The sequence below is a fragment of the Hyaena hyaena genome, unplaced genomic scaffold, assembly GCF_003009895.1.
Source record: "Hyaena hyaena isolate Hyena2069 unplaced genomic scaffold, ASM300989v1 scaffold_391, whole genome shotgun sequence".
Classification (NCBI taxonomy): Eukaryota; Metazoa; Chordata; class Mammalia; order Carnivora; family Hyaenidae; genus Hyaena; species Hyaena hyaena.
This window is the reverse complement of record NW_024081024.1, coordinates 1,073,693-1,145,781: the sequence shown is the minus strand read 5'-3', so window position 1 is coordinate 1,145,781 and position 72,089 is coordinate 1,073,693. Positions and strand designations below refer to the sequence as shown.

The 72,089-nt window shown below is 36.1% G+C and overlaps 1 protein-coding gene across 1 annotated transcript; it reads left to right on the top strand.

Annotated features, from left to right (window-relative positions):
* Window positions 1-13,325: 13,325 nt before the first annotated feature.
* ANXA10 (annexin A10) lies at window positions 13,326-70,336 on the top strand. The gene is made up of 12 exons (XM_039251507.1): window positions 13,326-13,334; window positions 14,668-14,749; window positions 24,648-24,742; window positions 47,408-47,521; window positions 49,007-49,097; window positions 50,518-50,597; window positions 61,003-61,056; window positions 61,153-61,246; window positions 61,888-61,983; window positions 64,305-64,363; window positions 67,770-67,892; window positions 70,107-70,336. Exons 1-12 carry the CDS (start codon window positions 13,326-13,328, stop codon window positions 70,173-70,175), a joined length of 966 nt encoding a protein of 321 aa, XP_039107438.1. The 3' UTR covers window positions 70,176-70,336.
* The last annotated feature ends 1,753 nt before the right edge of the window (window positions 70,337-72,089 follow it).

The following is a 72,089-nucleotide window of genomic DNA, read 5'->3' as shown; positions in this document are numbered from 1 at the left end:
TTTTAAAACTTGTAAATCCTAGGGGCGCCTGGGTGGCTCGGTTAAGCGACTGATTTCGGCTCAGGTCATGATCCACGGTTCGTGGGTTCAAGCCCCGTGTAGGGCTCTGTGCTGACAGCTAGCTCGGGGCCTGGAGCCTCCTTCAGATTCTGTGTCTCCCTCTCTCTGACCCTCTGCTGCTTATGCTGTCTCTCTCTCTTTCTCAGAAATAAATACAACATTAAAAAAGTAAGTAAATAAAAGTAAAAAGTAAGTAAATAAATAAAACTTGTAAATCCTAGGTCTTTTCCTCTGAATTCCAGAAAGACTTATCAAATGCCTTCTAACATTTATTTTGGGGAAGAGAATTCTGATCCCAATTTGATAATTCCTTTGTAAGCAAACTGAGTATGTCTAAATGTTAACCTTGATTTCTTCATTAAAATCCCCCAATTTGGGATGATCACTTTTCACAAAGATGCGATTGTTTCATTACCTAAATTTTTCTATCCTTTCCTTATTATTATCTTTCTTCCTTTGTTCTGCTCTCTTCAGATGTATATACATTAGATGTAACATCTGAATTATGTCTCCATGCTTTTTTTGTTTCATAATTTATAATCTCATCACTATGTATTTTTCTTATAAAATATTCTAAAAGACTATGAACAGAATTTTCAAGTAGTAATAATCTTTTATAATCCTTATTAATTGACATCAGTCACTGAATTTCTTCTATGATCTTTTACAATGCTATACCTATTCCATTCTAGTAACTTTGTAAATTTCTTTATTTACTTATAGAACTATGTTAGTCCTAAAACATTATCTTTTATTTATCCAGACAGAATGTTTTTTTCAAATTTCCTTATCATATCTTATCAAATGCTAGCTCCCCCAAAATCCTACCAAAACACTCTGAAGATGAAGCAAACCTGAGGGGGGACCTCTACTTGACAGTCTTCATAGCATCTCAGAGCGGAAAGGGAAAGGCAGGATGTTTATGAGATTTGGGGATTTGGTTTAAGGTGTGTCTTGATGAGGCGATAGGGGACTTGACTGGGTAAATTTGTGATGTAAGAATTTAAGATTGGAGAACACAGGAGATAAGATTTCAATGTGAATATATATATTACTTATTCTACTGAAACAAATTACTGTAGTTAATGGTTTAAAACAATATAAATTTACTCTCTTATAGTTCTGGAGATCAGGAACCCAAAATCAGTTTCACTAGGCAAAAGTAAAAGTGTCAATAGAGCTGGTTCCTCTGTAGGCTGTAAGGAAGAAATTATTTGTTGCCTTTTCTAGCCTCCACAAGCTTCCCACATTCCTTGGGCCATGTCTCTTTCCTTCATCTTCAAAGCTACCAATATAGCATCTTGTTTTCATTATCATGTTGCCTTCTTCTACCAGGAAATCCCTCTTCACCTCCCACTTATAAGGACATTTAGGATGATATTTATCGCCTATCCAGGTAATCTAGGATATTCTCTCCATCCCAAAATCTTTAACTAAATTACACCCTCAAAGTCCCTTTTGCCAAATAAGGTTACCATTCACAGGCTCCAGGAATTAGCAATTGGCTATCTTGAGCCTTAAAGAGTAAGTAGCCATTTAATGCTATCAATTTTATTCTATTTAGCTTAAATTTATTAGTATTCTATTACATATTATTAAGATAAACTTAATACTCTATGTTATTAAGATAAGTTATTTTCAATAATATCTCACTAGGAAATTGTTTCATAAAAGAGTATAGTAATGTTAATAAAAACACTCTCAGATCTTAATTAAAAGAGGCAGTGTGGGTGAATTCAACTCTGCTATCTCTTCCTTAAACTCCTTGACATCTATTCACTAAATTGTAAATAAAGGCTTTACAGTGACTAAGTTAGCAATTGGTTCATATTTATAAGTTCTTCTGCATCAATTTGAAAAACTAATGTAACCAGGGCTACCTTAATGTCATTATCTGTGTTAAAATCATTAGATTTTATTTTTATTATATACACAATATGTACATATTTTCTTTGCAAGCATAGCCCAGATGTACACCGAAGTCATACTGTCCTTTAAGATTCAAATTAAGTCCACTAAAAATATTATCTCTATGATTCTGTCTCCCTAAAGATATGTGCCTGAGGCTAGAGGAACACAGGAAATAAAAATGAACAGGTCTCTCAAGCTGTTTCCATTTCTTTTTAGTCTAGTCCATGTATGTCATCTCTTCTCCATGGTTGATAACCCTATCATGAACACAACCCTAATTCATTCACTCTTTCAAAATACCATCAACACAAAGCCATCCCAACCAAACTTTATGGGGGGTTCATGGTAACAGGAAGGGTTTATATTGGGGTTCTGCAAATACCTTGAGGTTAAATATTAGACATTCTGTTCTTAAATGCATTTTGGTGTCCAGACAATGAGACTCTATTTCTGGCTTTTTCATATTCTCTCAATCCCTCCTTCTAACACACACACAAACACAGACACACACACAGACACACACACACCTTTCTTTTTCTCTTAGAACAGACTTAAGAGTAAGAGCTTATACTTTGAGAGTTTTGTTTTTGCCTGCAATATCCTTTTCAAATAGAAAATTCTTTTGCAAAGATGAAAAAAGGCCTCAGTAATACATGCTATTTTATTTTACATCAATTACAGATATAATGGAAAGGGCACTAGCCATGAAGTTAAATTTGGATGTGAGTGTTGGCTTCATGACACACTACCTGTATGGCTTTAAACAACTTACTCAGCCTCATAGTCACACCATCTGTGAAATAAGATTAGTATTATCAGTCTCACAAGACTGCTGAGGTGATTACCAAGGAAGTGAAAGTGAAAATACGTAGAGCATAGCCTGCTTATATGAATAATGAATTTTAAAAACTACTGGGTAAATTAAAGATGTCACTGTGGTACATGTATTTTGTATTTTGTAAACATTCCAAGGGCCCATATTCTATCTAAGGCACTAGCATAAACGCTTTGAAAAGAAAAAAGAAATGTACCTGTCCTCCAGAAGTTTAAAATTTAGAAGAAAAGACAAATGCAAAAGCTATAAGGCCATGTATAATAGAGATGTGAAGTAAATGATAAATAATACTTGATACAATCTGAAAAGATTTCACACAACAGGCAGAATTTGAAGTAGTCTAGTGTTGGGGCACCTGGGTGGCTCATTTGGTTGAGCACCAGATTTTAGCTCAGGCCATGATCTCATGGTTAGTGGGTCTGAGCCCCGCATCAGGCTCTGCGCTGACAGCTCAGAGCCTGGAGCCTGCTTCAGATTCTGTCTTCCTCTCTCTCTCTCTTTGCCCCTCCCACACTCACATTCTGTCTCTCTCTGTCTCTGTCTCTCTCTCTCTCTCAAAAATAATATTAAAGTTTTTTAAATTTAAAAAATAAATAAAAATAAATAAAGTGAGTCTAGTGCTTGAGTGGGTTACAACCCATGTAGATGGTACAAGTGGAGAAAGAATTTTGTATTTTTAAGTCTCTAAGAAGTATACAGTCAATGAGTAATAAACAGTCTACTGACAAGTAGGAATGAAACCTAAAGACTAAGACTAGAGGTTGAGTCACTTGGAGATTTTGCACAAATTCACTTATTCTGGCTTTCGTTCCCTACACCTCTCTCCCTCTGAGTACAAATTATATTTGTAGTATCCCTCCAAGCTAGTTATTTAACTTGGTAAAAGGTCAGTAACCATTTACTTTCACAAGAAGTGGAGGTGAGATGATTAACCCTGCCTTCTCTATCATCAGAATAATAGACCAAAACAAGAATTAGTATCTTCAGATATCTGCAACTTAAATAAAATAAAATAAAATAAAATAATAAAATAAAATAAAATAAAATAAAATAAAATAAAATAAAATAAACATCTTTCTACTACTAGAGCAGATACATCTAGGAGCAAATTAACAGTAGGAAATATTTTTACATTTCATATATTTATTATTATAGAGGAAATTTTATTGATTCACAACTATAAAATGTTCTAAACACTAAGAAAAGATTCCATTATGATACGATGGTGGTTTTAGAAATTTGTGTCATTCCTTCTATAGGATGACTACAGACCAGTGCTCAGTAAGGCAAATATTGTTCCAGAAGTTGCCATAGTTTAATCCAAATCCATCCACATTTTTTAACCCATGCTTTTTGTGACCTATGAGCTAAGTGAAGCTTTGTTTATTGATACATATGGTAATGAAACACTATGTGCAATTTACTATCACATTTTTATTTTTTTTATTTTTTAATATTTTATTTATTTCTAAGAGAGAGAGAGATAGAGACAGCGTGAGCAGGAGAGGGTCGGCGAGAGAGGGAGTCACAGACTCTGAAACAGGCTCCAGGCTCTAAGCCGGCAGTCAGCACAGAGCCCGACGCGGGGCTGGAACCCACGAACTGCGAGATCATGACCTAAGCGAAAGTCGGACGCTTAACCGACTAAGCCACCCAGGCGCCCCCACATTTTTATTTTTTAATTTAATTTTAGTAATTGCCTCCAGGTTCATTAATTTCACCGTGTATTTTTTCAACAAGGGGAAAAAGGGAATCATCTAGCTATATTAGTTTCATATCATTAGTCCTGCCTTTGGCTAATTAAAAACATCAAATCCATCATTAACTGATAAATATTCAAATAGCTCGAAAAGCAATACTGAAATGGTTGTCCCCAAAGTGACACTTGAACAATTGGAATAATAGTGTGTTCTCCAAAATAACTTCTTTTAAAAATGCACCAGACTATTAAATAATATATATATGTTTTAGTCCTCCAGTTTTTTAGCAGGAATAAATCACACCACTCTACGTTTCTTATAATCTTTGTCTTACCAGCTAAGTACTGAGCTTCTTAGGAACAAGGGATTTACCTACATGTGTAGCTCTGCCATTGTATAAGGGTTGGGGACTCTTGTAAAGCTGTAAAAGAAAAGGGGAAAATGCACATTTAGCCTTATTAGCATGGGACATTAAACAATGGAGCTTTCAAAAAGATCCTATAAAAACACAAGTTCCTCTCTTTCAGCTGAAATAATTATGTAGAGTATCATCTGATGATCAGTCTCACAGTGGTCCCAGCCGTGTGTTTCTATTTTGGGGAGGAAGCTAGTGTAACCCTGCAGGTTCATCTTATTCACTTTGATTTATGCTGTGCTCTTATCTTCTGAAAAATCCTTTAGACCAATCTGAGGGGAAAGTGATTGTAACGTGATTGCTCTCTCAGAGCAGAAGGGATTGTATGATGCTACCAGTCTTCTGTCTTTTCTAATAAGTCATACTAATGAATAGGGTGTTAGTGCCTAAATATTCAGATTCCTTCTGGATTTTCACTCAAAGACACATGCTAAGCTTATAGATTACATTCTGTACTACAGAGAACTTCTCCCTCAAAACCATTTTATGATGTGGAAGGAGGTTTTCAGAGATTTGCTTAAAAATTTTTTTCAAAAATAATGTTTCATTTTGTAAAAATTAAGGTGAGAAGAAAACAGTTTGGAAGAGATTGTTGAAATGAGTAATGATACCTTTATGGCATATTCTATTATTTATTTGGAGAAAGAGTTAATATCAGGAAATAAAAATGATTATTCATATTTCATATCACTAGTTCTAAACTATCTGGCTAATACAGAATATTTGTGCAAATGATCACAGATAAAAACTCTAATAGTTGAGAGGTGCCTGGGTGGCTCAGTCAGTTGAACAGCCGACTTCCCCTCAGGTCTCGTGGTCTGTGAGTTCCAGCCCCACATAGGGCTATGCTGAAAGCTCAGAGCCTGGAGTCGACTTTAGATTCTGTGTCTCCCTCTCTCTCTGCCCCTCCCCTGTTCATGCTCTGTCTCTCTCTCTCTCTCTCTCAAAAATAAATAAACATTAAACATTTTTTTAAAAACTCTAATAGTTGAAAGTATTTAGTATCTATAATGTTTGTTTTTCCATTTCATTATAAATAGCTTTAGTTTTATCTAATATCTTCTTTAGAAACGTTATATAAAATAATATAAATGTATGGTAAGATATATGTTTTTCCACAACGTGTAGGACTCTATCTCTTCGCTCCAAGCATTTAATACTATTTGTAATTGTGATGAGAAAATTCGCCTAGAAATAATATGAAATAACAAAAAAGGAATAACGTTAACCCATAAAACTATCTCAGGAAATGGGTAGAGCCTCATGAAAAGAAACATGAGACTTCCAAGCAACACATTTCCAGCTGTTGAAGTCTAATTAAACATGAGATTATTGCCTCAAAACTTTTTTAAGAAAACTTCCCTTAAACTCTTTCCTATTTTGTACCAGGTTACTTCTTTCCTCCAAATTCTAGACTATTTTATTACGTTTTATGATATAAGTTATCATCTGCCTTGAATCAGTTGTGCATATGCATTTAATTTACAGTAGTAAAACTAATGATAGTATGTAGCACAATCTATTACATGTACTGTTTAACTTTCTGAATAAATTGATGACTGAATAAATTGACAGGGTATATGATAAGTTATTATATGTAAAGGTAAAATAAATTAGTGTTTAGGGTACCTTAAATTATGTACTAAATATGTGCATTAAAATACAAAATTATTTTAGCTGTGAACACAAAATAATTTATCTAATTATTCAATACAAGACCTAGGATATTTATATAAGACTACAAAAAGAACTACCTTTGTGTATATCAATGTTTATATTTCCTCAAGCTAGTTGTCTCATTCTATCTTATGATAATATCAAAGTTAATTTCAATATTTGATTAAAAATACATGACTGATATACTAAATACTTAGAGTTAAAAGTTGAGAACATTTGCTGTGCTAGTCTACTAAATTCCAAGTTTAAGTCTTTTAGGATATCAACGATCACATTCTCATATTCTCGAGTACACACGAAAAATATTTTTATTTACCATATAATCTCAATTTTTCCCCTTGAATGTGTTTTTTTTAATACAGATTCATTCTCTTTTAGTTGCTCAACTTTTTTATCCTCCATTTTCACCTTCCACTAAGAAGACCCATTCTCCAAAGTCCATGTTAATTGCAGTCTCTTTGGATCAGTGATATCTTGACCTTGTTTCCAAGCCTCCTAATCTCATTAGAAATACAAGGGTAATAAAGGGAGGGAGAGGGTGTGTCTGACTGAGATAAGGTGATTAGGAAATAATTACCTTTTTATTGGGTTGTCTAGTAAGTAATTTAACTGGGAATTTGCAAATAAACTTTAAGCCTAGTCATAACATTACATAGTGTGGAACTAAATTCCAGTTGTGAATTTTAAACACTAAAAGTCAGCACATAGAAATAATGTGAACATATCGTATTTAACCAAACTTCAAGTCAATTTGGTGAAATCAAAATTCTTACAATCTATTGAAAACTCTGGAAAGGCTATATCAGCAATGATGTCAAATCATATACAGCATCTCTAATAAAATAACACCACACAATCTATGTCTCTGGGGATTTCAGGAACACATATAAGTCAGAGTCTGTGTGGAGGGTATACACATGAAACTACCTTAAATACTCTAATTATGTGATGTAAAGTCTGAAGTCTTCCCTAGACTTCAAATTTGTAACATCTGTGTTGTCAAGATCCTTTCTCCATATGAGCCTGTAGAGCACACATTATTTTTTTCACCCAGACTCAACTCAAATAACCTATGCTTTTCCCCAGTCTGAAAAAAAATCCATGTCCAATACCTTTAAACAAATATTAATGAAAAAATTGTGAATAGCAGGGAGAAATCATGGAAAGTAATTATACCTCACTATCCATTCTTGTTATTTATCACATTTCTTCCCAAAATTTTTCCTGGAAATCCAAATATTCTTCCTTTATTCATAAGAACAGTTCAATCTCCAAATTTGCACAACTACTCACATCAAGGTTCATTCTCAACAAAACAAAGGAAAATTCATTATTCTTAGAAACTTGGTCCAATTAGAAATGAATATTTTCTGCTGATACATGACTATTGCTCTAACAGGATGTACTACAGTTCTGGCCTAGGATAAATTGTAGGCACCAGGGAAGGAGCAGACAATTCTACTAGAAGCATCAGGAAGGGCTCCCTGTAAAAGGTGACACTGGAGCTAAAGCCTGAAAGTTAAATCTTGAATAGATGTTTACTAAAACCGTAAGATGAATCAGAGATGAATGTGTGCATTGCAGAAAGAAAGGAGAAACAGTCCAAACATACGGAACAAACCAAACACGATACAGATGTCTCTTTAGGCTGGAGTGTGTGGCTGTGTTTGCCATGGTATGAGAGTTGAGAGGTTCAAGAGAGAGAAAATAAGACATAAACCCACGAAGGCAGTAAGAGACCAGGTCATGAAGAACACTGTTTACTCTGTTAAAATATTTCAATTGAATCTCACAAGTCATCTATTCTCAGTCATAGGGATGAGTTGCACCATGCCCTGAAAATAATAAACATTGCCATTAGTGCCAATGATCCAAAGTATGGATCCTTTCCTTACAATTTCTGCTGCTTACAGTTCATGTTTTGCTCTCAAATATAAGATTCTCACTCAATAGTACAATATACTCTTTTGAGCAGTCAAAAATAAAATGTCAATAAGGCCAGCATACTGGTTCATAACCCCAGATGTTCCAAAGGATGTTTCTCTTCCATAAAAATCATCCATTCTGTGCACCACAGTAGAAAACAAATATTGAGAAGCATTGCTCTAAGTATCAAGAATCTTAGGTATGTAGGGGCTCCTTGGTGGCTCAGTCGGTTCCGCGTCTGACTCTTGGTTTCCGCTCAGGTCATGATCTCATAGCCTGTGGGTTCAAGCCCTATATCAGGCTCTGTTTGGGAATTTATCTCTCCTCTCTCTCTCTCTCTCTCTCTCTCTCTTAAAATAAATACATAAGCTTTTAAAAAGAAAGAATTTTAAGCACGGAGAGACAAATGATGTGTCTGATCTCTTAGAAGGATCATTCTGGCAATGAAGGCAAATGGGACCTACTTAGCAGCATATTGAAATAAAACCAAAAGAAAGTGGTAAAGTTTTTAAATTTTTTTTTTTAAATGTTTTATTTATTTCTAGGAGAGAGAGAGACAGTGTGAGCAGGGGAGGGTCAGAGAGAGAGGGAGTCACAGACTGAAACAGGCTCCAGGCTCTGAGCTGGCAGTCAGCACAGAGCCCGACGCGGGGCCCGAACCCACGAACCGCGAGATCATGACCTAAGCGAAAGTCGGACGCTTAACCGACTAAGCCACCCAGGCGCCCCGAAAGTGGTAAAGTTTTGTACTAAAGTAGTAGTGACAGAACGTTTAAAAGGGAGAATCACATGAAAGCTATTGTGAGGATAGGGCTGACGGGACTGGACTGAAGGGCACATTAGTTGTGGAAGGGTGAGAGAGAGGAACAATGCTTGTTAACCCATCTTTCAGTGTTGTGGATAAAGCCACTGAAACCCCATCAAAACAACTCTTGTCAGATATGAGTCAGAGATTAGGTGGCTGAATACCTTCAGGAGAGTTTAATACATTTGGGCCTGAGTCAGTGGAGATCCAAGGATCCAATGCCCCAAAGATGAATAAATGTATGGTTTAAGGGAAGTGCTCTATGGAAAGGGAATTCCAAGATTTCTGTAGATTTTCTCTTACAGTTCTAAAAATCCTAAATTCACAGGATGCTTGGGTGGCTCAGTCCATCATGCATCAGACTTCAGTTCAGGTCATGATCTTGCAATTTGTGAGTTTGTGCTGACAGCTCAGAGCCTGGAGCCTGCTTTGGATTCTGTCTCTCCCTCTCTCTCTCCCCTTTCCCACTCGCTCTCTGTCTCTCTCTTTCTCTCAAAAATAAATTAAAAAATTAATAAAAATTTTTAAATCTGAAATTAACTGAATAAATACTCATCTCCACTACACCATAACCAAGGTATTTTGATGATGGTGAATTATCCACTGGAACCTGTATTCTAAGAAGCATCAAGTCAGTGACATTGTCAACCTGTATGACTACATTTCAGTCGAAAAGTCCTGAGGCATTCAGATTCTCAATATGAGTATAACTAAAAAGCCATATGAGAGAAAGAATTAAAATGTAGGTAGCTTATGAGTACTGACTTTGGAGGGATATGGTTTATGGCTACCAGCCCCTGGAGTAACTGTGAATAAGTGAAATATGATGTACCTATTGAGGTACCTATTAATCTGAGATGATGCAAATAATTTTATCAACCTCATGGGCAAAATATATGTGATTTTTTCTCAGTTTGTATTCAGTTCCAGGAAATAATTTAAAATTTTTTCTGTCAGTTAAATCTATTCATTATTTACTCAGAGGAGATTCTAGAACTAACTTTAAATCTACAAATTACTCATGCTCTTCTGCTTAGTGAGTTTATAAGGCAGTTTATTCTGTCTTTTAAAAAGGGAGTATTTTGTATTCTTCTGTCAAAACCTAAATTCACAAATGACTAGAAGCGAAGATTATATTTTGATTACCTTGCGGTACGAATTTAAATTGAAATGACAGACATTAGAATTTATTTTGCCTTAGACAAGTGATACTCTTTCTAAATCTGTCAATTTTCAAAGCAAGGTAAATAAAATAATTTTACTGTATGCACATTATTTTTCATGTCACATTGGGAAGCATCCAATTTCTCAAAACTTCCAATCTTCTCTAACATGCATATAAAAAAGAACATTGCTTTAAGAGGCATATATGCTCAAAAACACCCAAAACAACAGTGTCTGACTCTTCCAAAAGACTAAACTACTCTTACTGCATTAAGTTAAAATAGATCTCAACAATTATTAAGTTAAATCACATTCAGCTAACCAAGCAATCCATATTTATTAAGAACATGCTGTTTGTCTCCGTTCAGGAGTGCATTATATCTCATCTCAACTGGGTTTCTAAATTACCTGCCTCTGCCACCTACATCACTTCTCTCTGTGTCATCCTTTACATTGCTATGGAGTGTCACTGCCAGAACTCAAAGTAGATCATTTTACGCTCAGGCTTAAAAATATTTATGCCCCTTCCCCACTCACTCATGTGCATTCTGTCTCTCAAAAATAAACATTAAAAATAATTAAAGAATAAAAATCTTTAATGTCCCTTTTCAGCAACTGTGAAGCTGGGAAGATTCTGGCCAGGCAGGGGACATAGAATCACCTTCTGCCCCTCCCCTTTGACCTTTCCTCAAAGCCCCTCAATAAAAATGGCTTGAGGGGCACCTGGGTTACTTAGTTGGTTACATCCTTCAGCTCAGGTCATAATCTCACAATTCATGAGTTCAAGCCCTGCACCTGGCTCTTTGCTGAGAGCTCAGAGCCTGGAGCCTGCTTCAGATTCTGTGTCTCCCTCTCTTTCTGCCTCTCCCATGCTCATACTCTGTCTCTCTGTTTCTCTCTCAAAAATAAATAAACATTTAAATTTTTAAAAACGGTTTGATCCCCTCCCCCCACCAAAACATCTTTAGATATCCCTTAGTAACCCTGCCTTGGCCACTCCTAGCCTCTGTCCTTTGCTTCTCACATAAGTTAATTATCAAGACTTACTATGCTCCTTCTTCCCAGATCACTTACTTGCTCATACATGTGGTTGGGAAATTTTTTGCCCTAGCAAACTAAGAACATCTCCCTCTCCTACACCTCTTCTCCAGGGTAATTCTTATTTGTCTGTCTCATTTATTTGTCTCTGTCCAGTTTTCCTAATAAATGACAAAATAGTACTCCAATGACAAAATCAGTAAAAAGAACATTAAGTAAGTACCTCATATGGAATAATGTTGCTGACTTGAGCTTAATGAAAACAATAATTGGGAGAAAAGGGGGCACCTGAGTGGCTCAGTCTGTTAAGCTACCGACTTCAGCTCAGGTCACAATCTCACGGTTCATTGGTTCGAGCCTCACACTGGGCTCTGTGCTGACAGCTCAGAGCCTGGAGCCTGCTTCGGATTCTGTGTCTCCCTCTCTCTCTCTGCCCCTCCCCTGATCATGCTCTGTCTCTCTCTCTCAAAAATAAATAAACGTTAAAAAATTTAAAATAATATATAATTGGCATAAAAGGAATTATAATGGGGGTGCCTGGGTGGCTCAGTCGCTTGAGTGTTCTACTCTTGATTTCAATTCTGGTCATGGATCTCACAGTTCCATATGTGTGAATCGTGCAGCAGGCTCCGTGCTGGCAATGCAGAGTCTGCTTTGGCTTCACTCTCTTTGTCATCTCTCTCTATGCCCTCCCCACCATGCACACTTTCTCTCTCAAAATAAGTAAATAAATTTAAAAATAAATAAATAAGTAAATAAATAAATAAATAAAATGGTCTACTATGCACTCTTTCTTGAAATAAATAAACTTTATATATATATATATATATATAATGGTCTGCTATGATATATAAGTGGGCATAAATGATAAATACATACTAGAAAAATTGTGTTTTGTGAATTTCTAAGCATTTACAATTTTCCTTTACTTCATGTTGAATTTTTTTCCGAAACATTTTTAACATATTAGCAATGCCAGTTGACAAGGAAATAATGAGTTTAAATGGCAAAGAATATGAGAACTGTAAAGAAAAAAGAAAAAATAATTCTTACATTATATTGTAAAAATATGTTGCACAATTAATCTGTACAAGGATTAACGACAACAAAATAAAACCCTCTTCCACCTACAGATTGTCTGATAAATCATTATAAACATTTACAACTTCTTTTACCTATAAATTTTGAAGTTTCTTTTTCTTTCCTATAAAGGTATATGCTTTTATTTTATAGCACTTACTCCGATAGAAATTCTGAAAGATCCTAGCCAGTAATGAGATGTTTTGTGGTGAAAATCTGCATACTCTGTGCTTAAAATCCCCTAGATAATTTACACATATATTTAACAGTATTGTTTTTCAATGCATTTTGTCTTTTATAGTTTAAAAAGCCCTTTAGCAGATAGCAGATAGCAAAATTAAGGTCTCCAAGGCAAAAAATTGGTACTGTCCACACAAGACTTGTCTAAACAAATCTTCCTAAAATAGGGAAAATAAAGTATCTCTTTTCCATGCCTCAAAAACCCCACTTTATTTTACCAATGGGAGGAGGGGGGGGACTGAGAAAGAACTACCTAGACAAAAAGGCAGTGACAAATAGAAAACAATTTTCACGTTCAATATATGGCTATTCTCACAAAAGTTTAAAGCTGTCATTTTTCTAGGATAACAACATTCAAAAATAATGCTTTGGGTGAGGAGAACTCAACCTAGAATTTACACTAGAATCTGCTATCTAAACTGCATTTAATAAGTAAAAAAAAAAATCAAAGTCTATCCTCTTAATAGAGCCCCAATGGAACAGGTTAGTGGATAAAAGAGATTACATTCATATTGTCTCCTAATAAAAAGCTCTCAAAATTGAGGATTGGCTCAAGAGAACTTAGTCTCTAGATCACTTCCACTAAACTTAAATATCAGAAGCAAATTGCATGCACTTTAGCAATGTAAGATGCATACCATATTCTCATTTTAATTACGTATATGTGTCCATATACATAATTAAGAAGAATGTTCTACTAACATGGCTGTACTTATGAAAATGTGGCCATACCACAACTGATTTCCAGTCTCCTTCAAGTAGTCACATGAAATCCAAACAGAATTTAAATTTTAGTTTTAATTCAAGTGGACAATGTTCTTAACCCCCCAAAATCTTTTCATAAATATTTTGGTATTAGTATATGTATATCTCTTGGACTAGAAATGATGGTGCAGTCTTCTTCTCATTAATTAATTTTCTACTGTTAGGAAATGGGCACTAGAAAACTTCATCTTCAGCTAAAATATTATTCTTGCAGAAGAGCTTGGTGAAAGCTTGAGTTCTCAAGGCCTAGTAGATCCATTTACTATGGGAAGGTTTTTTCTCCCATTGTTTCTGGCCACCCTGACAACAAACAAGGGGAGAGTTCCCATTGTTAATAAATTTTGATCAACAATTCTCTTGTACTGTGATGTTACGGTGCCTTGTCCTGGCTGGCTCTGTCCGAAATAACAGACCATGTGAATTCAAAGCCTAACATAAATGTTTTGCCATTTTGATATTAGTGAGAGAGGATTTAAATAGAAAGTCAGGTATTTGTTTTCCTCTGCAGCTGCAAGCTTCAGCTAAAAAATCTCTGCCCTATCTATATCACCTAGATTTTTATGAATCCCATAATCCATATTCAAATATTTCTATTTTCTCTAATATGATTTTAAGGTCCCTGATGCATAAAAAAGCTAGGGTGGCAAGTGCCACTCATATTTCATCTGAACATCATGAATCCTCTCCCAATAGAGTTCGGTCTTTGGTTTCTCTTAAACAGCCACCAATTCCTAAGAAAATGTTTACTGTTTGTTGCAAAGATTTATATTTCTTTGGCTCTCACATTTTCTACTACTGGTTCTAGTATCTCAATTTCCTAGATGAATAATAGATGTCAATATAATAAGGGCAGTGTATTATTAAAAAAACCACCAAATTTGCTCCATGCAATTAACATACAATTAACACATCTGTTTAACAGACCTATGTGTGTGTCTTAGAGTAATTTAAATATACGGAATATATTTTTGTTTCCATTTATCTACAAAAAGAACTGTTGAAATCTTTGTTATAAAACACTCATTTCTTTCTCATTCACTCTTCCCACCAGGTGCAAGGAACCATCTTCCCAGCTCCCAATTTCAACCCCGTAATGGATGCCCAAATGCTAGGTGGAGCACTCCAAGGATTTGGTAAGCCAGACCATTTCTATCAACTTTTATTGCAATTTTTTCACTTTACCTCAGTTGAAGATTATAATATGATTATAATTAGCTGATGTCTAAAGGAAGGCAAGCACAGATTAAAACAAAAAGCTGGCCAACAAGAATAAGAAAAATAATAGAAAAGAACAATAATGGTAAACTGATTTGATCTCTCAATTGCAGATCTGATCTTCACATGTTTTTGTCTTAAATCCTTAAATTCTCACCACTAACTACTAAATGAAACCCCAAACCAAAAAACTTTAATCTAGGAAAACACATCCTTCTTTGCCTTTGTTTGTTTTCTAGCCTATTTTTTTTCTACTTCCACTTCCAGCTAAATCAAACTTTCTGCTATTCCCCAAATTGGATCTGCTTTTCCACATCTCTATAAACTAGTCCAATAATCCCCTACCTGGAATGCTATATTCTTCTCCTGTTATTTTGCATCCAAATTCTTTTCGAGATTCTCTTCAAGTAATTCCTCCTCTCTGAATTGTTCTTTGGGCACTCCAAACCCAACCAGCCATGCCAACTTCTGGGGCACCCTCTTCTGCACGCCTTAAGTCACTGATCTCATTTTCTTTTTTTTCATTTTGTTTAAAATTTTTTAATGTTTATTTATCATTTGGAAAGAGACGAAGAGAGAGAGAGAGCACACGAGCAGGGGAGGGGCAGAGAGAGAGGGAGACACAGAATCCAAGCAGGCTCCAGGCTCCAAGCTATCAGCACAGAGCCCAAGGCAGGGCTCCAACTCATGGACTGTTAGATCATGACCTGAGCCAAAGTCAGGTGCTTAAGGGACGGAGCCACTCAGGCACCCCAATCTCATTTTCATTGAGCTTGTCCTTTTGTGTAACTGCTGACTTCAGACTGTTCCCAGAGCATGGAGTCTGGCATACAGGTTCTTAACTGGATATTCAAGGAATGGAAACTAGAGTTTAGAAAAGGAATCTAGAGATAAGGGAGGAAAACTATTGAGTTCTTTTTAAAAACAAAGATTTAATTTTTAAGAAATTAAATGGAGCTGTTAAGCATCCATATATTTTCCTTAACTAAAATCTCTTTTAAGACTCCTGGTAAGCATGAAGATAAATATTGAAATGTTTGCACAGAACATGCAAAGCCTTTCATTAGAAAGTAAGCTCTTAACTTTAAAGATAAGGTCGCCTTTAAGAGAACTATGAGAACTATGCTGTGTGTGTGTGTGTGTGTGTGTGTGTGTGTGTGTGTGCGTGCTCGCGCGTGCAATATATGCATGCTCATTTTTGTGTTTTATTCCCTAGCATACTCTCACAGGAAAACAATAAAAGACTTTAAATACGTTCTCTAAAGTTAACTTTAGAAGTTTGCGAAGTTTCATGCCTTTTAAAATATCAGTCATCACTAGAAAAATACAGAGACAAGGTAACAAAAGGTTATAAATTAACTCTGTCTACAGGAGAATAATTTTGCTTTAACCACAGATCAATCTATTCAATGAAAAAAAATTTCTTTGCTCCAATTTCAATTTTCCTGCCATAGCAACTATAGGGTCAGAATATGGATTCATTTTACCATTGTAATTTTTTGCTTGTCAGTGTTTCAGATGGAAGAATTTCGAGAGGTTTTGGTTTTGACTGCATGCTGTCCACTCTAGCATGCAAGAGCAAGAACACAGCTTAAAATTCTTTAAAAGTCTATCAATCCTGATGACCCTGCCAGAGTGTAATTTAAAAAGACAATTGTTAATGTTTTCCTTGGCTACTGTGGGGGGTTTTCCCAGTGTAACTGAGATATAATGAATACCTAACATTACATAAGTTTAAGATGGACAGTGTGATGACCTGCCTGGTATATATATATTGTGAAATAATTAACACAATAATGCTACTAACCTCTCTTTACCTAACATAAGATCATTTGTTGTTGTTGTTGTTGTTATGGTGAGAACATTTAAGATTAACTCTCTTAGCAACTATCAAGTATACAACCCAGTATAGTTCACTGTAGTCACCATGCTGTATATTAGATCTCCAGAACTTATCCCTCTTGTAACTTGAGGAAAGCTTGACCAGCAACTCCCATTTCCCCACGCTTCAGCCCCTGGCTGTTTCTATGAGTTCTGCTGTTTTAAATTTTGCTTCTAAGTGATATCATACAGTACTCATCTTTCTGACTCATTCACTTAGCATAATACCCTCAGGATTTATCCAGGTTTTCTCAATTAGCAGGACTGTCTTCTTTTTATGGCTGAATAATATTCCACTGTATGTGTATGTGAGAGAGAGAGAGAGAGAGAGAATGAGAATCACATTTTCTTTATCATCTGTTGATGGACACTTAAGTGGTTTTCATGTTATCACTATTGTGAAAATATTATAGTGAATATGGGGGTGCAGACATCTCTATGAGAGTGACTTTATTTCCTTTAGATAAACACCCAGAAGTAGGATTGCTATTTCATATGGAAGTTCTGTTTTTAATTTTCTGAGGAACCTCCATACTGTTTTCCATTGCAGCTGTACCAATTTACATGCATACCAGTGGAAATTCCCTTTTCTCTACATTTCTTGTCTTTTCAATAATAGTCATCTTAACCGGTGCAAAGTGATATTTCGTCATAGTTTTGATTTGCATTTACCTGATGATTAGTGATGTTGAGCACCTTTCCATGCACTTACGGGCCGTTTGTATGTCTTCTTTGGAAAAATGTCTATTCAGGTTCTTTGTCCATTTTTAATAGGATTATTGATTTTTGCTATTGAGTTGTATGAGATTCTTCTGTATTTTAGATAATAATCCCTTATCAAGTATATGATTTTCAAATATTTTCTCCCTTTCTGTAGTTTGCTTTTTCATTCTGTTAATTGTTTTTTTTTCTTTTTTTGCTCTTTAGAAGCTTTCAAGTTTGATGTAGTCACACTTGCTGATTTTTGACCTGGCTGCTGCATTTTATTTAGAAAAACAAGAAAGCAAACTCTAAAGCAAATGAAAATGAGCAGTTAACAAAAATTGTCTTAGGTTGTGGAGCACCACGATGGCTCAGTCAGTTAAGCATCCAACTTCTGCTCAGATCATGATCTCATGGGTTCAAGCCCCACATCAGGTTCTGTGTTGACAGCTCAGAGCCTGAAGCCTACTTCCAATTCTGTCTCTCTCTCTCAAGCTCTCTCTGCCCCTCCCCCACTCATGCATGTGCTCTCTGTCTCTCTCTCTCTTAAAAATAAACATTGAAAAATTTTTTGTCTTAAGTTGCATAAAAACTCACCAATCACACCAAAAAGGAATAACTGTCAGTTAACAGTCCTTAATAGTCCAGTATCCAGTTCCTTACCATTAGTAACTACCTTTCTTATGCATGTAGTTTTAGAACAATTGTTTATTTTGTCTCAGTTACCATATATAATTTCCAAATCATCCCTGTGAGATGCTGGACAACCTGAACTATTTTTAAACTACATGTCTAACTTTTGACAAAGCTGCATTCAAGTCAAAATTAATCTTTTTGAAACAGTCAGTGCTATTTGCCTTGTTCAGTCTTCATCCCCATTAAGTATAATGTTTCCCTATAGGTTTTGCTCAGAGTTTTCATCTTGAATACTCTTGGATTTTGTCAAATGTTTTTTCTTCATCTGTTGATAGTCAACAGTTTTTCTTCTTTATTCTATTATACTGATTAATTTTCAACTGTTGAGATAAGACTTGCATGCCTGAAATAAACACCACTTGGTCATAATACACAATTCTTTCTTACAGTGTTGAATTCAATTTGCCAGTTTTTTAAAGGAAATTTTACAACTGTGTTCATGACAGATACTGGTCTTTATTTTCCTTTCTTGTAATACTTTCTCTAGTTTTGGTATTAGAGTAATGCTGGCCTCATAGAATGATTTAGGAAGTATTCCCTCTACCACTATCTTCTGGAAGATATTATTTAAAAATATCAAACTATTCTTTAAAGGTTTGGTAGAGGGGGACCTGGGTAGCTCAGCTGGTTGAACATACAACTCTTGATTTCAGCTCAGGTCATAATCCCAAAGTCATGGGATTGAGTCCTGCATTGGGCTCCATGCTGAACAGGGAGCCTGCTTAAGATTCTCTCTCTCTCTCTCTCTCTCTCTTTCTCTCTCTCTTCCTCTCTCTCTCCCCCCCCTCCTTCTGCCCATCTCCTCTACTCATATTCTGTCTCTGAAATAAAATTTTAAGAAAAGTTTGGTAGAGTTCACTAGTGAACCCATCAAGGCCTGGTAGTTTCTGCTTTGACATGTTATTTAATATCTATTTAATTTCTTTAAAACATATAGGCCTATTCATATTGTCTATTTCTCTTTGTGTAAGTTTGGGTAGACTATATCTTTGAAGCAATTGTCTATTTCATCTACAGGATCAAATTTTCTGGCACAGACTTGTTCTTAGTATTCCTTTATTATCCTTTTCATATCCATAGTATCTGTAATAATGCATCATCTTTCCTTTCTGATGTTAGTATCTCTTCTCCCTCTTTTTTTCTTAGTTAACCTGGCTAGAGAGTTACCAAATTTACTGTTGGTTTTTTTTTTTTTTTCAAAGAATGTGCTTTCAGGTTAAATGCTTTTATCTATTAATTTCCTGTTTTAAATTGAATTGATTTCTACTCTACTTTTCATTATTTCTTTGCTCCTGCTTACTTTAGATTTAATTTGTTCTTTTCTTGTTTTTAATCCTTAAGGTAGAAATTTAGGTTAGTGATTTTAGGACTTTCTTCATTTCCCACATATTTATTCGATGCTACAAATTTTTCTCTAAGCATTTTATTTGCTACATCCCACAAATTTTAATAGCTTATATTTTCATTTTCATTTGGTTTTAATTTTTTTAATTGTCTTGAGTCTTCTTTGACCTATGTGTTACTTATAAGTGTGTTGTTTAATCTCCAGGAAGTTTGAGGTTGTCCAGCTAATTGCTGTTACTGATTTCTAGTTTAATTCCACTGTGGTCTGAGGGTGTATGTTGTATAGTTTCTATTATCTTAATGGTGTTAAATGGTGTATTTTATGTAGTCTTAGTGTTACACATGAGCTATAGAAGAATAAATAATCTGTTGCTTTCCTTGTATGCTGTTGGAGGAAGTATTCTATAGATATCAATGATGTCAAGTTGATTGATGATGTGGTTGATTTCAACCATGTTCTAACAAATTTTCTACCTGCTCAATCTGCCCATTTATGATAAAGAGGCGTTAAATTCCAGATAAAATAGTGGATTCATGTTTCTCCTAGCAGTTCTATCTGTTTTTGCCTCATGTATTTTGATGCTTTTTATTTGGGCTCACACATATTAAGATTTATAGTATCATCTTGGAGAATTGGCCCCTTTATCATTATGTAATGGCCCTTTTATCCCTAATAATTTTCCTTCTGAAGTCTTTTGTGTTAAAAATAATATAGTTACTCCAGTTTTTTTTTCATTACATTAGCAGAGTGTATCTTTCTCTATCCCATTACTTATAATCTATTTGTGTAGGCCACTCAGTGCTTTAGATATAATTTGAAATTTTAGTAATAAGTATATTCTTTTTTTTTAATGTTTTTTTTTTTTTAATTTATTTCTAGGAGACAGAGAGAGAGACAGCGTGAGCAGGGGAGGGTCAGAGAGAGATGGAGTCACAGACCGAAACAGGCTCCAGGCTCTGAGCTGGCAGTCAGCACGGAGCCCGACGTGGGGCTCGAACCCACGAACCGCGAGATCATGACCTAAGCGAAAGTCGGATGCTCAACCGACTAAGCCACCCAGGCGCCCCAGTAATAATTATATTCTTGCCTGGTAGGCCACTTTTGCCTATTTGACCATATAGTCGACATTTATTATTCATAGAATACACATCTGCCCATTTGTCTACTGGCCAAAAATTATTTATAACACCAAAATCAGTATTTGTAGTGCTTTCATGGTCCTTAACAGACGTGCAGAGACATGAAAACTTTGAGTCACCAGTGTACATACTACCAGCTGAGATTAGACAAGATGTTGCTCTGCCTTCTTGTCTCAGCTGTCATACTGGTAACAACCATTCTTTCTGTAGTCTATTTAATGCTATATTTTTTGCATCTTTGTGCTTTTGGTTGGTGATTGTGTTGTTTAAAATGCCCGCCACAAATGTTGTGCTGAAGTGTCCAGTGTTCCCAAGCACAAGAAGAAATATCAAGGAGAAACTATGTGCATCAGATAAGCTTCATTCAAACATGAGTTCTAGTGCTGTTGGCCATGAGATCAATGCTAATAAATCACTATTATAGTACATCCAGAAAAAAAAAAAGATATAATTCACTGATCAATGCATGAAGCTATCAAGAAAAATGGTAAAGTCACATCTGTTCTATGTTATGAAGCTATGGAAAAGCATAGTTTTTCTAACTAACTTTGTGAGTTCATGAGATGACAACTGATAATAGTATAAAAAGTGTAGCTATCAGCTTTCTTTTGAAAGTCCTAGATGGCTTGCATGTTTCAAAAGGTGATACAGCATAAAAGTTGTTAAACCTCCAGCTGAACAAGTTCTGTAGATCAGTAGGCTGTAGACGATAACTACTTAAGATATTCTTTAGAAATGGGGCAACTGGGTGGCTCAGTTGGTTAAGCATCTGACTTCAGCTCAGGTCACAATCTCACGGTTTGTGAGTTCAAGCCCTGTGTTAGGCTCTGAGCTGTCAGCACAGCTTTGGAGCCTGCTTTGGATTCTGTGTCTCCCTCTCTCTCTCTGCTCCTCCCCCACTCTTGCTCTTCTCTCTCTCTCAAAAATAAATACACATTTTAAAAAATTTTAAAGATATTCTTTAAAAATACCTCCTAAATTTTATACAGGAAAAATACATGAGGAAATGGCTTTCAATGCTAATGAGACATGCATGTTTTACCAGGACAATAACTAACAAACATATGTAATGTAAATGGCATTTCTGTTAACAAAAATGTTGTGACCAGAGGTTGTAGAAATCTAACTGTATATTTCCCCTCAGAGAAATACTTCAGCATCTATTAATTCAGTGTTCATGATACCTTTGTAGAAAACTACCACAAATAACAAGAATCAACTGTATATTGTAAAAGTTTACAAAACTGCTATCGTTCATTATGCAAGGCTTTTCTGTGAAACAAGAAAATAAGAATTATCTAGAAATTTTCGTCATAATATAATAGGATCATAAAGAAAAACTTACAGTGATTGTAAAAAAGAAATCAAAATTCTTATTATGTGCTGAGTATATTATTTGTATCTCAAAATCTAGGCTAATCAACTAAAAATTACTAATAACTATGAGAGTTCAATAAGTTTTCTGAATACAAGGTAATGCCATGTTTACAAAATTCAGTATCATTTATTTAATTAAGCAATTATGTGTTAAGAAATAAAATACAAATAATGTAACTTTAAATGTCAACAGACATGCAAATAGGATTTTTTAATTTTTATTTTTTTAATTTTTTAATGTTTCTTTTTAAATTTATTTCTGAGAGAGAGAGAGAGAGAGAGAGAGACAGCATGAGCAGAGGAGGGTCAGAAAGAGGGAGATATAGAATCTGAAGGAGGCTCCAGGCTCTGAGCTGTCAGCACAGAGCCTGATGTGGGGCTCGAGCCCAAGAACCGTGAGATCATGATCTGAGCCGAAGTTGGATGCTTAACCGACTGAGCCACCCAGGCGCCCCGATTTTTTAAATTTTTAAAATGCTTGTTTATTTTTGAGAGAGAGAGAGAGACAGAAAGCAAGCAGGGAAGGGGCGGAGACAGTGGGAGACACAGAATCTGAAACAGGCTCCAGGCTCTGAGCTGTCAGCACAGAGTCCAACATGGGGCTCTAACTCATGAATGGCAAGCTCATGACCTGAGCCAAAGTCAGACACTTAACCGACTGAGCCCACCCAGGAGCCCCACAAATATGGATATTTTTAACAAAATAAAGTTTCCTGTCATTTGCAAAACCTCTACAAACCTTGGCTAAGTCTTTTAGAAAAGAAAAAACACTGAAATAACTTAGTAAATATAATGACAAAAAGACAACTTTCAAAATTGGTCCCTAAATTATTTTAATTAAAAATGTTTACAAATTTTTTGAGGTCAAAATAAAATGAGTCGGACATATCCTGGAAAAATAAATGAGCAAGAATTGCTATGAGCACTTTGAAAAATGAATATTCAGTCAGAGATAGATTGTAGATAATCTCAAAAGAATAGTAACAAAAACCAGAAAACTATAATAATTACATAGATGTGATGATCGTAAAAATGACAATGGATATAATTTTAAAATCTTCTATTTATTATTAAAAATTTGTTCACTTTGCAATTCCCATCATGCAGTTAACAGATTCCTACAGAACCACTTAACATCCTTTGAGTCCAGGGCATTAACCAGCTAGCCTCAGAAGAATATGATGCTCTATGCCTCTCACACACCATAAATTTCAGTTTTTGGAGCTGATTCTATGCCTCTCTCCTTCCATTTTACACCTTCAGATCATTTCTCTCACTGGCATAAAATATCCTCCTCTTCCTTCTGTTTCACAGGGCTTAGTTATCTATGTAAATCCTAGTAGCCCTCATTCCCTGGATATTTCAACACCTGACTCAGCTTCCCTAAGAACCCAAGTGCATCCAGGATGGCTTTAATTTCCAAAAAGATGATCTGCTTCATATCCTAGCCTTTCAATTCATTTTTCTCCTCATCTCCATTATTTATTTCATTTTGTCAAAGAAAAGTTGCACCACACAGACTTAAACAGGCAAGGAAGAATTTATTCAAGATTATTGGAACAGAAATCAAGACTTTACCAACAGAAAAGAGAGACTGAACTCAGTTCCTCTGAAACAAATGGCAAGACTTTTTAAGCATGGTGGTAGGAAGGCTGTGAACTAGTTGAAAATTATTGGAGAACTCTGGGAATTGGGGGTGTTTGTCAAAGTGATTAGGCCATTTGTGTTTGCTAACTAGTATTTAAGAAAGTTAGGTTCATATCCTCCCAAGGAGACTGGAAGATAGGAATTCTTACCTTTCTCGATGATTCTATTTCAAAGGGATGGCTCCCAAGTTTTTGGGAAAGACATTTCTGGACTATAAACTGGCAAGTGATTGACAGAAGATTTAGATCTCAAAGGAAAAAGAAATTACAATTTTTCCAAAGTAAATGCTCTCAGAAAAGGGATATCAAGGGGTTATAGTCAGAAAGAACACTGTCTAAATTTTAGTCAAGCTGAGGCAAATGGTAAGGCCTTCTTGGTCACTCTGCTATGAATACAGTTAGAGCTGGATTTTTCTGGACTAGTTATGCATCCAGGTGTTATATCAGTATAATGAATTGGCGTATAAGGAAATGGAGACCTCATATAGCCCAGAAAACAGCCTTGGTTGTGAGACAGAGAGACCATGAGAGATTCACACAGTCCCTCACAAGGGTACACATCACTTGTACTTTCATAATTTCCTTCTCCACTAACTCTTCTTTCTCCGGGACATCTTGAAATCTAGCTGTTATTTTTGTCTTAATGTATATCCATTGTAAATTATATCTCTCTAACTGTAAAATGAGAAAGATGTTGTACTCCTTTAAATACTAATCAGCCTAAAGTCAAGTAAGCCTTTTTTGGTGGGGTAGGAGAGGTGGCCGAAGACCGTATATTTTATTCCTCTATATTTTTTAATTGGATCCTTTTAAAGGAAATCTGTAGTAATAGCACCAAATTGAGAGAGAGCAAAAACCAAGCCTTCATCAAGTGTTGCTCTGTGATTTCCAATTCTAGTTAAAATTGCTCACTGCTTTAAAATACCATCAGGGATAATGCTCGCACAATGGTTTTTGAACCTTAGATAATGGGTTCTTCCAAACTACAGAGCAGGAACTTTACTAATCTTCAAATATTATTCTTTTCCAGGCTGTGACAAAGACATGCTGATCGACATTCTAACTCAACGCTGTAATGCACAAAGGCTGATGATTACAGAGGCATACCAGAGCATGTATGGCCGGGTAGGGTCTCTTCATCTTGACCTATTTCTAGGGCAAATTCCTGGCAAATGACAATGCTCTCAGAGAACAGATACTGTTATTCCTTTCGGTCTCACAGATTACAAATACCTCAGACTCCACTGTATGTTAGAAACAGTTCCTATGCCTCTAACATGTTTTTAAGGAATGTAAGAAAGATGTATCCATGTGTGAGGCATGTTTACACTCATAGTGATTCCATCAGTCCTTTCTCAAAAATCACTCAGTTTCATAAAATGAAAGTTCTGGTAGCCTTACACTGCTGGTTGGTCCAATTAGGCTAAAAATGTTGCGCTGGAAACACACCTGTGTCAAGCTTTAGGGAAGGCATGGAAAGGGCTAATGATCACTAGGTCAAAAAAATAAGATCTTTCCTGCAATTCCCCACAGGTCTTCACCTACCTCTCAACCAAAGTGAATTCTCTACTAGCTTTTCTTCTCACAGCATGCAGTTATAGAGACCATTAAAAAAGAATGGCAGTTAAAAATAGTTTAAGGCAATAAAACTATCCATAGTGCTTTAAAGTAATCACATTCTAATTTCAAAGCAAGTACCATTAAAGATTCCTTTCTTTTGTTATGCATTTAAACCACAGATTCAGAACAAAAACTCTTCAGGCCAAAAGGGCCTGAAATAGCAATTACTTTGTCAACTGAGCATTATTGATGAAACACTGTCATAAAACTTTCTCGATAGAGTTAGCTCTTATAAATTCACCCCATCTCTAAACCTCATCTTTGAACAGCTATAATACAGGAATAAAGGATAGCCAACTCTCGTAGAATAAATTAATAATTGAAGAAGGTTCCATGACTAGTTAAATTAGTTGAATTAAGCCATGGAAGGAAACCATTTATGCTTTTTCCCCCCCAGGTAAAATTGCTACCTTAGCTTATATTCCAAGAACACCAGTGCTTGTTTCCTTTTGAAAGAGAATGTAAAAACCCTAAAAGTTGTAGCATTGCTAATCTAATATTGTCTTAATACGCATACTGCTAGAAGAGTGGTCATTTTTCAGTATTTTTTTAACCCAAAGGTTTACATACATTTTATACATCAGGTTAATTTAGGCTGGAGGCACTACTTCATCACATTCTACCAAATTACACTAAAAGAGATTAAAACAATTAAGAAATGATGTAGTTCCACTCAAGGAATGTAAAATCCACTGAACAATTTATACATTCAGAGGCCGTAAAGTTTGTTAAACTCTACCTACCTTCTGCTGAACAATCCATACCGCGCGGAAAAGCTGAGCTAATCACACAACTGCACCCACAGATGAAAAGGAGTCATGCTGAACCCCTTTTCTCCAAAACACCTTTGTCATACAATCAGTTATCACATCTTGAAAACTACGTTTCTTCTCATATTTCTCTCTCTTTCCCTCACCAACACAGTCTTGATTCATTTGGTGCCCAGACTACTCCTAACTGGTACCTGCTACTTTCATGCCTTCCTACTCCCATCTATCCTCTACAATGAAGCCAGAATAATTCCAACTCTAGATTTCTGCTCTTCTGCTTTGGCCCCTGAATGTTCATCTTATCTCTCTCTCACAAATATCCACAGGTCCATGGAATACACTAATTCCTTCCCCCAGGCAAATAAAGCCTTGCTTACTTTGTTTCTTTTCTCCATTCTAAGCCCTCTCCCCTTCTTCACATGCCATCAACTGCAGCCACATTGATCTACTTGTACTTCTACAATTTAACTGTGCCTGCTCCCTCACCTTTGTTCAGGGTGTTTCATCTACTTCAGTGGCTTGACGCGCCCTCCCCAAGCTGCACACCTGCTCATCTTCCCAGACACTGGGCACTTCCTCACAACATTAACCCCAACCACAGTGGAACAGACTTGTGTTGCTATTGCATTCTTTACAAAACTTTCCCCTTGGTACCTAATGATATACTAGGGAACGTGTCTATACGTGTTTCCCTTTACCAGAGTCTAAATCCTCTAAAGTTGGAATGCACTTCATCCATCCCTAAAACTTAGCACAAATGTCTATCCAACTTGCCGAGATTGTTTAATTATTTCTGTTGAATGACAGTGTGAAGGCATAGTTTTGGCTGTTCCTGTAAATCTCCCCACCTTCACTCAGCCGCTGCCCCAGGGCTAGGTGCTTCCTGCTAGGGCCCCAGAGTTCCCTGTGCATAATGTTACCATGGCCTCACCACACTGGGTCATGATGGTTTACTGTCATCTCTTGATGACTAGACTGTAATTCTCTAGAAAATCAAGGACTAGGTTATTTGCTACAATCTCACCAGAGCTCAGCCCAGGGTCTAACAAAGAAGTTGCATCTCATTTATAGAATAAAGGAAACTAAGGAATTATATTCTGCCGATTTACATTTTGTTTAAAAAAGAAGAGGGGACATCCCTGTATTATCCACTTTACACTTAATGAACATTCATAAATTGCCTACATTTCTCTTTCTCTCACTCCTTGCTCTAGCTGCTCCCAGGTCAATTGGCCTGATCAGCTTCTTGATCCCCTCTGCGGCTCCCTTTCAAAATTGCTTCTTCCATTTGGCCAAGGCGTATCTTTGCTACCTTTCTGTTTCTGTGGTGAGAGTTTATAGATTTCCTGTATGTTAGTCTTTGATATTTTTATTTTTTATTGATATGGATAATCAAGATCTGACAGAATTATTTTCCCAGCTGCTGAGCAAAGTGCAATTCTAGGCATGCCCCATAAATTCTTGATACTTTACATTAGTGAGATGCAGCGAAATTCATCAACTTTTCCTCATCCAAACCGCACTAATCCCTACAGTCAAATGAAAAGCCTTTGGAATGCCTCTGATTGACATATTTATCAATATAATTAATGAGGTCATTCCTGGTCTTCCACACCAAAGCAAGTACTCTGCAATAGGCACTGCAGGGAAACCAAGCGGGCAATGAAAGGCCTCTAGGGCTCGGCAGTTCACCAAACTATACATACCTGATAAGTTTAGCAATTAGACAATGATCCCAGAATAGGGTTCAAATTCAACTGAAGTAATTTGTTCTTTTGTTGCGGAATCTGGTCTGGATCATCCAGCGGAAGAACCAAGCGGCACTTGGAGAGCTTGGAAGGGAGGAGGTTTATTTTACACCGGTGAGCTCAGGGGGATCATTCTCCAGAGATCTGAGCCCAGAGCAACGGCAGAGGGAACACTTCATAGCCTGTTACTTCCACATTCCTCATTAATCAGGGACAGTCCTGTCAGCCATCTTACAACAGATTTTCCTGTTTCATCTGAAACAGGAATGATCACCTCGGAAAAGTCCTGGCATCTGGAATTCCTCTAATTGCGGCGTTGGTTATGTAATTTAGTGCTGAGGCTAACTTGCCCTGAATCACACAAAGTTAGAACTTAAACCAAGATTATCTGACTCTGAATCATGTCTGTCAAAGCTTCTCAATAAGTGCCTGTTTTTCTCAACTGAATAAACAGCAGATTTAATAAGAGGCTTTGCTCAATGTCACCTACTCAAAAGGGCCCTAATTGGCTTGCTCTGTTTAAAACAGTCACCTACCCTGGGGCGCCTGGGTAGCTCAGTTGGTTACGTGGCTGACTTTGGCTGATATCTTGCAGCTTGTGAGTTCAAGCTCCAGCATTGGGTTTCTATGCCGTCAGCTCAGAGCCTGGAGCCTGCTTCAGATTCTGGGTCTCCGCCTCTCTCTCTCTCTCTCTGCCCCTCCCCAATTGATAGGCGCCTGCGCACGCTCTCTCTCAAAAGTAAATATATTTTTTTAAAGATTGAAAAAAAAAAAAACTGTCACCTACCCCAAAGCCTATGCCAGCACTCCAGATCCCTTTTACCTGCTGGTTGCTTTTTTCTATGACTTTTACTGCCTTCTAACATGCTACATAATCTATTTACATACTACAGTTATTATTTATTGTTCGCCACCTCCCCAGCACAGGCCCCGCAAAGAGAAGCATCTTTGTTCTGTTCGCTACAGTGGCAGGCACATGGCTGGTGTTACAGATTCGAGTGCATCCCCTCAAAATTTTAACGTTGAAGCCCCACTCCCAAGTGGCTGTACTTGAAGACAGCGCCTTGAAACAGATGATTAAGGTTAAATGAGGTTAATGAGGTGATCGGGTGGGGACCTAAGCCTACAGGACTGGTGTTCTTATCATGCGCAGAGGAAAGGCATGTGAGGTCACATCAGGAAGGCGGCCACCTGTGAGCCAAAAAAAGAATAAAATAAAATAAATAAAAATAAAATAAAATATAATATAATAAAATAAATAAAATAAAATGAAATAAAATATGCCTCTCTAGAAACCAGCTCTGCCGATACCTTGATACCTTGATCTGGGACTTCCAGACTCCAGACTGTGAGAAAATCCATTTCTATTGTTTAAACCACCCAGTCTGTGGTAAGCTGTTATAGCAGCCTGAGCAGACTAAATGCAGTTGATACTCAACACAGAGATGTGAATGTATGAAGAGTTCAAGTTCACTCTTCAGACCCATCTTGTTCTCATAACACTTTTTTTTTCTATTGTGTCTCGGCTTCACGGTTAAAAATATTGATCTTGAACTATCAACATACCAAGGAGGTAGCCAGCCAGAAAATTACCTTAGCTACTACAGAGGTAGAATTATCATGCCACCAGTTCCAGTAATAGGTATGGTATCTTTTCCTCTATCCTTGCTTTTACTTTAGAAGTAAGGGGTGGATGTTGTTTTAGCCTCAAAAGGCTAAATTCATTACATACTGTATCAGAGACCAATTTTATAAGCATGAATTACGTAATTTGAAATAGTACGACTACCTTATCTTTCAAATATATGAGTTAAATATACTCTTTTTGGTGAAACTTAACTACCAGGAACATAATTTATAATTTCAAGAAGATTTTCTATAGAATCAGTAAAAATTTTGTAAGTTTAGAAAAACCTCTGTATATGCTTGTTACCACCTGAACAATTATTTCTCTTGAAAATAGCATACAATCTCCTCCAGGAAGGGAGGGAAGAAGAGAGGAAAGGAGGGGAGGAGGGCGGGAAGTAAGAAGAAAGGAGAAAGAAAATTAGATACTGCTAAATCCAGGCCTAATTAGGCTTCAAAACACTCTCTAAAACAGTTCTGTAAATTTGCACTCCCACCTGCAATAAATATATAATGGCTCTCATTTCCCTCAAATCTTCATAAAACTTAAGAAGTTTTGAACAATTTATGGATATAAATGGGATCTCTCTGTGGTTTTAACTTGCATTTTTCCATGATAACATGTAATGTTGAGTATCTTTTCATGTTTTTTTACAACCTGGTTTCTTCTTCTTTTAAGTTAATTCTATATTCTCAGTGTATTTTTCTTGCAGTAGCTTGCCATTTATTGATTTGTAGTTATTTACATAATTTGGACATTCATTATTTCTTATCTATGTAGACTAAAGTACTTTCTCCAAACATATGGATTAATTTCACACTGTGTTGTACAATCTAGTGTCCCGAACTGTGAAAGGTGTGAGACTTTAACCTACAAGATAGCAAGACTCCTGGGTCAAAGACAAAATACAGTTTATCACTTAGAATAATAGTGGTCACCAGAGTGACAGTATTTTTGCAACAGTTGCCTGAGCTTTAATCCCAAAGGTCTAAGCAAAGATGACCAGCTAATGCTTGGATACCCAGGGAGTTGCACTGTAGAAGAGAAACCATGAGATTAGGAACTTCAATCAGTTTTAATGGACAGAATGCATGGCTGCCCATCACTCATAAGGGAAACACTATCTCTCTTATGATGCTATTCACTGTATAAACATCCTTGGAAAGCCAGTCCAGGACAAAGGGCTGTCAGTGCCTCACTGTGAGTAACATTTAGAAACATGAGACCTACAGAAAATTGTTTCCCAACCTCACCCCTCATTTCTATGCCATTTTCACTATTGACTTTCTTTTCTCTGAGCACACCAATCCCTAAGCCACTCCTATGATTCTGACTAACAAAGGCTGAGACTAAATCCATCAATTTGTCTCATACAGCATTTAATTATCAAAGGATTTCAAGCAACAAGGGGAGGTCAATTGGCAGTATTGATTCCAACAATGCCCCCACAGGGGTTTGAACCCGATGAACTCAAATGATCCCATAAATCATCAGGGCTTATTTTAAAAAGCTGAGTGGCTTTTTCTTAAGTTTTAGTAATGACCTTTCTACTTGGTTTGAAGCTTTTACTTAGATACAGCAGGATATGTTAGCAATAGCACAGACCTCACCTTTGACCACAAGAAGGAAGTCTAGAGCAAGTCTATCATCCATAACAATCTTGGCCAGTGAGTTCAGGCTGTCTTAAATACCATGTAGAGCCAAAGTGGTGTGATTAGGTATTCCCTCCCCAGGTGCCAAGGCAGTTCTTCTTGCTCCACCACTAGAAAATTGTCACTTTTCTTGGGGTGCCTAGGTGGCTCAGTCGATTAAGGGTCCAACGTTGGCTCAGGTCATGATCTCTCATGTGTTGGAGCCCCGTGTTGGACTCTGTGCTGTCAGCCCAGATCCGGGAGCCTACTTCAGAGTCTGTCTCAGTCTCCTTCTGCCCCTCCCCACTCATGCACTGTCTCTCTCTGTCTCTGTCTCTCTCAAATATAAATAAACATTAATTTTTTAAAAAAAATTGTCACTCTCCTTGTAGTTGTAAATTCGGCATTTTTATTATTATTTCCAATCACAACCCGAACTTTCTTTTGAAAAGGTAGGTGCAGAAGGGAAAAAGCCATTTTTACAAAACTTTTTAAAAAGCCACTATGTCACATAAACAGTGTACTCAACTTACCCTTATGATCCAAGGCTATAAGAGTCCAGAGATATTCTGGTGGCTGAATTAGAATTGTTTGAAATTCTTCACCCACTTTTGCTTAGGCTACCACCCACAGTGTAGACCAACCAGCACACCCTGAGGTTGACAATGTTAAGAGAAAAAAATAATCATGATGCCCAGGAGAAGGGTCAGGGTAGAATCCCAAATTTTCAAAATGTATCTGCATTATTTCAGGAAAACTCCTGTTTCTTTCTATACAATTCAACACTTCACTTCTGACACCAAATGTGTGGATTCCTTTCCTCAAACTAAACAATTCTAATACTAACCACCCAGAGTTACTACACACTGTACAGGGTAAGGACTGTCTCACTAAACTATGAGGGGTCCCTCACCTCAGATGCCAACCACAAGTCCTGGATTGTCACCTATACTCTGACTGACTGGCTGTAAAATGTAAGTTCTCACTGCCCGTAAGTTCAGTTATTTGATAGAATGGCTCACAGAACTCAGGAAAGTGCTGATTACTGGTTTATTTGAAATGATACAACTCAGGAACAGCAAAATGGAAGAGAGATATATAGGGCAAAGTAAGATGCCAAATTTCCAGGATTTCTCTGGGCATGTCACTGTCCCAGCACCTTGTTGTGTTTGCCAACCTGAAAGCACCCCAAACCTCTTTAGTCAGAGTTCTTATGGAGCCTTCATTATACAAGCACAATTTATCGAATCATTCATTGGTCACTGTTGAATAAGTCAGTCTCCAGACCTTCTCTCATCCCTATAGATCAGGAGTAGAGCTGAGGGTTCCAACCCAGTAATCACATAGTTGGTTCCTCTGGCAACCAACCCCCTTCTTCTAAGATCAGCTCATTAGCATAAACTCAATTATGTTTAAAAAGGGGTTATTATGAATAAAAGATGCTCCTCTCACTCCTATCAGAAAATTACAAGGTTTTAGGAACTCCATGCCAAGAATGGAGGATAAAGGCCAAACAAATGATAGATAGATAGATAGATAGATAGATAATTACATAATAACATCACACTAACCCTCTACCCCCATTTTATTATGATTATTATCCTGGAGGGAAAACTTTATTCAGTGACCACTTACCTTACAAAACTAAGTACATCAGAAGGACGTAAAGAAAACAGGCTCATAAATCTCACTGGATCAATTAGTTATCACCAATACCAGAAGCCTACGGATAGTGGAGACTATGGGAGACCCATCAAATACCTTGACTATCAGTCTACTGTTGAGTGGCATTTGTAATAAAAACTATACCATGGTCAGACCACAAGTAGTCTGGAAAGTCAAACACATGACTTTCACATGACAGATTAGTTTCAAGGACCATGATTGTGTCCAGAGTCAGCTGACTGAACAGGGACAGCAGCGCTATCACTTGAAAAAGTGTCAATAGTTAAAAGGACTTCTAGTAACCTCAAGAGGGGATTAAGTCTGATGCCATACATCTGCCAAGGCTGTGCATGAGCAATGCCCCATGGTTTCCTTCACAATTAATAAGGCAAATCAAGTTCAATGAGACTCACAATGCTGGCAAGCAATGGAAACTTTGGCATCAGTTACACAAAATACTGCAGGCCTGCTTTATGTTGGTATATGTGTTGCGATGTCCAGCATGATGATAGGTCTAGGTAGCAACAGTATAATCTGGACAACACAGCCTGATCATTAGCTGGATTCTAGTTGGTCTCATCAGGAACATACCCTTACTGTGCAAATCTATACAAGTGACACAAAAGTTCTTACCAGCAGTCACAGTTTGTTTTGACAGACTACAGCCCCAAAGAAACCCCTTTTTCATGTGGGATCTGTAGTTTCCCAAGTGTTAAACCAAAGAGATAGGTCTAACAGCCCAAGAGTGAGTAAAAAGATGAAAAAGTTTAGCAAGGAGGATACTATGAAAAAAAATCTTGATTTCTGCCCATGGAACTCAAATTGTCCATTTTTGGTTCCGCACAGCTATTGCTGAACCATCAATAAACCAGGTCAAGACACTGAGGGCAACTGATTGAAGTCTGCATTGATTCAGCATCTTGTTTCAAGCAGCAGAGTGGGGTTAAAGTTTCCCCAAAGGAATAGATGCCATTTTTTTCGTGTAAAATCATGATGCTCCTGGGGCCAGGCTGGCTATTTTCTTCAGTGTGCCACTTCCATTCAATGAGACTTGTTGATTTCTTCACACCTTGCTAGTCATTGAGTTCCAATTGACCCATCAAAATGAGACTATCAGGCACAGAAGTCACAACCCGCCATACACCAGGCATTCAATTTCTATAAGAATCCAGTAGCAAGTCAACTGCTGTTTTAAAAGTGATGTACCCAGAAGTTGTATGAGGAAGGTGACATGTTTAAAATGCCAAGGGGCGCCTCTGGGATGCTGCCTCTTCTTGCCAGAGATTCCCATCAGCAAACCATCTGTCACAGAGATGTGTAGCAAATAGTAATTCTTGGGGTCATAGAACCTTCCCCACATGTGGCTATAGGGAGAACACTTCACTATATGTGGCTCATTTCTAATCAAGAGCATTCTCTTTGGTGCTTATAAGCATTCCCAGGAGAAACAAATACACATAAATTCCAGCTATATTCAACAACAGATTATAGTACACTGACATTAGACCAAAGGACCTCAATCACAAGTTCTTTTAGGTTCCTTTTATCCACTGCAAACCTTGCCTGCACCCATCAACTGAATTTGGAGGAGACCCAAATTGAACCAATGGGTCCACATAGAATGGTGACCTTGGCAGCGATAGCCAACAAACTCATAAAAACTTCAGTCCTTCCATTCCCCAAAGTCCCCTAGCATACTCAGAGAGTCATGAACCCTTTAGTCCATAGTGGGACAGAAAGACTTTGGTCCCACTCCTAATTATTTCTCTCTTGAAGGCAGCAGAGGCTAAGGTAGAAGGGAGAGGGAGGCAAGGCATGTAAGGCGAAAAAGAAGATCTGCATCAGCAAGCAAGGTATTTCTTTTCTGTATACCACCTGTGCCCACCTCGATCAAATGAACTTCAATGTTTTTGACCTACACAAGCTTTACGTCAGGTGGGGAGTTCATCACTGATGAAACCATGTTTTAATTTTATGCACTCTGGACTCAGTAGCCAGAGCCACATCTCTTTCTGGCCACAGACACATAATTTAGTCCTTTGGACAGATTTGGAGTGGGTTAACCTTTGAAAAGGGTTTTAATGAGTCCATCTTTGAAATGGATTCTGTAGTACTGCTACCTCATCTTCATGGTAACATCGCTTAAGTCTTTGCCTGGCATTAACATAAGAGCTAGGGGAATTTTCCAGGCAGCATACAATTATTGTTGAGTGTTTTTATTCTACCTTGTTTTATACTCCCCCAAGTTAATCATCATTATGCTTTTGATGAGTTAATGCTTCTTCAATTACATTAGAATTTTTTAATTTCTGTTTTCGTTTTTCTTCTAATACCTAACTCCATGTTTCTGGTCTCAATGTCATTTTTCCAAAGGACGTTTTTTAGCAGGTTTTTTTTTCATAATAATAATCATTACAAATGATTATTAAATTATTTAAGTTCTCCTTAAGAAAAGCTTTACTTTTTTTTCTTCATGGTTGAACACTGTTTAGATAGCTATAGAATTTGAACACTGTTTAGATAGCTATAGAATTCTCGGCTAAATGCTAAATACTTTTGTCTTTGTAGATATAATTTTAATTTTTTTTCCTTCACTAATAACTTTTGAGAAATCCCTTTTCTCATTAAAAGTTTTCCTTTATAGATTACCTTTAGTTCTCTGTTTGCTATTATGATTTTTAAAAATTCTTAATATTTTGCAGTTTCACGGTGTTAGTAAATAAGTTTGTCTACTTTTATCTAAATAACTGAGGATTGACATATTATATGGTATTTGAAATAGTGTCTCCTGGTATTGTACACATTCTCTCCTGCTATACATCCTATTCAACAAAAGTTTGTTCTTGCCATTCAGTCTTCCAACTCTCTTAACTGTATATTTGTATGATCTATTTATTGTCTGTCTCTGTGGAATTTTTTAAATAATTTTTTCAGCTATTTTTCCAATTCCAGCTCAGTTGCTTATTAGATACTCCTCGAAATGTATATTGTGTTTTTAAATTCTAGAAGCTTTTCACTTCTAGAATTTTATTTGCCTTCTTTTTACGTGTCATTTTTTTTCATAGTGTTCTTTCTGATTGTTATCAATTGTCTCAAACTGATGGGTTTTAATTCTGCCTTTTGCAGAGTCCATTGTCTGTCCTCCTGGAAAACTGAGGCTAAGTGCATACCATGATGTTTTTGTCATGAGAACTTTTAAAGTGATGCTTATTTTTTGCATCTCTGACCCTGGAGAGTCAGAGAATCTCTCCAGATTTGTTTGACATTTGCTTCTTCCTTGTGTCTCAGGAGAATCGCGAGCCCTGGATCAACTTTCATGATGATTTCTGTTCATAGAGTTCTCGGCTCATAGGGTACAGTAGAATAAATTTAAAAGTCAAGCCCAAGGGAGACACAGCTCTATTATTTTATATTCTCAGGGAAAATATCCTTCTTGTTAACCCAGACAATGAAAGGTGAGCTTTCTGCTCATCTTCCAATGCTGACTGCTATTTTTTTCCCCTGGTTCATAGTTTAACTGAGGGTATAATCTTCTGAGGTTCCCAAACTCATAGAGGTTTCAGATTTAGTTCCTTGTATTACATTGGCTCCATAAATGCTCTCCTATCCTCATATAACGTCCCACACTGGACACTGAAATCCAAAACATACAGTTCTCAAAACCAATCCCCATTCTTGCTGGTCACCTGCAAGATCATCTCCAAGGGTCAGCTCATTTGCTTATCTTCTGATTTTCATTTCTCCTCTGACTTTTACGCCCAGGAGTTTCTTTATTCTGAGATAAAGCATACTTTTAAAAGAATCTGTGTTATTTTTAGTGTGGTGTTTGGAGGGGAAGGTTTTAGCTCAAATGTACTATGCTTCTCCAGAAGACCAAAGCATTATCATCATTAACGGACAAAAATTAGCTCAAATTTCCACTTAAAATTGAATCATTAATTAACAGTGAAAACATTTGGAAAAGTATATTCACTTACCCCTATAAAATGATGATGCAGCTTGCAAAAATGTTTTTATAATATAGTATAAAACCATGTGGATATTTACACAATGAATATTGGGGTGGGTAGAACTGAAATCTGGGCACACTTTATATGCGCCTACATCACTGAGTGTTTAAAGAGCAAGTATTCTTTTTTACAATAATAGTAAAAAGCATATAAGTTAAAAGCATATAAAAATGTTCCCCTGAGCATATTCAGACAAGCAAAATGTTAGTCATATGTCTACTTCTTGCCCCTGATTACACATAATTATATAAAGGTACGAAGAACAAGAAAGAAGAAACTGCCGTTTTACTTTTAGTTTAAATGGAGTGGTCAGAAGAGCTGCACCATGGGTAATCTACAGTTTCATCAGTAGCACAGAACAGCTCAATTTGGAAAGCAAGTAGTCATTAGCTTAATGCAAGGCCAAGCTGTGATTCCCACAGAGTCCCTTTAGGGCAAATCTTTGGCAAATAAGAAAGCAGAGGAAGTCAGGCTGGGGAAAGTAACACTCCAAAGGTTGCGTCCGCAAAGTTATTTATATAACTCCAAGTGAGAATTTAAGGCTTTAATTAGAGCACCTATTGAAGGCTTCCCCTTGAACATGCAAAGTTTAGTTATTTAAACATATTGTTCAATATTTATTTTCCCCACAGAAAGTAATCTCTCCTTCCAAATGTCTTGATGATATCATATTATTTATACTATGGTAGCACTTAGCACATTTTGCATTGCAAGGTAATTGTAATTTCTGTGTTTCTGGCCCCTCCACTAAATAAAACTGCTTGAGGAGAGGGACCTTCACTTGTTCATCTTTGGATGGACAAGAATGATTCCAAACAAATAACTCTTGAATTATAAGTGGGCCTCATTCATTTATTTATTTTATGTCAATTGTGTAAGTTCTTACTTTGTAGCGGGCACATTCCTACGGGCTGGTGAGGTAGCCATAAATAAAAACAGACCAAAAGCCCTGGCATAATGATGCTTACATTCTACCTGGGTGAGATAGATTAAAAAAGAAAAGTAGTAAAATGTGTCATGTTAGAAAGAAACATACAATGGTATGGGGAAAAAAGAAAGAGAGGGAGAGAGAGAGAGAAAGCCTGGTAAGAAATATACCAGTATTGGGGAAACCAGGTTTAATTTAAAACATAGTGACAAAAGGGGCGCCTGGGTGGCTTAGTCGGTTAAGCGTCCGACTTTCGCTTAGGTCATGATCTCTCAGTTCGTGGGTTCGAGCCCCACGTCGGGCTCTGTGCTGACTGCCAGCTCAGAGCCTGGAGCCTGTTTCAGTCTATGACTCCCTCTCTCTCTGACCCTCCCCTGCTCATGCTGTCTCTCTCTCCTAGAAATAAATAAAACATTAAAAAAAATTAAAAAAAAAACAACAACATAGTGACAAAGGCAAGCTTCATTAAGAAGTCAGGGAAGGATGAGCCTTGTGAAAGAACATTCAAGGAAGAGTGAAGGGCAAAAGCAAAGGCCCTCAGGCGGAAATAGATCTGTTATTAATCTGAGATCAACTAAACAAAAACAGTTGTAGTTTATCCTGGTGTAGAGAATGGGAAAGGGCATTTCCAGCAGAGGAGTGACTGCTTTGATTTGTATTTTTACAGGATCACACTGCCTGGTGTGTTGAGGGGAGACTAAGGGGCAAAGACAGAAGGACACCTCATTTGGAGGCTATTATATTAACATAGGGCAGTGGGGATTGTGGCCTGGATGAGGTTTGTAGCAGTGAAAAGCGGTAAGAAATCCTCAGTTTCGTGACCATAGAATTTACTGAAAATTGGGTATATATGCAACATATATAATATATATGCAATATAATATGTAAAATTCTGATGTGGAAAGAGAGAGACAGAGAAAGAGGAAAGGGCAGGAGACAGTCTGGGATCAGCCGTTTCAATCTGCAACAAATTATTTAATAATTTTTGAGGAAAAGACATTTTTTGAGTACCTAATATGTGCCAGAAAAAAATTTAAGAATTTCACTTGAGTTAAATGTTTTTATTCTTAGATCAACCCGTGAGTAGATGCTGTTATTTTCACTTTACAGATAGGGAAGCGGACACAATGAGGTTAAGTAACCTACCTGCAATCTCACAGCTGCTACTTTCCACAGCCAGGATTCAAACCTAAATACTTTACCTCCAGAACAGGTACACTCTAATGGCATTAGATGATATCTGATACTGTTTCTTTCACTGAAATTACATAATTTCATTGACATCTTTTATACAATCCACTTCCGATAGCCATGTCACACATGTGCAAGCCTGCATGCATACCCTAGTTACCAAAGATATACCAGCGCCATCTTGTGGCACTACTAATTTCAGTTTGCAGTGGAATACTTAACATCTGTGTTCAGTATTACCATACGATGGCATAATATGTAAAGTAACTGAAGATATTGTTATAAATATTTGGGAAAGATGGTGATCAAAGAAATGTAACTAAAGATTAAATAAAAGACCTGCAACGCCCAAGTGATTGTCAGCTTGAACACTGACTTTATCCTTTACAAGTAATCAGTAAAATAAGGGTCTTCTCTAAATGAATTCATTTATTCTTGCACTTGTTTATATATTAATTTATAAAATACATATAGTATATAGTCTGAACATTCTATGTTCAGCACTATGAGATAGATAGAGGTAAATAATGAATTTGGCAAAATTTATGTGAAAGTCCGTGTCCTGATAGAATTTTGGAAGAAATAAATGCATATAACACAGTCATGAAAATCTGGCGTATTAAGTGAAAAGCTAGAGAAGTGGTGGCAAGGAAATAAGCAGCTTCACTTAGAGTTAGAGGAAGGCTCATAAAAGAGATAATTCTAGTGTTTCTTTCCATCAACTGCCAAGCACCGTTATCTTCTCACAATAAAAGTACATTGGCCCGTTTGCATTAAACCTTCAATGCACTGCCACTACATTTACAAGCTCACCACCTATATTTATGTTCATCACTTCGCTGATATATCACTAGTGGCTTTCAGTGGTCTACATAACACGGAAAAGAGACAAGAAGACCAGAATGCCTGATTTCAAATCCTGACTCCAATCCTTACTTGTTTAGCTATGTGAAACTTGCTACTTAAGCTCTATGTGCCACAATTTTCTCACCTATATAATTGGATGTTTATATTTTCGACTTCATAGGGTTGTTGTAATGAATTATTACAATTATTCTAATACTCAGAATCCTGTCTGACAGAGAACAAACATTAAATCTTAGTGGTTAAGATAATCATCACATTCTTCTGCTTAAATCTCCCTTAGGAACGTTGTTCTCTGAACTAGAAGACACAGTGGAATAAGTGACATCCAAAGTCTCTTTTAAAAACATTCAGATTTCAGATAAGTTCAGTGTTTATTGAGAGCTATAGTTAACTGCATTATGTACTACGTTTCTCCATTTCAGTAATGTTCAGTTGGAGTAAAATAACAAGCATCCTACCTTCAAGCAGGTTATTATATTACTCATCTGAAGAGCTTTGCAAACTCTTCCTCTCACCTAGGATTTTCATATGGGCTCCCAACCCCAGCTAGGTTAAATAATCATTGCTTTACGGTATCAGCATTAATGATGGGTGTATAATTCTAGTGTACAAACAATGCTAAAAACTGTTAAACGAGATGATAATTTGAAACTGGTTATTAACTAGTAGGACATGTAAATATACAAAAGGATGTGTTTTAAAGAGTTAAATAAATGGAAGCTTTAGAAAACATTCACTTTATAGATGCCAAAACAACATGTTAAGACAAAATTTAAAATCCACAGTACTGATGTTCAATTTATATAAAATACTCATTTCAGTACACCTTGATGAGTTTTCACTCATGTACCACAAGCACTATCAAAATATAGAGCATGTCTAAAAGCCCAAAATTTTGTTTCCCCCACTTTGCAGGCCATTCTCTGCTATCCTCTTACTCACAGCAACAGCTCACCTGCTTTCTTCCCTTCTCTTTTATTTGTAGATTAACTTTGTCTTTCTAGAACTTTTATAAGTGGGATCATGTAATATGTGCTCTTTTGTGTCCAGATTCATTTTCTCAGCACAAAGTTCTTATCCATAGATATTGTAGGACCTCTGGTTCATTTCCTTTTTATTTCTATTATTCCAATATTATGTATATGCCAATATTTGTTTATCCATTCACCTGTTGATGGACATTTGGGTGATTTCTAATTGGGGCTATCATGAATAAAGCTGTTATAAACACTCATATTCTGAATTTATAAATTTTAAATTTATTTGTTAATGCCTCAAGTGGATTTCATGAACCAGTTTATATTTATTAGAAATTACAAGAGTTGTGGGGTGCCTGGGTGGTTCAGTGGGTTAAGCATCCAACTTCAGCTCAGGTCATAATCTCGCGGTTTGTGAGTTCGAGCCCACATCAGGCTCTGGGCTGACAGCTCAGAGCCTGGAGCTTCCTTCAGATTCTGTGTCTCCCCATCTTTCTGCCCCTCCAATGCTCATGCTCTGTCTCTCTCAGTCTCTCAATAATAAATAAAAATGTTTAAAATTTTTTAAAAAAAGAAATCACAAGAGTTCTGAAGTGGTCATAATAATGTATACTTTTACAATACTTATTAATATTAATTAATTGATATTAATATGATGGTTGAAAATGATCCACATCTTTGCTAACACCTGATATTATCAGCCTTTGTAACTTTAACCACTCAAAAGAATGTGTAACATTATCTCATCGTGGCTTTAATTCCTATTATTCTAATGACGAATGTTAAGCATCATTTTGTGGACTTATTCCCCGGTTCTTTATTTTTTCTGGTTAAGGATCAGTTCAAATCACTTGTCTGTATTTTTATCAGGTTGTCTTCTTATTATTGAGTTTTAAGAAATTTTTATACCTTCTGGGCACAAGTCTTTTGTCAAACATGTGAATGACACCTATGATCTCCTTAGAAGAACTGAAGTTTTTATTTTGACAAAGTCAAATTCATCATGTTTTTATTTTCATTTATGAATTGTTACTTTTATGTATTATCCAAGGATTCTCTGATACATCTAGACTCAAATATCTGTCCCCATGCTTTCTTTTACAAGATTTAAAGTTTTAGATTTTCTTTTTAAGTGTATACCTCTCACATAATGTTGAATACAAGTAGTAAGAGCATATCTTTGCCTTGTTCTCAATCCTAGGACATGAACATTCACTTTTCACTATTAAGCATCATCTCATTTTCATAAATGCCCTCCATCAATTTAAAATTCTCTGTATTCATTCTTTCCTAATAGCTTCTCTTATGTTTATGTTTATGTGTTAACTTTTTCAAATGCTTTTTCTGGACTCATTGATATCATCATGCAGCTTTTCTCCTTCTACTGATAAAATGAGGAATTGCATTTATTGATTGTCAAGTGTAAACTGAGCTTGCATTCCTTGGATAAATCCTACTTGGCCATTACTTGTCATTCTTTTGACATATTATACATATTGATGGACTTTGTTTACAAAATGTGAATACACCACATTTTTTTGCATCTGTTTTCATGAGGGATATCAACATGCAATTTTCCTTGCATGTGAATTTTTAGGATTTCAGTATTAAAGGAATACTGGCCACATAAATTAAATTGAGAAGTCATCGTTCATCTACTATCGCTACAAGATTTTGTACAAAGTTGATTTGATTTCTATCTTGGATTTTATTAGTGATTGCACTGGAGTCTAAAGAATGGCAAGGTGGAATTAATTATGAATTTAATTTCTTTAATTAACATAAGGAAATTCCGATTGAGTATAATATTCTGTTTGAGTTTTCTTTGATACGTTGTATCTTTTGAGAATTTGGCTCATTTCAACAAAGTTTTAAAATTTAGTGGCATTCAAATGTCCATCAATTGATGAATGGAAAAAGAAGATGTGGCATATATATATACAATGGAATATTAATTGGTAATCAAAAAAGAGTGAAATCCTGCCATTTGCAACAACGTGGGTGGAACTAGAGTGTATTATGCTAAGCAAAATAAGTAGGTCAGAGAAAGACAGATATCATGTGATTTCACTCTTATGTGGAATTTAAGAAGCCAAACAAATGAACATAAGGAAAGAGAAGCAAAAATAAGATAAAAACAGGGAAGGAGATGGACCATAAGAGACTCTTAAATACAGAGAACAACCTGAGGGTTGCTGGAGGGGTGTTGAGAGGACTAAATAGGCAAAGGGACATTAATGAGTATGTTGGGATGAGCGCGGGGTGTTGTATGTAAATGACAAATCACTAATTACTATTCCTGAAGACTAATTGATTAATACAATTTAGTGTTATGAATGTGTTCATAATATTTCTTTTTTCCTTTAATGTCTGTAGTATTTGTACAAGCCACTCTTACATTCCCAGTATTGATATTTTGTATTTTCTCTTTTTTCTTTTTTTTAAATTTTTAATGTGTATTTTTGTGACAGAGGGAGAGAGAGAGAGAGAGAATGAGCAGAGGAAGGGCAGAGAGAGAGGGAGACACAGAATCTGAAGCAGGCTCTAGGCTCTGAGCTGTCAGCACAGAGCCCGACAAGGTGCTTGAATCCAAACACCATGAGATCATGACCTGAGAAAAAGTCATCCAGGCACCCATTTCTTTTCTTGATCAGCCTGATTAGAATTTTATTAACATTACCGATCTCTTTAGAGAATCAGATTTTTATTTTATTGACAGTTTTTAGTATTTATGAATTTTTTGTTGTATTGGGTCCTGATCCTGTTATTATTTTCTTCGTTTTTTATTCTGAATTTAATTTACCCTTTCTAGTATTTTTGATGTGGAATCTTAGATCATTTATTACATATGTTTTTCTTCTGGTATAAATATTTAAAGCTAAAAATTTATCTTCAAACACTATCTTAGCAGCATTCCACAGATTTTAACATGTTGCATTTTTACCGTCATCCAATTGAAAGTATTTTCTAACTTCCTTGTGATCTATTATTTGATCCTTGGATCATGTCTAAGTATATTTTTTAATTTCCAAGTATTTCAGATTCTTTAGATATATTTTTATCATTAGTTATGAAGTTAACTGTGTTGTAGTGAGAGAACAGATTCTTGAAGACGCATATCGCAAGCCACATTGAAGGAAACATCTCAATCATGTGCTAGTCCAACTAGCAAGGACTTCATTACTAGGAAGGAGCTATAGGTGGGCATGGGAGACAGTGAACAGGCATAGGATTGAGAAAGCAAAGAAAACCTGGCCAGGACAGTATAATCAGGGAGTTAAATTCTCTATCTCCATGTCTAGGACAGAAAGCGTGATCTTAAGGGCAAAGTTGAAGTTTGAGTATAGGTTGTCAAGACCCAAGTACCACACCTATTGACTTCACCCTTAAAACACCTATGCAAGGTAGAATTGACTTAAAGGTGAAGAAGAGGAAGAGTGATTAACATTACTTAGAAAAATTTTTTTAAAATGTTTCATTTATTTCTAGGAGAGAGAGAGAGAGACAGCATGAGCAGGGGAGGGTCAGAGAGAGAGGGAGACACAGACTCCGAAATAGGCTCCAGGCTCTGAGCTGGCAGTCAGCACAGAGCCCGACGCGGGGCTCGAACCCACGAACCGCGAGATCATGACCTGGGCGAAAGTCGGACGCTTAACCGACTAAGCCACCCGGGCGCCCCTACTTAGAAATTTTTTAAGAAAAAGAAGTTATTGAGTCTGTTGCAGACTCTCATAGATTCCCTACATGAATATCTGATTTCTTTTTAAAAAGTTTTTTTTTTCTTTTAGTCTGGAAGAGACCATTGAGAAAAGAAGTATTGTATCCTCGATTTTTAAAGCAACAAAATAATTGGAAATTATTTATGGAAATAATTTTAAGGGCACAGGCTTCTTTATTTAAAAGATACTACATTTAAAATTTTTAAGCAGTTGAAATTAAAGTTAAAATAGGTAATATTTTAATCAAGATGCATGTGTCTTGTTGATGCACATTGAGAAAAAAAAATCATCATTTTAAGAAGCCGTAATTATTTGGTGAATTAATGGAACACAGGCTTAGCGTTCCTTTGTCAACAAAAGCTGCCATGGTTCCTGAGTTCCCACAGGAGCCAAGATCTAGTTATCACGCAATTCTGTGCCATAGTCTAATTTCATACTCATCTTCTCCTCAAGTGGATCTTCTAGTCTCTACAGACTGACTTATTCACATCCCATAGGAAAACACCCATACACAGATACAAGGATTTCCCCAGCCTCTGCACTTGTCTTTTACTGACTGACTTACCTTCTTGAATGTGGATTAGCCAGGGTTGCTAGGGAAACAGAACCAACAGCATATGCACATCTGTACATATCTGCTTGATAGGTGGTGTGAGCAAGGCTCCCTACCGACAAGCCTGGGAAGAGGGTCTGCCTACCTGGGGCACCAGGTGTTTATTCTCTCAGGAATTTCGTATTGGCTCCTGGCTCTCTTAGAACTCAGAGATCCCGGGATGGGGCTCCCTCTGTGAAGAGTGATATGGCCATAGCGCTGCAGGCCTCCCTCTGCCATTCTCCCAGCCACCCCTGACACTCAGCAAATCCCAGCCCATCCTGGCCTCACCTTCTATCAGGACCCACATTACTCCTCCCACAGATTAAAAAAAAAAAAAAAAAAAAAAAAACAACAGGAAAAAAATCTCTCTGTCCCTCATTCCCTCTCCCACACTTACTCTCTGTCCAAATCATGTAGGACCTTATAGCAACCTTAAGGAGCTCAAAATTTCTTGAAAGTGTAATGGAAAGCTTTCCAAAGAAAGCGACGTGATCTCTGTCTATCTAGAGAGAGAGTTTAAGGAATTAGCTCACATGAGTAGGGTGACTGGCAAGCTCAAAATCTCTCAGCTAGGCCAGCAAGCTGGGGACTCAAGGAAGAGCTGCATTTCAATTCCAAAGGCAGTCTGCTGGCAGAAGTCTCTCTTCTTTGGGGGAGGTTAGGCTATTAAAGCCTTTAACTAACAGGCTGAGGGCCACCCATATTTTGCAGACTAATGTTTTACTCATCTACCAAATATGTTCACAGAAACCTCTAGAAGAATGTGTGGCCTAATATCTGGGTACTGTGGGCCAACCAAGGTGACACACAAAGTTCGCCATACAAATGGCTTCTTTATCTCCTGTCACAGGGCTACTTGTCCTTCCTTGTCCAAATGTAACTTGGTTCCCTAATCCTATAAATCCATTCTGATCTCCTACTGAATTCCTGTTTTTTACAGTAGTACTGCTTTAGGATCATATTATGTGAAAAATGATATTGAAAGCCTTGGAAAATATATTAGCTCACATTTTTACTTATGTTATCTCTGGGTTTGTGGAATGTGAATCTTCTTGAAAACAGACTCTGTGTTGCATTTCTCCAGCACCTACCACCATGTCTGGGAAATGGTATTAAATCAAACAGTATTGGATAACTGCAATCTTTCACTCAAAAACATTTATTGAGCTCCTGTGTGCATAAGAATGTATCACAAACTCATATGTTTAAATATATTCTATTCATTGATGTAGCCCCAATACCTAGAAGAAAGCTTGGCTCACATCCCCTTAACAACTATTTCGTAAAGAAATAGAAATATTTCGTAAAGAAAGAAATAGTCAGTGGTGCCTAATGAGGGAATGAAATAGAATGTAAGTTCCATGGGAGGGGAGATCTAATGCTTCTTGTATTTACTCCAAGCACCTGACACAACTCTGGTCATTTATTAATTGCTCATTAAATGAATTGCATTGACCCTAGGAAAAATTCAATAGATTTTCTGTATAACTGGCTACCACCTTATGGATAAATGCTTTTATTTGCTAAAAAAGAAAATCCACAACATAGGAATGGTGTTGTCAGATAACGCTAAATAAAATGAAAATCATGACTATATTGTTTTTATTTCAATTAAGCTCATTATGTCTTAGTGGCGTCTTTTACTTGAATTCTATTATTGAATCACCTCAGAACTAAAACATTGCATATTTTTTAAAGTACAATTGAATATACTCTATATATTTTAGCAAGAAATGTAAAGTTTTAAACATCTTTCAGATATCTTTGTAAACTTACAAAAATGCATTTAACATACATGTTTTTAAATATCTACACAACTAAAATAAAAGTGAAAATTAAAATGATCAATTTCATAGTTCTATAATCTGTATTCCAAAAACTAAAAATCAGTATGCTTGTTTTTCTCCTGAAGTGTTTAACTTTCAATATTTTAAGCAAATGTATTACCATGGCTATTTGATGAAAGTTCTTAGATCACTCAATTCATTTACACAAGCTTTTTGGCAATAGTATAATCATGAACTCCTGCTAAAAGATACCGCAATGATAAAATAAAATGTATATTTCATTTAAGGACTAATGTTTCATTAATTCCACATAAGAAAACTAAGAACTCTCAACTATAATGTTTATAGGTTTCAAATTTTACTTAATTTCATAATAAGATCAACAGAGAAGTTGGGGCTGGGATTAAGGAACGAAGATCATTCTGTATTTACATGACAACAAGATCCATGTAGCTGACCTCTCAGGTAGAGATGTGATTACATAAGGTATTTTCAAACCTTCAGGTCCATCCATTCTGTATTCCAAAACCAGGCTTGTTACTAGGTGAAATGACATAGGAAAGGAAATCTTAGTAAAAGACTTTCTGCAACTGTCCCATTTCTCTTGTAAAGTTAGTACTTAATACAATAAAAGTATTTACCTTTCCATCCACAGGACCTAATTGGTGAACTGAAGGAGAAGCTTTCAGATCACTTCAAAGATGTCATGGTCGGCCTCATGTACCCACCGCCATCTTATGATGCTCACGAACTCTGGCATGCCATGAAGGTACTGCTCAGATACAAAAGTATACCTCTAACAAGTGTAGGGAAATATTTCGGTACAGAGAGAACTGCCCTGTGATGTTGCTGTATGTGATCAGGGGTGGGGTAGAGAATATTTGAGCAAAAATAAAACAGTGTATTTTATTTGCTCAGGAGAAGTGACACTGTTAGGAAGAGGGGGTTTCTAGAGCCTGGGAGCCAGGATCAGCCTATTGTTTTGCTGTACAAACTCAGATCCACTGACCAAGCTCTATGCTGAACAACCAAAAGAAAAAATGAAATAAGCTCCCAGAGCTGTCCATATTTGTCTCTCCCTAGTACGTATTCATATATCAAGCCAAAATGTTATAAAGCATGTGAACTTCTTCAAATTAGTTGTTAAAATTGGACTCACTAAGTAAAAATGGGATACTGAATCAGAGACAAAATATAGATGACATCTTGGCTTATTTTTGTGACCTTAAGTTACTCCTTTCCGAAAAGTATTGCTCCAAAGTATAAGACTTTTACTTCTGAAGAATTATAATTCTTTACAGAAAAGTCATTTCCATGAAATGAATTGAGTACAGATTTGGTAGAGACTTTGTTGGCTAGGGATGCTGTACAAAAGGCTTTTTAACATCTTTCCAACTGCTGATATTAAACACCTGCATAACTGTTGTGGTCATTCCAATACGATGCCTGCCAATGACCAGATTACACAATCTGCAAACAATGTGTGACAGGAGAGAGGAAAAGGGAAAAAATTAAGGGAACCTGGATTTGGGCCATCATATTTGCAGATGAGAATAGACATTGTATAAAATTCATATGAATTTCAACTAACTGCTTTTTTTGAGTTGCATATGGTAATTCCTACCTCTTGCAAAATGAGGTGACCACAACTATACAAAGGAAGTCATATGTTACTGTTTAGATAAACTGTTATATTTTATCAATAGTACATGAAAAGGTAAGGATTTATAACACTTTCTGGAAGATGTGTTTTCTTTATAACAACAGAGAAAAATCAGAGAAAAAAATCTGTGCCTGTAGCTCTAAGAGATCATAAAAAGCACCCTGTCCAATGTTTAGACCAAAAGTACAAAATTTCACATTTAGGGAGAGGCTGGGAGTGGTCCCTGAAACATCTTTAGGAAACTAGGAGACCCATGTTCTAACTTCAGCTTTCCGGAGAACTGATATTCTAGCAGCAAAAATATCAGTGCCATGAGCCTTGTTCAAACATCTTTTTCCACATTATTTAGAAATTCCCATGTTGTTTTATTCTAAATGAAGGAATAGGATTTCAGATACTAATATCTCTTCAGGGTCAGGCAGCTAGTAAATAGCAGAGCCAGAACTGAGTCAGACCTATCTTTATCCCAAACGTCCTTTCTTTCCTCTCTGCCATCTCTCAGAGTACCAGGAACGTTGTAAATCTTTATTATACATAAGATGCACTATTATTCCCAATACAAATGCCTTTCTCTTTCTCTCTGTATGACAGGGAGCAGGGACTGAAGAGAATTGCCTCATTGATATTTTAGCTTCAAGAACAAATGGAGAAATTTTCCAGATGCGAGAAGCCTACTATTTGCGTAAGGAAATATACATATGTACATATATTGTACACACATATAAACTTTGTATTTTTCAAATAGCACACAGAATATTTCAGTTTATGTATTCTAAAAGGTTTTTTCTAAGACACTCTTAAATTTGAAATGTCATTTACTCAAGAGCAATTAACTCACTGAGTAAAACTGATGATTGGGTTTCCAAAAGTGAAACCACTCTCTAGATAATCAAGTTAAGTAAAGTTTCCAGGAAAAGAATTACATGTTTCTATGAGATGAGTGTTACCCAGCACCATGGTTCAGGAGCATTTTATCTCTTACCCAGAAGAGACCATGTATATAAACAAAATAAAGCAATGGGCAAAAAGCACTTAGCAAATTCTACAAATATGGGTAACTAGTTCACTTTACCTAAGTCTCATCACTGTGATCTATCACAAAATCAAAGTTTTACACATTTTAAAAGTAAGTAAATTAACTATTTTCATTTTTAAAAAGATCTAATGCCTTAAATTGCATTGCTTCATATTTTGCCTCACATTGAATGTCATGAAAATATTCTAGACAGCTCTGTTGCATTAGAACAAAAACAAGGCGTATTTGCCATGGGAATGAAGTAAGAACCTTCACTTAAAATATTAAAATGAAGGGCATCTGGGTAGCTCAGTTGGTTAAGCATCCGATTCTTTTTTTTTAAAAAAAATTAATGTTTATTTTTGAGAGAGAGAAAGAAAGAATAAAAAGAACGTGAGTGGGGAAGGGACAGAGAGAGAGGGACACAAAATTTGAAGCAGGCTCCAGACTGCAAGCTGTCAGCACAGATCCCAACATGGGACTCGAACCCACAAGCCATGAGATCATGACTTGAGCCAAAGTCAGAAGCTTAACCAGTGTCTGATTCTTGACTGCAGTTCAGTTCATGATCTCATGGTGAGTTGGGGGTTTGTGAGTTCAAGCCCTGCGTCGGGACTCTGTGCTGACACCATGGACCCTGCTTAGGATTCTCTCTCTCTCCCACTCTCTCTTCTGCCTCTCCTCCTCTCCCACTTGCACTCTATCTCTCAAAAATAAATATTTTTTTAAATATTAAAATGAGACAGAGCACCTGGGAAAAGTGTTGGACTGGGTAGTAGTCTGGAAATAGAATGCATAAGAGCAAATTTTGAGAATTAGAGAAAGTGAAATGAATTTCAATGGTGTTTTTCAATTTTGGAATAAAGATAATTGTATTTTAAGAAAACAGACCTGTGCCTATGCTACCGTTAGGTATCACATTTCTATTTAGAAAATTGGCTTCAGGACAAAGAGATGTCAACGGATTGATTGTATTTCCTGTACTTACCACCCACAACTGGGGAAATAGTATTAATTTATACAAAGCACACTGGTCTGTGGTTTTATAATAAATCACACCTTTAACATGGAAGGTTTTTTTCCACAGAATACAACAGCAACCTTCAAGAGGACATTTACTCAGAGACCTCAGGACACTTCAGAGATACTCTCATGAACCTGGTCCAGGTATGAACTTCAAAACTTCATACCATTTTGCACTATTAAAATATATATATGTTTCATTTTCAAAAAATAGGACAGAAAACTCCAGTTTAACAGAAAATTCTGTATAATAATGTTCACTGAATGCCAGCTAAATTCCAAGCACTATAAAAGAAACTTTGTTCGGATATAGAAATAAACAAATATGAATAATACACCATTTCTAGTCTCAAAAAAGATCTACTACATTTAAGATGATTATGATTATAGACATATACATATTTACACATTATAAGGTAGTTAAAAGATTTAAAATATAAGTTACAATTTATAAACCTAATTAGAAATTATAATTCTAATTCCACTTTTTAAAACTACTAAACAGATTGGGTGCATACTAACTTCTGAGATCCTAGTATAGCCGAGTAGTAGCATGTTTCTCACTTAATAACTACAAAATACTATAATATAAATATTCTTTTAAGCACTTTAGAAATAAAAATAACATAAAATAAAAACTATTAGGTTCTAGCTCTCTGTCTAAAAAGCTAATAAGTAGAAATCCAGAATTTGAATTGAATTCTATAGGCTCCCACATGCCAGCATATGATCCTTAGCTCTGCCTTGGAAAATTCTGTGGTACTATACACGAACACAAAGGAATACTGCCTCAAATTAAAATTTGACACATTTTATTTTTCTGTACTGGCTAAGTGGTATTTAATTATTTCTATTCAATTAATATTTGTGAAAAACATCCCACATATTAGCATTGTAACAATAACAATACTTTTAGGTATAATTAACCTTTGTCTTATATACCTGTCATCCAATTCAGCAAAGGCACTCAGGAATGTGAAGAAAATGGATGTTCAGTTCTTTACTAGCAAAAGAAGACCTAGATGTCCAAGCCAGGAAAAATATCTTACGAACCAGTATTTGGCTTGGTCTGACATTGTATGAGTGTGTGTGTGTGTGTGTGTGTGTGTGTGTGTGTGTGTGTGTGATGAAGCAAGCATTTCTAGATCCCCCCAAATTTTTCTCTTTATGTCAAGAACATAACTGAGTATCTGGTAACTAGCATAAAATTTCACCAAGAATTGTAGGTAGATAGGCTTTTGTACATGAAGATGTAAAATTAAGAAAGATTTTCATTATCTTTAATGACAAAATAGTAAATGATAGCCCTTCTAGGGACTAAAGGTGGAAGAATGATACATAGAAAGATGGAGAAAGACCCAAGAGGGAGGAGAGTAGGGTAAGAATGCTGCCTGAGGCCCTTCAGGAGTCCAGGGCCCCACACACTCAGGTGAGGAGCCAGAATCCACAGGTGAAAACATGGGATGGACCATGGAATGTCCTTTCTTCCTTTTCTCTGAGCCACTCTGGTACCAACTGTCCCTATGAGTTCCTGGAATTTTTTTTTTTTTAGCCTCAACATTTCTACCACTATTGCCAAACTCTGAGATGTTCTTCCTTGCCTTTTGTCCTATTCAGATTTATCTGAAGCGGTGCTGTGGAGTAGATCCTCTGTGAGGGTTATATTTCTTTCACAGCTCAATTTTGGCAAACGTAGACCTCCAGCAGTTTGTTTGCAGCTTGAATAGTTCGATTTTCTTTAATCTGGATTTGTGATGTCCTTGGAAATGTAAATCACTAAGAAATGTAGAAGAAGTATAATGTAATTGCTTCCAGTAAATACTGCATACCACTTAGCCATACCCAAACTTCTTTCCTAGACATATGTCTTTGCATCCTTGTACTCTCCCTGACTGTGCCTCTTGTGTTTCACAACTAAAAGCCAGTTCCTTGAAAGTCCTCTCAGATAATGAAGTTAGTCAGATACTTGCTGCAGGGCTGAGTCTTAAAAGGTGTTTGCTTTCCAAACTTTCTTCACATCCCAGCTTACACTGCTTAGAATCAGCGGTTTCCCCTTCTAACTGTTAGGGACACCAAATATCCGGACTTTCTCTCTACCTCTTTTATTCCGGCTTGCACACCAGCCCATTATTTACTGAGCTCATCTCTTTCTTGTAACACATGACCAAAAGCATAAAGTAAATGCCAGTTCCCAGGCTCACATGAAGACCAGAACAGGTTCTCCTGATCAGATTGTGGCTCTCCAAAAAGTGATTCAGGGGCCCATTCTCTTTCCACCTCATGGCTACTCCATCTTCACACCTTGCTTCTAATTTCATCATGCCAGTCCACAATCTACAGAAGCAGAAAGATGGTGGAGAATTGTTCATGGGAATTTTTATGGGCCTCACTGTGATATCTTTCACTTTTGCTCACATTTCATTGGCTAGGCCTCCGTCAGCTAACTCCCCTTAATATCAAGGATGGCTGTAAAATATAGTCCGGTTTTTTGTCCTCAGAGACAATGAAATAAGCTTGATGATCAGCTATCAGTGTGAAAATGAGACTTAAAAACTGCAACGACGGCAGGCCATTGAGCAACAGAGGATGGAAGGATGACGGATGCCTATATTGGGCACAAAGAGAATTTCCAAAAGGAGAGCGATATATAAACAAAGAAACAAACAAAATGTTCTGCGTTATTTCTTATCAGTACTTTAAAAATAAATGTCTTTGATTTTTATCCACGCTTTATGTTTTTTGACATGTCACCATTTTAAAGGATCTTTTAAAAGATCACTGTGTGAAAGTTTCTTGGCCCTGCTTCTAATCTAACCTGCAGAATGATAATGTTCATCATACCATATACTATGTATGTATTATACAACGTTAATCTGAATATATTAGCTATGTTTGTAATATCTATATAGCTAATCTTATCATGCATAATTAATTCATATGAGATAAATAAAAACCCAACTCTATTTTAATCTCTTATACCTTCTGCTTTGCTTTTGGCCTACATAAAGCATGTGTGTATAAAAAAATAATTGTCCAACATTTACCTGTATTTCATTGATTGATTGTTTGATTGTTGAGTTGTTTCAACAAAGTGAATTTCAAAAATGCTGGTATGAAAACTAGTATGGGAATAATGATTTCCCATCAGGCCTCTGATTGAACATACCCTTCAAAGTTTTCTTCCACTTCATAGGAATTGCTGTCCTCTAAGGCCATCTTATGTATTTTTATTCTATTTTACCACCTAATGTGGGATGTGTTTGCCTATCCTCCTTTCCCAGTAGTTTCCCAATCATGAAAACTATGTCCTATGCAACTTTACAGTTTTAGAACTAGGCTCTGTATATGATACACAGAAAGCAAGTCAGACTTTTTGGAAATAGATGGTACAAAGAACAAATTCTTTTAAAAGTCTGAGTGAATAAAGTTCAGTGCTTGCTGAAGTAAAAGAAGAGGTTTCATATACAATGGGTCTATGAGAGTTCTGAAAAAGGAACATCATTTACACACCTGGGGAGGAGGAATGAGGTAGTTCAGCGTAAGTAGAAAGGTCTTGCTTGAGCATGCAGCTTGCTCAAAGGACTCTTGCTAAATAGGAAAAATTGTCTGATTAAATTGCTGGCTGGCATGCCAGGTTGATGAGGTTCCTGTAAGCAATTGGGAGCCACAGGGAAATTTTTGGCAGAATGTGAGATGACAGGAAGATTTAACTATTACCATCTCCATGTAAGGAGGAAGAAAATTAAGTTGCACATGCCGTGCTAATTTGCCACAACAAATAGAAAGAAACATAGTGAGTGCCTCACACTTGACTTAAATTAAGAGAATCTGACTTATTAAAAATAATTAAATAAATAATTAAAATTCATTTCTTAATTCCATTATCTTTGAGTTTGTATCGATCAAATCAATCAAATGTACCCTGAAAATATGCTGAAGTGAGACAAGAAACTCTGAGAAAACTCAGCAGGAGGGAAGGACCATGTATTTAGGCAAGAAAAAGCAATTAACAATCCCTCTGTTTTATTACTCAGAGTGTCCTACTGGCCGTCTTCCAGTAGGGAAAGCAGTTAGAATTCTTGATGCCCCAACTAAGATTAAAGAATAAAAGGAAACAACGAAACTTCAGGTTAGGAAAGAGAACATTCCCCAGCTCTTCAGGAAAATAGACCTATGGCCATATGCTGATTTTTTCCCAAAAACGATAAATTCAAATATTTACCTTACAGAGATTTCTATTATTTTAAGTCTACAAAGCTTTGTTTTTTTAAAAAAATGGACAACTTTGTCTCTGTTTCTGAAGTTAAAGTATTGTATTACTTCACTCAAGATAAACATTAAGATTTGTCTCTACCTTGTCTAGAACAAGTCTGTATGCAAAAATAGTTAAAGTGAGGAAATGACCGTTAATAATAACTTTTTCCTCTAATCTATCAAAGGCAGTGTGCAAATTTAAATTACTACTTCATTTTCTTGCTTTTCTTATTTTGCCTTTTGCTATCTTCCTCATTTGGGGTAGATTAACATGTCCAATCAAACACAGGAGATCTAGTTTTCCTGAATACCTCTTTACTGTGATTAAAGACTTCATATTGTGTTTCACACACATTTTATATGAGCAGATTAAATGATGAATAAAAATACTTGATAGGAACACTAACTATCCAGTCATTGCCAGGCAACATGGATTTTAATTCTTTGTTTACCCTTATTATGTGGGTGTATGTGCCCAAGTTATTGTCTATTTTGAATTAGGAATAAAAAAATCCAAAGGAAACATTGCTGAGGAAGTGAGATATTAATTGCCCCAAATTGAGGAGAGATTGATCGTTTGGACTGATTGGATTTCTTCAAATTGTTCACATGTAAAAAGTGGATAGTACTACTCATAGCCACTGACTTTCCAATTAAATTAAAATTTTCCATTTTTCAAAATAAACTCACAAATTTGCTTCATTGCATTTAGTTTTCATTTGGTTTGATTTGGATTTGCATGGTTGTGCTGCACAGTTCATAAAACTGCCCACATCACCAACCTCAGTTAATCAAGTCCTGGTCTGAAGGACCAAGTTCTAGTCTCTAGGATTATAACATCAATGAATAGCGATAGTTTGTCTTTTCATAGTTCAGCTTGGTACTTCTGTGTAAGTTGTCATAGAAATAAACTTATTTTAACTTGTGAAAGAGATAAGTCATTATGGGGAAAATTTTAATAATTATTATTAATTTTAAAAATAATCTGTTGGCAGCATATCAATTGAATATTTCCTAACTCTGAAATGTCATAAGACTAATTTTAATTAAAAGATTCTCTCAATCGTTCAGAGTCTGTATCTTGGGGAGCCAGGGTAGCTTAGTCAGTAAAACGTCCAACTCTTGTTTCCGCACAGGTCATGATCTCATGGTTTGAGTTCGAGTCCCACCTTGGGGCTCCATGCTGACAGTGCAGAGCCTGCTTGAGGTTCTCTCTCTCCATCTGTCTCTCTGCCCCTCTCCCTCTCACTCTCTCTGTCTCTCTCTCAAAAATAAATTAAAAAAAAAAAAGGGGTCTGTATCTTGGTTTGCCTGACAGTTACCAGAGGGGAAGTGGGTGGGGGGATGGGTTGGATAGGAGATGGGGATTAAGGAGGGCACTTGTGGGGCACCTGGGTGGCTCAGGCGGTTAAGCGTCCGACTTCGGCTCAGGTCATGATCTCATGGTTTGTGGGTTCGAGTCCCGTGACCGGCTCTGTGCTGACAGCTAGCTCAGAGCCTAGAGCCTGCTTCAAATTGTGTCTCCCTCTCTCTCTGACCTTCTCCTGCTCACACTGTGTGTCTCTCTCTCATAAATAAATAAAACATTAAAAATTTTTTTAAAAAAAGGAGGGCACTTGTGATGAGCCCTGGGTGTCAAATGGGAGTATTAAATTGTTGTGTTTTGCACCTGAAGCTATTATTACACTGTGTCTTAACTAACTGGAATTTAAATAAAAACAAAAACCCCAAAGAACAAAAACAAAACAAAACAAAACAAAATATTCTCTCAGTTTAAGAGGGTCATTATTTTTTAAAATTTTCAACTGATAAGGCTGCAAAACATCAGGTAAAATAACAGTTTCCAGTCAGAAATTCATATTGGCACAGGCACTGCTCCTAATAGAGGAAAGTCAATAGTCCCCTTGTAAACCAGTGAGTTCCATCTTAATATCAAGATGGAATTTTTATTTCTTTTATTTTCTTAATATCCAAACAGAAATTTATTTCAATTTATTAAAGAAAAATATACATGTTTTAGACGCCTGGGTGGCTCAGTGGGCTAAGTGTCCAGCTTCGGCTCAGGTCATAATCTCACGGTTAGTGAGTTCCAGCCCCACATGGGCTCTGTGCTGACAGCTTGGAGCCTGGAGCCTGCTTCAGATTCTGTGTCTCCCTCTTTCTCTGTCTCTACCCTGCTCCTTCTCTCTCTCTCTCTTTTTCTCTTTCTCTCTCTCTCTCAAAAATAAATAAAAACATTTAAAAAATTTAAAAAACACATTGTTAAGAAAAAAGATACATTCTCTAGTAAGAAACAAATGTATTTTATTAGGATAACTTTGCATTCCATTAGAGTTACATCGCAATCCAGCTTCTGCTGCCGAATCCTGCTAATTTCTGCTTCCTTCCATGAGTGTTGCTCCCAAGCACACTCCATAATAAGCAAGACATGTGCTGATCTCCGTCTCAGAGTCAGTTTTCCAAGAAACCCAATGGCTGTCCCCTCCTTGCAGAGATGAGAAAACTGAGGCTCATAGAACTATCATTACACATATACTGAACAAGAGGGCCAATATATAAATAGGGCTAAGTACACTATCCCCCCACGGTTTAAATGTAATTTCTCCTACCTACAACCCCATCTGACCCCACTTCAGTTCTACTTCTATTTGGCAAAATGTCAATGATCAATATGTAGATGACCTCTTAAAATTTCTGTACCTCTTAAATGGTTGACCAGTAAGGCACTTAAAAGTGCCGACATCTCAGAATCAAGATTGTAGTGCATTTTTTTAATGCACAGATTCTTATATACCAGGAAAAAATGAAACACACCATTCTGAAAATTTCACATGACAGAAAATAAGTCATGGGGGGAAAAGTTAGTGAACAGTGTTTTCTCATCGTAATAGGGCAATCAATCTTATTCATAATTGCAATTCCTTTTCCCTGAAATTAAACATTAATGCTTTATTATTGGTGAAACATATATGTATGTGTACTTGTATATATAATAATATTATCTATATAGACACATATATTTTAAAATAATACACTGATTTATGTCATCATGGGATTTTACCTAATTTGGATTATGACTTTATAGTATGAGTATTACTTCCTAATCTCATTTTCTAGAGTTTGAACATGAAATTGTGTGTGTGTTTAACTTTGAAATAGCTTTTCAGTGTGGTAAAATTTTCTTTCTAACAGAGAATATCAAAAAATGAGGGTGGATAGAGACCTAGATTTTATAAGCCAAGGAAAATTAAATAAAGTTTACTCAAAGATTATATACTTATAAGGTTTCACAGTACATTCGTCTTATAAACGTAAAACACACTTTATTAGTATAAAATAATATGGATTTCAGAAAAAGTACTTAAACTACAATAGAGAATGGAAGTAATACACATAAAAGGTCTATCTTAGTACAATCTTCTTTAATAATAGTCTTTTTGAAGACCAGAAGTCTCATGGTAATTCACACTGCTTACTAAAATGTATAATTTCTCTTAGATTTTTAAATATTTTGAAGATTTCCCATTGACTCCTGACTTCTACATCAGTGGCTGTTCAGTTGGGAGCTTCTGATTTAGCATTTGGATCAATAAGTTTAGAAGGTTAGGAAAAGATAAAAAGTGAATTAGGGAGTTGAAAAAGTTTATCACTTCTGACCACTGGGGTGCACACCACTCAGAGAGAATCGTTCTAGACATTTTACAAAAAAGAAATGGAATTCCTCCCTAAAGGGTTGTGCAGTTTAGAGCTTCGACAAGATAACTAAGGGCTGTTTCAGTGTAACCAAATACCTTTTTCACCCTGTAGTCAGGATCATTTTTCTCTTTCTCAGTCTCTTTGTCACTCTCTGTCTCTGTCTCTCTCTCTCTTTCTCTGTGTCTGTCGATCTGTCTCCGTCTTTCTCTTTCTCATTTTCTCTCTGTATATATAGATGACAGATAGATGATAGGTAGATGCCAGATGCTAGATAGATAGATAGATAGATAGATAGATAAGAGATAGACTCTGTAACATTCTATATTTCTTTTCCACTTGACTCTATTATAAGTTGCTTCTATGTCCTTATATTTATTATTTAAACTTTCTTGAGATTCAGATTAGAGAAATTGGTTTTGTAATTTAAGGAATGTGAACCCTTTTTTCTTTCAATTCCCTATCAATACAAGTACTTTAAAATTCTTCAGATGTAATAACATCCGCTACTTCCCTCTACATTTCTATTTTCAGAATCAAAGTAAAGGCTGTCCATGGCTTTCATCTTTTTAACATCATGAAAATTAGGCACACCTCTTTTTGTGAATTAATAGAGATTGCGGGAATTGAAGCATAGGAGCCTTCAGGTATTGATGAAATGAAAGTGTTGAAAATTATTGTCATATTTTCTGGGAGAGATTTTTTATTTAATCTTCACAGTATTTTCCAAAAGGGATATTTCTAATAAGGAAACAACTCAGCCAGAACACCTTCTTGAAAACGAATGCCAATCATTAAATGAGCTTTCAACACTTTGTGCATGCTTTTATTAAACTAGATTTACAGGAGATCTAATTATCTGTCAAATAATTAAACAAATTAATCACTTGGAGGTTAATTAATCAGTGTGTGCAAATCACACTAGAGATGATAAATGTTTTCACAGAGAGAATGGAAACTACCCGATTGGATGCTTACTCCTCATCTTGGCTGTCAGGATTTTCTTTACAATGGTTTCTGAAACTGGTACAGTGAGACTTCAGAGGATGTTACTGACATCAATTTTCAGTGATCATCTGTATTCAAATTACTTTGTCCAAATATTTTCAGCTAAGTTTTAAGCCCCTTAATTTCTTCTTTTCACAGTTTTATTTCATCCCTAACCCAAATTCTATACTCATTTATACCATTTCTCTGGCATTTACATCAATTGCACACACCATGCTGCTGTCTTAGGCTTTTTGCATGATGAAATCAGCTTGACTCTACCTTGGTGGAAAAAGCTAAATCACAAACTTACCTTATTAGCATTTTTAAAAAATCTACCGGTCTGTTTAAGTGCTTTTGTTAATTAACTGCACAAAGAAGCAAACAGACGAGCACCATTTCAACTTTAAAGTCAAAAATCTATGTTTCAAAAAAATATTTCTTATACCTAGAACTGCAAAAAACTCTGTCAAGCTCCCCAGCCATGTTCTCAACTAACATACATGTTCCTCCATCAAGAACAGCTAAGAAATTTGATTGAGATAAGAAATTTTCTCCATCAGGAGCAGATAAGTAGGCACTATTAATCCTATTTAGGGATTGATATTAATTCAAGAGAGTTGTACTTAGGGTATTCTTCTGCCCCATATTGCTATATCACTGAGTTCATTACAATGTGGCCATTTCTAGAGTCCAAAAAGAAGATAGGAGCAAAAGCTACTATATCCTCACTGTTCTCTCAGCATAGTTTAAAAAAACAAAAAACAAAAACAAAAACAAAAACAAAACTTCCCTCCAGATCTCAAACCAAAGGAAAGGTTAAATGGATTATCTCATCATATCTCTCCTAATTCTTTTTCCCCTCTTGTCATCATAATTCTTGGGGACCAGAGGCTCCTGCACTGGCTCGCCGCCCTTCCTGCCTGTTTGTGATGGGAATCTCTTCAATCTCTTTGGCCATAAAGGGGTGGTGGTGCTGGGCATGAAACAAATTTGCAAAATATTCTTACTCTACAAAATTTGGATTTCATGATTATTTTATACATATCTTATTTTACAAGTCAGGGACTGAATATTCACTCATTCTTTGTCTCTGCATTTTTACACTAATAATGTTAAATCCGCTTGTACTGCCCACTGCCAGACCTTGGATGCTCAGTTTGATGGGAAGAGATACTGCACAGAGAGCTGGAAGGGTAAAAAAACATTTCAACATCTTTGAAAGATTACCACTGCTGCAAAGAAAAACATAAAACCTACATTTTTAGGGGTACCTGGGTGGCTCAGTCAGTTAAGCATCCAACTCTTGATTTCAGCTCAGGTCATGGTCTCATGGTTCATGAGATGGAGCCCTGCATCAGTCTCTGTGCTGATAGCATGGAGCCTGCCTGGGATTTTCTCTCCCTCTTTCTCTGCCCCCCTCCCCCAAATAAATAAACATTTTAAAACCCCACATTTTAAAAAAGGACCTATATTTCATATAGTGTTCAACAAATGTAGACTCCAAATAATGATAGAACTTTCTCAGGGATTACCAAAGATTTTTATACGAATTATCCTATATGGACTGTTAATTAAGAAAATTTACAAAGGAAAACCTGTGCATATTTTACAGGGAACCAGAGAGGAAGGATATGCAGATCCTACAATGGCTGCTCAGGATGCAATGGTAACTACAACCAGATCTCAAAATGACTGCGGAAAACCTTTGTTAAAATGGTCTGGGGTGGTTGTGGTGCTACTTCCTAGCTGTATGATGTTTCAGGTCCTGTGGGAAGCCTGTCAACAGAAGACAGGGGAACACAAAACCATGCTGCAAATGATCCTGTGCAACAAAAGTTATCAACAACTGTGGCTGGGTAATTGTTACTCAAGTTCCTTTTCAGCTACTTAACTGATTGTGTAATAAAAAACAAGTAGTTAACTGGAAGAAAGAAAAGGGAAATGTTACACATACTCATCACAAAAGTACTTATTTTCAATTATGTTTATACAGACTTGTCTCATCTAATGACATTGCTAAGGAATAAAGTTCTCTTATAATTTTATTTTTCCGATAACTGAATTACATAATCCTTAAATAATGAATCTTTTAAAATCATCTCTGGTTTTGATGGAGAATTTACTCAAATATATTAGCTATTTCCTATTAGGCATATTGTATGTTGTCTTGAAGAGTACAGTGAACATGGTTTAACTAGTCCATTACAAGTCAAGGAGATTATTATTAATGTCACAATTTATGTGAAGCTGCCTTATTGGTCTTAAAGGTGCATTAATATCAGCTGGCACTTTGTTTGACTTCTATACCTTTCCGTCCCTTTTATTTAAATTTTGTTCTACATATATAAAACGCTATAAAAATGTGTAAAATCAGCCTACTCCAACTCAACCTGCACCATTTTATTTACATTCAATATTTATAGCAATCTAATCAATATTTATATTTTAAATTTATAATATGTACAACTCTCTTTTGAATTGTATCAATTTCTTGAAGTTTTCCAGGAATTTCAAAATATTTCTGGGCAAGACCTAGTAGATGCCATTAATGAATGTTATGATGGATACTTCCAAGAGTTGCTAGTTGCAATTGGTAAGTAATAATTTATTTGGCTTATAGCAGACCTTTTATCCCAGAATAAATGCTAATTAACTCTGATTGAATTAAAGATGCATCAGTATGCTCTTCATTGAGTCCCTTTCCCCTGAATTTAATGATTTAGTAAAGAAGTTAACTCTGTAGAGGAAAGGTACATTCGCTACTGATACAATGCACTAATATGGCAAGTTGATAACTTTAATGAATTAATACCGTTCCCTAGTAACAGGTACAACTTTCGTACTAGGAAATGCTGAATTCTCAGATACTCCCTCAGGTAATTGGGATCTCACACCTTTAAATTCATTATTGACTTCCATTCCCTTGTTAAGGAGCAGGTAAATCCTAGCAATATGGCTTTCTTTTCTCCAAGAGGAAAAGAATTTTTTGTCCCCATCTCTAATATTTTGCCTTAAGGGATAAGTTATACCATAAAAAAAGATTTACCATAAAAAACATTGTTATTTAGTAGCGATTTCTGCAGGCTGTTGTGAGAGAGACATACCTCTAGCTCTTTCCAAAGAAAAGATATCTTCCCATAGAGAGGAAAACAATGGTAGTTTTCCTTAACAACCGCTATTAAGTTACCCGTGCTGTACCTTGTGCTGTTCTGCGCTGTGACGTGACAGCACACATTGCAGGAACTGTTAATGAAGGGTCTTTGTGAAATGTCCCCACAGAAAACACGTCAAGTAATCCCATATTTGTTGAATAAATGGATAGTATGATTTTTCATTCTTAGAACAGCACAGACACATGGGCGCTGGAGTGGAGAGGTAACAGAATTTGTATAGCTTAGCTTGTCAAAGAGTTTTATGCTAGGGTTCCATGAAAAGGTTTGGTGGGATCTATGAAATCCTTGATATAGTATATGATAAATGAATAGTTGTGTGTGTTTCTGAGAATAGGGTGCTTTTAGATGGTCTAATTCTCAAGATAATCTAATCACCATGTATCTTATTACAATTCATTTAACAAACAAGGCCCAAGGAGGTTAGTATGGCCTCAAAGTCTATCAAGTAATGAGCAACAAAGTTATGGCTAGGACTCATATCGTCTGAAGTTCAAGATAGCTCTTTTTCCACTGTAGACCACACCACAAACATAGCAGTGAGTGAGAAGACATACTGGATGAGAGATACTAGAAAACAATGTAACTGGTTTATTCATTTATTCAATAAACATTTATTGAGTTATCTACTATTCTGGCCATTGATTTAGGCACTGTGAATGGAACAGTGAAACAACAAAAGCCACACAAAAATCCCCTGTCCTTAAGGTGCCCGCATTCCAGCAGTGACTCAGGAATGCTAGGAGGTTCACAGTTATAAGGAAAATATGAAGGTATCGTCTCATAACCTAAAATTATCACTTGAATTACAGAGAAAACACCGCTGTGATTCTTTTAATTTGCCTAAAAGCTAAAGCCTCATATATGTTACTCATTTGTTAATTTATTCACATATTCAAATAGACAATATTGAATGTCAGTGAATCATCAACTGACTTCTATCAAGGACAATCGTTAAGTAGGCTCTTGGTGCTTCTAATGCCATAAAACTTTTGATTACATGACTCTTAACACTGGTCTAGGTCCTTATGGCCCATCCAGTTTTTCTTCAAGAGACTTTAGATCTACTCACAGGTCTCTAAGGGATTAAAAATTCCTTTAGGAAGGGGCCTCTGGGTAGCTCAGTTGGTTGAGAGTCCCTCTCCTGATTTCAGTGCAGATCTTGATTTCAAGGTTGTGAGATTGAACCCCACATCAGGCTCTAGGCTAACAATGCAGAGCCTGCTTGGAATTCTCTCTCTCTCCCTCTGTCCCTGCCCCTCTCCTACTCACTCTCTCTCTCTTTCAAAATAAATAAATAAACATTAAAAAAGAATAAGACTTGGGAAAATGAACCAATTGCACATTGAATTCTATAATAAAAATCTATAATAGTGGTCTATAAAGCTGCATCTCGTTGAAGCTCTATTTAATTTTCAAATAAAGAGCACACGGCTTTCTTCTCTAGGCTCTGTGAAGGAACTAGAGATCTCCAAGAGGTAGAGATAAATTAAATGAAAATCTGAATGAGTCATCATAATATTGTTGCTTTACATTTTTCTATGTATTATGGTCTTAACCACTATTCTAAATGTAAAAATTTTAGTGCAAAGTACAATGAAGGATGCCAAAGAGAACTCAAAAAGTATCACTCTTCTAGGATTTTAATAGAAAAGAAGAAGTATTCTCATTGTTTCCCAAATTCTGAAGAAAATATATATTGTCACTTTCAAACTTTCTTTTTTTCTCTCTGATTTTTTTCTAGTTCTGTGTGTTCGAGACAAACCAGCCTACTTTGCTTATAGGCTATATAATGCAATCCATGTAAGTATGACCCACATATTTTTAAAATTTCTCCAGAAATCATGTTTACCTTCTCAAATCACTAGCTAAAGCACATGAGGGAGATAGGCCATAAGGAGTCATACTTCTCAGGTAACTCAATTTGTGTAGAAAGCAGAGCACTATTACTTTGGTGGGTCTCATTCTGGTGTATAATACATTGAACATATATTGTTTGAAATAAATATATTTGCATACAAGTTCAAAAATAGAATTCAATGTTTTTAAAAAAACACAAAATAATGTTAGTGGTTATTTTTAAACATAAAGTGCTATCTTAAAAAACACTTAAAAAGAGATGGCTAGAAAACAATAAATTCTAAATCCATTTTTGTAATTAAATGAGAATGTTTTTCATAGTTTATTGTGCTAGTCAACCACACATCCTTTGGTGCATTTATTTTTAAGAAACAAACACTTAAATGCATGAGACAGTGCACACTTTATTCATAACGTGCATGACCCAAATTTTGAAAAAGAAAAGTTCTGAATCAAATCAATGTACATATATCATAGCTTCAAAAACTCAGTGAAAATTATTTTTAAGTCAGTAATACAGCAATTTTAATACTCAGTGTTTTATCCCCAAAGTAATTTTTACCCCAACCAGTTTATTAAAAGTAGTTAGCATGTTGGGATAATATAATATTCAAGAATATTTCTATTATATATCTTGTGTAATGAATATTTTTTATTTATGTACAATAAGCTATGTATCCTCAGAACACAGAAATAAGATTAATGTTCAGGGCCTTCCCCTATTTTATTCTATTTCCAAGCAGAAAAAGTAGATTTGATTAAATAAAATTTTAAATAATGTATTGGGCAATGTTGCTGAATGATTTCACTAGTGTCCTTCCCCAAAACCAGAATGAAGTTTCACTTGTGAATGACCATGGGAAAAGAAGCACAAATTACTCTGATTCCAAATTTGCCCAAGTTGAGGGCTACTTATTCTAATAATAAATAAAAATCCTATTCTTTCTGTGTGTCTTTCAAAGCAAAAATAAACATATGTGTACTCACAACTGGTTTGGAGGTAAAGAAGAAGATTGTATATTCGAGGAATTGAGTTGTTGATATATGATAAACTCAAATGTAAAATATTGGCCAAAGCTGTTTACACAACTGCTAAACAAAGAGCGTCTATGGAGATATTTCTCCAGTGCACACTAATGAATGATACACAACTGAAATATGGAAAGTTGGGTAAATCACTTAATTGAATCACATCAAATTATGAAAATTTGCTTAGCTGCTCTATTCCCAAAACATTCAGACATTAAATATTATATTATGCTCAAAAAAACTTATGCTCACTGGCCACTGGATGTCCCTATTACTCCATTTGTAAAGACAAATCAAAATTGGTTTGTCAAGCAATATTCTTTCTGAAGCTAGTATACAGAAATTGATGTTTGTATTTTTCAGTATTTGAGTTTAAATCAGCAAGCATTTCAAATACCTGGAATTTTTATTTTTACAATTTTTAATAATAGACTATAAAACAAAAATGTAACTGCTGTCTCACTCAGACATACCAATGTTCATCCAACAGAATTCGAAACCCACCTGTCTCCCTGGCCTACATGAATTTCTGCCTAGAAAGAGCACATGATCAGATTTGTATTTCAAAATGCAGTGTGAGGGAGACAGTGTGAAAGTTGGTTGTTAAAAAAAGGAACTTTGCAGAATCAGGGTGAAATGATGAGGGCCCGTGACATCTATTTGGATGGAAATAGAAATTATGGGGCATTTAAGAAGTAAAATTGAAAGGGTCCCAAGATCAGCCCTGAACACACCACCTCTCACCAACACAGCAAATCTACACTGACATAGAAAGCAATTCCTCCTGAAGAAGAACTGAAAGCTGAACAGCTTCTGCACAACAAGAGATAAAGGGTCTACATAGAGAAGAAAGGGAGAGTTGGCGACATAGTAATCCCGACACAAAGACCTGTAGTAGGAAAGGATATCACTGAGGGGCTGATGCACAGACTGCCTGCCCTGGGCACAGTGAAGAAACAGTGATTTAAAGGACAACTAGACTTTAAGTAAAGGAAATTCATGCATTAATCTTAAAGCAGTCACCAAATAGACGAGGAACTGCTCGAACTCCTTCCAGGTCAGAGGTGTGAATGAACACCTTGATAGCAGAGACACCAACAGGGTGCGGGTGCTCTACCTAGCCTGCTAGAGCCGCCCCAGCATGTCCTGGGCCCCCTCACCCACACACAGGTTCCAGCAGTCCCACCAGAAGCAACATACAGATGGCCACCAGGCACATGAAAAGATGCTCAGTATTACTAATCATCAGGGAAGTGCAAATCAAAACCAGGAGATATCACCTCACACTTGTTGGACTGGCTATTATCACAAAGACAAAAAATAACAAGTGTTGGCAAGGATGTAAAGAAAAGAGAACCTCATACACTGTTGGTAGGAATGTATATTGGTGCAGCCAATGTGGAAAACAGTACGGAGTTGCCTCAAAAAATTAAAAATAGAACTACCATACAATCTAGCAATTCCACTTCTTAGTATTTATTGGAAAGAAAACAAAAACACTGATTTGAAGAGATATATGCACCCTGAATTCATTATAGTATTATGTGCAATAGCCAAGAAACAACCTGTGTCCTTCAATAAAGAATGTGTCACACACACACACACACACACACACACACACACACTGGAATATAACTCAGCCATAAAAAAGAATGAAATCTTTCCATTGGCAACAGCATGGATGAACCTAGAGGGCATTATGCTAAATAAGTCAGACAGAGAAAGATAAATACCATATTATTTCATTTATGTGTAGAATCTAAAAAACAAGACATATGAATAAACCAAACAGAAACACACAGGTACAGGAAACAACAGAGGGAGAGGGGTGGGGGAATAGGCAAAGTAGCTGAAGAGGATTAAGAGGTACAAATTCCCAGTTAAGAGAGAAATCAATCATGGTGATATACAGCATAAAGAATATAGTCAGTAATACTGTAATAAATGTATGGCAAAAAACTGCATGGTAAAAAAATAGATTTGGGGGGATCATTTTGTAGTGTATAAAATACTGAATCATTATGATGTACATCTGGAACTGATAGGCAATAAATAGTATGTCATTTATACTTTAACAAAATAAATTAAAGCAAATGAAAGAAGTCAAATAGGTAGACTCCTTCACTGTATGTACACAGTAAGAGAGAGGGAGAAGTCACAGAGGACACTGAGAGTGTGACTTGGGCACTCCCCAGATCGATGCCAGTGTCTGAGGAGCACAGGAGGTATAAATAGCCACAGAAAAGAGGATGAGTCTATATTAGACAGATTAACTCTTACTGTTTTCTAATTTTTTTCTCTCCTTTTCTCTATCTTTTAGGACTTTGGTTTCCATAATAAAACCGTAATCAGGATTCTAATTGCCAGAAGTGAAATAGACCTGATGACCATCAGGAAACGATACAAAGAGAGATATGGAAAATCCCTATTTCATGACATCAAAGTAAATCTACACAGGATTGATTTTGACCCACATCTTATCCTTTTTGAAACTGAAATAAGAGCTTTAATATAAATAACTTCATGTTAGAATCTAAAAAGTTAATAGGGCACCTGGGTGGTTCAGCTGGTTAACTGTCTGACTTCAGCCCAGGTCATGATCTCGCAGTTTGAGAGATCGAGCCCCACATCGGACTCTCTACCATCAGCACAGAGTCTGCTTCGGATCATCTGTCCCTCTCTCTCTCTGCTCCTCCTCCCCTCATGCTTCTCTCTAAAAAACAAATAAACATTTAAAAAATTAATAATAAAATTAAAAGTTAACAATTCTAACAAAGATAATCTACTTTAGTACATCAACAGGGGCTAAATGAGGAAGTCCCTTCACCTCAGTAACAGAATTTATTTCTCCTCTTAATGTGTTTTGAACATAAATTATTGATGCAGTCATGTAAAATATTCATCCCCTGATTGTGTAATCGTGCTTTCTCAGTTAAATTTTGAAGCGTGACCAGTATCAGGAAAAATGCATTTACAATTAGACCACACTAATGGTGAAGAAGTTTCTTAGATCAGTACAGGTCTCCTCTCATATTGTTATAGAAGGCAGGGCGGCCAGTCCAATCCCATAAATTGGTAATTTGGAGGAATTTAATGTTGAGAGTAACGTAAAATTCTTTGTGTCCACGTCTATCCCTTTAGCCCTTAAAGGGCAAAGCAGCAAGGATTCAGAAGTAAACAAGCCCATTTCTTCATTCTGATGTGTCTACACTTTAGTCTGGATTTTGATAATACCTAGCAAAGAATTATTAAGATATATGTGACCTGATATAGGTAATTTGGGAGCATCCAATCTACAATTCAAATATTTGACTCCTCCTTAAAAACTTACAAAGGATTTGAGGATGGCACCAGGAGAGCATTAAACCAGGCACAGGGCACCGAGCATATATCTTCACTTCTACTTCACACATAGCTGGATGTTGTTACTTGTTCAAATTGTTTTACACTGAAATGTTCAGTAGCATAAAAGAGCTTTTTAGTTTATTGAAAGAGTGATCCAGAAGCAACAGGACAACCCAAGGTCCAAAGGATCACAAAAAACGACCCTGTAGGACTTTTGTGGCCACATTGGTTTCCAAAGGGAGTACTTGATGCAGCAGTTAAGAGGAATTTTACTCCTTTGTTCTGATGAAACTCCCCTTGCTCCTACCTTCAAAATCCTAAACTTTTCGTGTCAATAGACATTTCTTATTGAGAACTGAATGTCATAACTCATTTTCTAAATGCATAAACTACTGCAATTAACCACAGCCACCTCAAAGTCTACTGTTATTTACATACAATTAACATAACACTACTATGTGGATTTAAAGAAGTGAATTATAATTACATGACTTTGTATGACAGAATGTTAATATGATAGTTGATTTTTAACTTAGGTTTTAGGATTCTATTTATTTCTTGGGATTATTATTTTTAAACACTTAGAAACTACAGAAGACCATAAAAAGAAGATAAAAATTCCCCTATTCTCCACCACAGATAACTAGTAATGAAATTTTGTTGTAGGTTCTGTCTTTTTAAAAATATATATAAACATTAATGTGGTTTACTACATAATGGAATACTTTTATTGAATAATGGTATTCCACGGTATGTTATAAAATCCATAAACTACCCCCACAATATTAAATATTGCCTTTTACTTTTTCACTATTATACGTAAAGCTGTCTATGTTTTTGAATATAAATTTTTGTGCTCATCAATAATTGATCACTATTTCCTTAGGATATATTTCTTGAAGTAGAATTACTGCATTAATGAGTATAAACATTTTTAAGTCTTTGGAGACATATTTGCCAATTTGCCTTCCAAGACCCGAAGCTGATTTACAATGATAATATTAGGACACCTCTTTCTAAAGTTGAGGATATTTAATTCTACTGTAAGTTATTCTTTTTTATAAATACACATTAGGGTAAAATCAACTTCATATAAACCTTGTTCTATTGCCTATAACCATGGCATTATTTTTCATAACTTCTACTGGGAATACTTCTCAGGACATAATAAATCTATAGATGAAAAAAGACAACAATTTTAGAAACATTAATGGCCCATGGATCTTTCTGACTGTAGTTCAGAGGAATCATGCTTCTTTATTAGAAATACTACCACATTTTCTTTCAAATACGTTGTTTGTTTGTTTTTCAGAATTTTGCCTCGGGCCATTATGAGAAAGCTCTGCTGGCCATCTGTGCTGGTGACGTTGAAGACTACTAAATCCAGAGATGGATTTGCAGGACTGCGCACTCCTCGCTACAGACTTGTCAAAATATAGAATTTGTGATAAATTTGCACTGTTAGAAGCATTATAGCAAAACTGTGGAATCATATTTTCTCTGCTATCTTTAATCATTCTAAGCCAAAGAAAAATCTATTGATAAAAGTATATGAGGCTAGATTTATACTTATTACCCAAATCAGCAATATATTAAATTTGTATAATGGAATAATAAAAATCTTTTTCGTTAAAATATATTTTCTTTAAATGTGAATTTTCAATTCTCTAGAATAAGAGAGTCTACTTACAGCTGTCCTTCACCATTCTTAGGGGAAAGAAAACACAGTGTGTGGCAATCCCCCTCGGAGAAATTTTCAAGACTTTTGTGCAAATGCAATAAACCAAAAGTACCTCTATTTCAAAGAAAACGAAGATATAAAACAGCAAAATACCACCAGATAGATGCTTGTCAGGCTTAAATATGTAAGAGACTTGGATGTAAAATTGGGTGTATGCTTCTATATGTGTGTGCATACGTGTGTGTCTGTGTATTTTACAATCATTCTGGTAAAGGCAGTTTAGCTACTTTTTTGTTTTAATAACCAACCTATTATTTGCCCATGCAATGCCAGAAAAGTCATTGCTTGTTGTTTTTCTCATCCCTTTCTCACATCTGCGCCAAAGTCATTTGGAACTTATTATGTGGTTTGTACCATCAGTAAAGCCTGGCCCCTCATTGTGTCTGAAAACTCAGTAAATTAGGAGCAGCAAAAGAAAAGTACTCACTGAGATCAGATTTGGGAGAGAATCTAGATTGATGCCACAATCTAGCCAAGAATAAAAGCAGAAACAGAGATGGGTGAGTCCATAAGAGAAGGCTCCCAATATGTGCACGGGAAAACACAAATCCAGGATCACAGGAAGTAGCGGTTAATGAAGTCAAACAGAAGAATGAGGACACATGCAATAAATCTAGATGAACTGGTGAAATTGATAGGAGTGCTTTACTCCACATGGACTATTTATTTTCTGCAGCCTGTAGCCCAGCTCCTGTATCTGTCTCTACCAGTCTCAGGAGAAATGAAAATGTACTCAGAACCTGCTTTTTTACAGGAGAAATGATATAGGACATCTAGAACACAGTAATTGGGCACAACATGAAACATTTAAGAATAATTAGACTTTTGAAATGATTTTCAAGATTTCAACTTACTGCTATGGTGTATCATGTCATATCACTTTAAATTGGCTTTGATTTTTTATCTTTAAAAAATATCATTAACATTTCTGTCAAAGATAGTAACTGAGATATTTAGCAGAGCTATTCTCACAATTAATTTTTTTTCACATACAATTGATAATAAAAGAAAAACGTTAGACTTCCTACTGAGAATTTTGATATTTAAATAAAAACTTCCCTTACTGGGATACTTTTCTGTAAGTAGTTCAATAAAATGTGAAATTTGCACTTTAGCTAGGTAGTACCTTTTATTTCTCTGGTACAGCATGGTGTTGTCAAATCGAAAACAAATCTTGACTTAGGGAGGGATTTTATTCAAAAGGATTTAGTGCAATAAGTAGAGAGAGGAGTTGCAATAGGGAACGAGTGGCCATTGCAATAGAGAGAATGCTCTGACCACAAGATTTATAAGAGTCTCAAGAGTAGTCAGAAAAGGATTTTTAATTTATAAGAGTGAATAAACAAGGCTAAACAGAACCAGTCATGGGGGGATGGGATGAATTTGTGGTGTGGCTGGACAATTCATCTGGGAATGTCTTTGGTAACATTAACTTTGTCAGAACTCTGGAAAATACTAACTCTGAATCAAGAAAACAGTCACAGGAGGCAGGAAAACATTGTGACATTTTTATTTATTTCTCCCTTTCCCCTCCTCCTCCCAACTCAGTGGCAG

Bases quoted from the DNA above. Each gene is read 5' to 3' on its own strand.
- ANXA10 (XM_039251507.1), top strand. The intron at 14,750-24,647 runs GTAAGCCAGACC...ATTCTTTTCCAG, and splicing joins TGGAGCACTCCAAGGATTTG to GCTGTGACAAAGACATGCTG. The intron at 50,598-61,002 runs GTATGAACTTCA...CATATTTTACAG, and splicing joins CTCTCATGAACCTGGTCCAG to GGAACCAGAGAGGAAGGATA.